Source organism: Alexandromys fortis, unplaced genomic scaffold (assembly GCF_014885135.2).
Source record: "Alexandromys fortis isolate MF-2015 unplaced genomic scaffold, M_Fortis_MF-2015_v1.1 scaffold_40, whole genome shotgun sequence".
Lineage (NCBI taxonomy): Eukaryota > Metazoa > Chordata > Mammalia > Rodentia > Cricetidae > Alexandromys > Alexandromys fortis.
In genome coordinates this window covers 7,137,528-7,209,616 of record NW_026067966.1, presented here as the reverse complement: position 1 = coordinate 7,209,616, position 72,089 = coordinate 7,137,528, and the positions used below count along the sequence as shown (strand labels likewise).

Here is a 72,089-nt window from a genome sequence, read left to right as displayed (position 1 = left end):
AGTGTGCTAAAATAAAAGGGAGACTTGAGTACGTTTGATGTGTGCTAGTGCGTGTTTTATGTTTGTTTTCCCCTTTTTGAGATGGGGTCTCCATACATAGCTCAGGCAAGCCTCAAACCTGCAGCGGTCCTCTGGACTCTGCCTCTCAAAAGCTGGGGTTACAGGCGTGTGCCACTCTGCTCAGCACGCGTGTGTTCTGATTTGTGCATTTTAGACACGGTCCTTCCGCTTCCAGCAGCATTTACGTAGGAATACACTTTGGTGTTTTCTGTGTGCTTCTACGTAGGGGATGATGGCGGCTTCCATTTGTCTGGGGTCCTTTGGAGTTTCCAAGTTCCTGTGACATCTTTATAACAATATGCAAAATGTACAGAATCTAGGATTTTTAAAATAACTATTTTTTTTTTTGCGTGTGTGGGGTGTTTTATCTGAACGTCTGTCTGTGCATCACTTGGGTTCTAGTGTGTCAGATCCTGGGACTGGAGCTAGAGATCGTTGTGAGGCTCCACGTGGGTGATGGGAATTGAACTCAGGTCCTCCAGTGGAGCAACAAGAGCTCTTAGGTACTGAGCCATCGCTCTGGCCCTGGTTCTTGGTTCTTGGAACTAGGGAGGGAAAGATGGTTCTGATTACAATGTAACACCTGTCCTATGATTTTTCTCCTCCCCCAATTTTTCTAAAGGAAGTGCGCCTTAACCTAATTTCTTCCCTTGTAGCATGGTTGTACAAACAGGAAAAAGGGTACATCATTTGGACAGATGCAGCCCCTGAAGTACATGTCTCAGTGACAGAACAAGATGGTGATGCCTTTGTGGAAAGCTAAAAGCTCCTTTTCCAGGAGATGGAGCCCCTCACCATTGGCTTATCCAGCCTGACTTTGGCTCACAGCAGGCACTCCACTGCTCCTTTGCTGATGCAGCATCCTTGGTGACCCTCTCTGGGCAAGGTCCAAAACCATACTTTAAAACAAGTTTCACTGAAACCGTAGAATGTTAGCCGTGAAGCAGGCCTGTGGAGGGACTCTAACAGAATATTCCAAGGCAAGACTGGCACTGACTGTATCACTTCTAGGCAGAGAATCGTGGCTCACACATTTAACCTCAGCACTCAGTAGGCTAAGTAAGTCAGGAGGAGGATGGCCTTAAGTTTGAGAACAGAGTGGATTTCAGAGTGAGATTCTGTCACAGCAAAATATAACAACACCAACAAAAAGAAGAACCCTTTGTTTTAACGAGTATGGTGGATAGAAGAGAATGGTGCTCAGTAGACATCACCAAGTGCAGCCATTGCTCATCTAAACCCCAGGTGTCCAAATGATGCTCTGGTACCTAGTGGATGCCAGTGGAGAATGGCAACGATGAGGCAAATTTGATAATAGCAACTTCACACCAAATTAAATCGCCTAACTGGCCTCTGAGAAATGCACCAGCTATGCTTAGTAGGAAGGATGTGAATGAGCCTTTGTGGGGCATCCCTAGCGATGCACAAATGTACTTGCTGCTGGCAGTATCCTATGTAGGAGCTGGGAGGTCTTGTCAAGGTGCACAATATTGGTGAAATATTTGGCTTTCTGCTGTGCTCAGCCCATCTGTTCCCACAATTTGCAAACCCTGAAATGGCTCAGGTAGCACAAATAAAATGTGAGTTAAATACTGCTTGATGAAACCTATTTTGAATATTTTGTTTGAAGTACAACTTTAAAAGGATTTTAGGGGAAAAACATGGCCCGTTGACATTCCTGTAGGAAAGTTATAATTACTTTATAGGAAAGAAAATTTGATAGCCTTTTCCTGCTTTTGTACAAGCCACACTTGAATTGTCTCACTATAAAATTTCAATATAAGAAAGAAGACACCCCCTAAATAGCATTAATGAAAAGCAAACTGGCTGAGCAGGTGCAAATTGACAAGGAGGCTGTGGGCGTGGGGGTCAGTGCCTGGGTGACGCGCAGATAATAGAGCTGAGAGTTTGACTGGTCAAATGCAATGAATAAGAAAATGACTTTGGGGGAGTTTCCCTTTGGAAAACTTCTCTAGATGTTTAATTTGGTAATTAAATCTGCAGCTAGATGATATGCTTCAGGACAAAGGCCGTGAGACAGCTGCACAGCCATGCCACCTTTTGTGAGAGAGAGGCGGCAAAGAAACCATGTTCTTCCGTTGTCTGTGTTTGTGTGATCTGGACATTATGGGGCAGGAGCAGAGAAACAGCTTTATTCAGGCTAGCAATCTTCTGTGGTGTGTTTCTTTTGAATATCTTTCATCCTGGATAAAGCCCTGCCTCACATATAATGAATCTTCTAGTCATTTTATCCAGCTTAAAAAACTTTCCTTTTACTCATTTCAGCCAAAAGAAAGATCTTGTTTTGGTAACTACAATGTGTCATTTGGGGACTGAAGAGGTGGCTCACCTGGTAATGTGCCAGCCACACAAGCAGATCTCTGGCACCATATAAGACCTGGGCATGGTTGTACATGTCTGTAATCTTAGCCAAGGGAGATGTATGGGGACTGGCAGATCCCCTGAGATCTCTGGCCCACCAATCTAGTCAATTGTTGAACTCTGTGTGCAAAGAGAGGCCCTGTCTCATGAAGATAAGATGGTCAGTAATAGTAGAAGACCCTAATGTCAAAGACCCTCTGGCCTCCACTTGCACAAGCATGTGCATGTGCGTATGTACACATCCACCCACCTACACACACACACACACACACACACACACACACACACACACACACACCCCACTATCCTGTTGATTGTAAGGATCCCAAGCACAATACTGTTTCCCTCCATCCGAAATTACTCCTGTACACCTCTAGCTAGAATTGGCCTCAGGCTCTCTGATCCCTGCAGCAACCTTCTCTGAAGCTTGATGATCAGGCCTTGAGGATGTGATAGAAAGAGGATTTCACGAAAAGGAATACAAGCTTTCATTGTCTGGAGTCTCATTTCCCTCTGTCAGTGTCGAATGTCTGTTCGATTCTGATAGACCAGCTCTGCTGACTCATTTCTGAACTCTCAGACATGGGCTTCCAAGTCCATACCGCAGAGCCCCTCCGGGGCCACCTGGAGTGAGATTCAAAGATGAATCCTCTGTCGATCCTCTTGCCTTGAGGCAACACTCTACGCTCTGGTCCTTAGAAGTGGAAGGCACAGTTCACTTCAATGCAGTTGTACTTTTCCTTGGGTGGCCTTAGCAGTACTTACAGGAAAAGCCTTTGAACTCTTTCAGGCTTTTTTTTTTTTTGAAAGTACAAGGAGAAAAGGCATTAGTTTCCTCAGACACACTTTCAAGTACTGTGTCACTTGGCAAGATGTACAGGGACCAATGGGCCGCCTGACAGCTTCTTCATCTTACAGCATACACGTGAGTATTCTGGAAAGCAGAGGACAGATGCAGGTGGCTGACTTCTCTTCACAGTGTTGTAAGCCCTGCACTGGTGTTCTAAAGTCACGTGCGGGGATGTGGAATTCTTCTCATGCTGTGGACAAAATGGTAAGACCAAATAGTTTACCAAACCACCCAAGAGAGGATTTGTTTTGGCTCACAGTTACAGAGGGTTCAGTCCATGGTTGCTGGGCCCCATGCACTGGGGAAGAACATCCTGGAAGCTGGAGTGGGTGTCAGAGAAGCTTCCCCACTTCTTGGTAGACAAAAATCAAATGAAGGGAATGCTGGTATTCATCTGGCTTTCTTTTTCTCCCCTTTAATTCTGCAGTTGGGAGTCCATGGATTGGTGATGTTGCATTCAGGGTGGATTGTCCCCATTAGTAAATCATTTCTGAAATCATCTTCCCAGGCCTCCACCTATACTTGCTTCTAAATGTAATCCAGGAGACCATAAAAACCAACCATGATAGTAAGTAGGGAGTGTCTGGAAGTCTGCCTCACTACAACAACAGGCAGCCATAATGAGGAACGATGAAGCTCATGCTGTTAAATTACCAAAAAACCCACTGTGTTTATTGAATCATATTCATCTGGTGACATGATTGGTTTCTATATTCCCCCAGATCAATGCATTGACCTCTTCTGCCTTGCTCAGTGATAAAGAGTCTCAGGTACACAGACTCTAATATCTCATTTTACTTGTTCTTTGGCATCTGCTTGGGTCTTGACAGCTGTAGGAAGCTGAAAGATGAGAAATGAAAGAAGATAGATTTGCCTGTTTGCTTTTGGGATGCAGGGTGTGAATGACTTCCTATGATTTCCAGCCTCTTACTAATTTTCTTACTCTACCCATATCCATTTGTATGACGGCTTCATTATTGTCTCTTAATTCATCCTCATGGATATCCCACTGCATGCTTCTATGCACTAGGCTTTGCACACATGAGCACTAATATGGAGGTCAGATACACACCTGTGGTGGCTAATTTTGCATGTTGGCTGATTGTAATATAATATTCCAGTTGTTGCTTCAAAAATTTTGTAGATGAGAATCACAATTGTAAGCAGTTGGTTTTATTAAAGCAAATTTCCATAAACAATATGTGTGGATATCATTTAGTCAGTTGAAGGGCTTCAGTGTAAAAACTAGTTTCCATAAGGAAAAGGAATTACAGGCAGTAGAATAGAGTTTCTACCTCTCTGAGCTCAATTCTGCCAGCTATGTAGTCTGAGTTCTTTTCAGAGGCCTCCTGTGAGACCCAGGTGAGGCTGGATCCTGACTGACACTACAAAAATTAATTTCAGCATCAATTGATATAGCCAAAGTTGGAGGTTACTTAGGGAAATTCTTTTTAGCATAAACTAAAGTGTGTGCATGTGGGTGTGGAAGCCAAACACTGAGACGTAAGCAATAACACACATCCAAGAGTGGGTGTAAGCTTTCCAAGAAAAACTCCTCATTAGAGGATGTGTCTTAATGCTCTCTCTTCATACGCACGCACAAGCACAGGACAAATGCACACAGAGTCTGCATTCTCAAAAGACCCAGACTTCACTCTAATACATCTGCTTGTGGCTTTGATCCCTGTGGTGTGGCTTTTGAAAGGATCCTGGGATCCTGAACAGGAGATTCTGTCCAGCATGACTTAGCAAGGCAAAAAGGTCATTTTACTCACCTCATAAATATTTCCCAAAAGTTCTTTCAAGTCCCAAACAGAACCTGACCATATGCTAATGCGTGAGTGTGGATGCATGCATGTATGCTTTTATAGCTTTTGAAGTTACATTGCTCAAGAGATAAATCTTGTAAAGCTTCAAAGATTAAGTAACACTATTTTGTACACTTTTATCTAAAGAGATGTTTTTAGTACATGAGATTATGAGGCACTTTTTAGTGTTTACAAGTAATTAAATAAAAACAGTTCAAAGAAGGTCAGAAAAGTCCTATTGTACATGTGTCACAGATGGTCAAGATATGTTTGTCTGTGAACAGGGCTTGCACTCTTGTTTGTAAAAGGAATTCTAGATCTTGGTAAGCTTTTGGAACTACTTACAGATACTTGTTTTGAAACAGGCTTCAAACTTAATAGTTAGTGGTGGATGACCTTGAATTTGTAATGCTCCTACATCAGCCTTAAAAGTGCTATGACAATAAGCAAGGGCCAACAAACTTAGCTTCATGGTGAATCTTAGACCAGGCTTTGGGTGCCTAGGAGTCCTTTATTTTCCATGTGCCCTTACTTTTTCCTGTTTTTTAAACCCTGATTTATCCTATTTTCTCATTTGTGTTTGAATATCACAAGTGTACTATGTGTTTCCTTCCTTGGCTCTGGAGGACTCTGATGACTGAGCTGCCTTTTCATCCTAGCTGGACTGTGGAATGTCACCTCATGGGGCTCTAGTCTGTGAAGTAGAAGAGGAGAGGGTAGCTCTATTTACTGTTTCATAAAGGCATACACAGCAGAAGGAAGGCAATTCCTCTAAGAGAATTAGAGTGTGGTTAAGAAGGCAGAGCACGTATTAAAGTGAAATGTCCCCTGTAGACATGGCCTCTACTTAAGACTAAAGCTCTCTTTCTCTTAGAGAGAGTGTTACTATCCAGTCCTAATACAGAATCTGTTGTCGTGCAACAGAGGTGGAAGGGGGAACTGAAAACAAAGACCAGGTTCTCATTCTGCCTTTAAGGAACTGAGGTGAGTCTCTTAATCCAGTCTTCCATTTTCCACCAACTTCTACTAGCAGGCAACGCCAGACCTGTGGACACACCTGTAGTCCTAGAATTAAGGAAGCTAAGGTAGGGAGGTCATGAGTTTGAGGCCAGCTGGGCTACATAGTGAGATCCTGCATTAAACAAATAAGTGGATGTGCTAGTGGTTTATAAAAAACAAAAGCCACAACTACCTTTCTGAGCTTCATGTAGGCAATCACTGCTGCTACATGGTCACAACTATGATAACCTATGTTGCACACAGAAGACCGTGCCCTACTACAGAAAAGCAAGGAGGGACACAAGGGTAGGAGGGAGCCAAGTTAGGAAGCAGGGCTCATCAGGAGTGGGAGGAGTGAGAGAGAGTATGGGAGTGCGTTTAATCACAGTACATTGCATACCAGTTTAATATCATCAAAACGAAGAGCCAGACCCAGTGAGGAGACAGCACAAGATGTTCATGGGGATGGGTTGGAACAGTTTAAGAACTGTGTGTCCTGCTCTTAGGATTCAAACAAGTCAGTTGCCAGCTTTCCTGACTTTAGAACTTAATGGACTTTCACTGTCCTCAAGGGACCTACTTGCAACAGCCATGGCAAATCATTCGGAAATTTCCAAAGACTACACATGGAAAACAAGACTGCACATAGCATGCCTTACAGCAAAGATGCTATTACCACCTGCAGATGGACTCTCTTTGCAGGATCCCACTGCCTTTCTTCTCTCTCCTTTCTCTTTTCCCTTTTCTTTGCCTCCTCTCTCCGATGTATTTCCATCATGTGGACTAAATTCCACACTTCTTATTATTCCACAAAATAAGCAAATAACCAAACAAAAATAAATATGCCCCTGAAGTGAATTATACCTATCACTCTAGAAACACTATTGATAACGTTGGAGTCGGAATCTGCACTATTTAATCATATTAAAGTGTTTCTTTATAGCATGTATAATGATCTCCCCCGTGACTCTACTAAATGTATTTGATATTCCTTTATCTCATCACATAAAAGCATGCCCAGTTTGGCTACAGAGATAAGAAGTCTGGAAGTTAGGATTAGAAGTCCTTCATTTGGTGGGTTTCCCTCATCTCCTGGGGCCCATGCAGCAGCAGCAGCAGCAGCAGCAGAATCTTCCTGTCAGAGAGGATCTCAGGGTCTAAATCATTTAATGGCCATGCTATTTTAAAACAACACTATTAAAAGGAAACCCAGATGCATTTGTTTTACATGATTGGAGCTTGTAAAGTAAGATGAGTGCTGGGAATTAAACAAAATTGGGATTCTTTCCTTGCAGGAAGAGAATTTTTGTTCTTTTTGAAGCATGTTGATCTTACTCCACTCAAACTGTCCTCTACTTCAAAGGCTCAAGTCCTTACCCACAGGGAGAAGAGAGGGCAGGCGGGAGGGAGGGAGTACAGGGCAGATGAATGCCATCTGTTTCTTCTGCAAGTTTAGCTCTTGTGTTGATGCCATGGGGGGTTGCTAGAGACCAACTAGGGTTGGCTATTTTCACTGCTTTCTAGACACCTACAGGTATAAGACGATGACTATTAAATGATTCTTTTCAAAATTACACATGTATACCTGCACACAGATATGCAGGCCGTGGCTGAAGTAAAACTTGAAACAAATAGAGTGGCAAATTATCACTGGTCACCCAGCTATCAGCTCTGTTCGCTGCAGATCTTCACAGCAGGTTTGTGCACCCTGTGCACAAAGTCATCGAATACCACCGATGTTGGAAGGGCTGTATTATCCCTGCTTTTATGGAAAAGGAAGGCAAATTAGGCAAAATTAATTGGCTTGCCCATAATCTAGCATTTAAATCTTTCTAGCTTGCTAGCTCCAATTCTTTTACCACCACACATTATGCAAGGAGAAAAACAAATTCAATTAACTTCCCTTAGTGCTTTGTACAACAAATGAACAACCATTAATGTATGGCCGTAGATTCCTTTTCGTTACAGAGTGGCTGGGAAGTATATCAAAGCAAATAGGGCATTCAACTTAGTGTAGCTCAAGAGAATGACAGGGTCCTGCAATCAAGGAAAGGATGCAAGGGATTTTAATTTCAATTCTGTTTACCCAGAGTGTGAAGAGACAGACATGAACTTAAGTAAGTAGACCTCCATAAAAGAGTTCATGTTTTCATTATTATCCTGCTGGGGACCTTCATGTTACCATTTTGTTATAATGATACTTCACAATTTTGACCTTTTTCAATGAGTACAAAAAAAAAATGAATCTTTTTGCGGTTTAGCCAACTTCTTTTTTCCTGTGCTTTTAGCAAACTTAGTAAATGATGTGTTAAGTTCTCCATCTAAGACGGGACGAATTTCAAGGGATATTAAACCTGTTTCTGAACTAGTTATACCTTACCCACTAAATATTATTTGGTAGAAAATGCTGGATGTCCAGAAACCTTATGATCCATTTTATCATCTTTTTTTTTATTTGATCCAGGAAGTTGATTTTCATGGGTGGTAAATAAAGTTTATATCTAGAAAGATGAAATCATGAAGCTTGTCAGTATGCTTATTGCAATTTATATCACCAAACAGGTTTGCTGCGACTTATAACAAAGCACATTCAGTAGGGCAGCTAATAATAGAGGAGGAAAGTTAGATGAAAGATGTAGAGCACTAAAATACATATAACTGTAGCCGGCTTTCTTTTGGGCCACCAACCAGCGCCCACATCATAACCCGGAGACTTAATTTTAGTTATGGGTGCTCAACCTTATCTTGTGTTTGTCCGATTAGCTCTTATAACTTAAACTGACCTGTTTCACTTCATCTCCATTTTACCTTGGGGCCTTTTACCTTTCTTTCATTCTGTATGTCCTACTCCATGTCTGTTTGTCTGGCAGCTGCCCAGCTGGCTAGCCTGAGGGGTCTCCTTTTCTTTCTCTCTTGTTCTCCTCTCTCTCTCTCTCTNTTCTCTCCTCTCTCTCTCTCTCTCTCTCTCTCTCTCTCTCTCTCTCTCTCTCTCTCTCTCTCTCTCTCTCCTCCCCCATGCCCGCCCTGCCTATCCCATTTCTGGCTAGCTATTGACCATTCAGCTTTTTGCGAGACCAATCAGCTGCCTTAGGCAGGCAAGGTGAAACAGCAACACAACTTTACATAATTAAAAAAATGCAGCATATTTTTACATAGTTAAAGTAATAGTCCACAGCATATAACGTGTGTGGGACAGTTTGCAAAAAAAAAAATGTTAATTTGTTCTAAGCTTCCTGACTGCCAAAGCAAAAAGAAAACCCAATGATTTTCCTTGAATCAAAAACTTCCATTTTGTTCACATTATGTTATAGCCTCCAAACAAAGGCAAAGAAATTCAGATCAGGGAAACCCGAATATAAGGAAATAAATGAATGAATACCCACAAATAAATGAAAACCCCATCCTCTTTGCAAATTCCTACTTGGCAGTTGTGAAGGTTTGCAAAGAGGCTGCTAGACTCCTGTTGTGAGCCAAGAAACAACACTGGATGACTTGGGTAAGTGTCTCATTAACAATCTGCCTAGTTTTGATCTGGATAAGCATTTTTCTAAAAGATACCTAAAATTCCTCGCAGTCTTTTTTTTTTTTTTTTGGCCTTCCTTTGACCTTTGTTCTATTGCCATCATTTGTTCTAAAAACCAAGACAGCAGAGTTGGTGGATGGTGATGACAGGAATCACAATGTTTTATATGAATGTAACTGGAGATTTCTCACCAGCCCACTTGCTCAGAGGCTTAATATTAATTATAAATGTTTGGCCTATGGCTCAGGCTTATTACTAGCTAGCTTTTACATTTAAATTAACCAATTTTTATTTATGTATTGCCATGTGGCTGTGGCATTACCTCATTTTCCACATGTCTTGCTTCCTCAGTGACTGGTTGGTGTCTCAAACTCCATCCTTCTTCACCTGTATCTCTGCTTTGATTTCCCACCTGGCCATAGGCCAAAGCAGCTTTATTTATCAACCAATGAGAATGACATATATTCACAGCATACAGAACATCCCAGAGCATATGAATGTATGAAGTTCTCAAAGAACAAACTTGATTAAAAGTTTAAAAAGAAAAAAATGCAAGTAACATGTATTTTACTTTTCATTACAAAGTACAAAAGTAATATGCTTTGCCTTAGAGAGACATCAAGAATGGACCCATAAAGTAAAGAAAACATGCAAACGAACAAAAGTTTGTAGTTTCACTTGCCTAGAGAAAACCACTAACATTCCTTGATTTATGGATACTTACCTGCGTTTTGTAGCATAAAGTTTTATTGTATTTTATTTGTTAAGCTAATGCAACTTTAAGTTGAATTATTGGTCTAAATAGAAACAATGTCTGAGATTCCCTAAGTTTATTAGGTTAAATATGGATAGATCTTATTCCTCTTTGATCACCTGGGAATTCAAGGCTAGCCTGGGTAGCATAGCAAGACACTATCTCAAGAGAAGTGCTAGGTATGATGGTGTACTACTCTGCTCTTGAGAAAGCTGAAGTGAGAGGGATGTAAATTCAAGGTTAGCCTGGGCTACACACTGAGACTCTCTTACACCTCCCAGTCTTTGCTTTCCTTTAAATATAGCACCAACCACATGTCAGGTCTTGTTTCAGCTTCCAGAGTTCTAGAAATGGGGTGAAATAAACAGATAAAAATACAATGATAGGTACAAGGTCCTATTGGACATGTTGTAGATGTAGGTGCTTAAGTAATAGGTGCAAGGTCTTGTTGGATGCTGTGGGTGTAGGGGCTTAAGTAAGAAAAGGCCAGGAGGTATGTAGTCATCAGTGAACCATTTCTGAAAAAGAAAATTCTATAATGTTTTCAAAGAACTATGATCACGATAACTATAATAAATTTCATTTATTTAATCTTTACAGTTTGTCTTAGGATTTTATTGCTGCAATGAAACACCATGACCAAAAAAGCAAGTTGGGCAGGGTGGGAAGCGGGGAGGGTTTGTTTGGCTTACACCTCCACACTGATGTTGATCATTGAAGGAAGTCAGGACAGGAAGTCAAACAGTGCAGGAACCTGGAGGCAGCAGCTGATGCAGAGCCCATGGAGGATGTTGCTTTCTTACTCTCTGTGACTTTCTCAGCAATGTTCTTATAGAATCCCGCAGTCCAGGGGTGACACTACCCACAATGGGCTGGGTGTCCTCCATCAGCCACTAAGAAGAAGTCTTACAGCTTGATCTTATGAAGGCATTTTCTCAACTGAGATTCCCCCCTTTCAGATAACTCTAGTTTGTGTGTCAAATTGACATAAGACTAGCCGGCACACAGTTCAAGTACTTTACTTGTATTGTCTTATTTAATCCCCATCGTAGGGCTTTGTGAATCTTTCACCTATGACACAGTCAAGGTTATCTGGAATATGATAGAGCACATGGAAACCCAAATGTGTGCTCCTACCCATCATACCTTTCAGCATGATTGGGGGAAGGGTAATTAAGAAGAAATAGCAGGAATCATCAGGTGCTGCCTTTTGCTACTGAGCTCTTGACTAGTGATAGATTCCGGGAAAGTATGGGGAGTCACCTTATTTATCCATGTATCTGCACTTAGTGGAAACCCACATTTATGCATCTGGCCCTGGTGTAATTCAGCAGATCTCAAAACAAGATGAATAGACATGAATTGAGGAAGGGGTGTACGGAAGAGAAGGCTAGAAGACAGGTGTTATGGACAGTTAGAATGGTCAGTGTGCATTGGGTACAGGTATGACGTCATCAGAGAACTAATTTAATTAATAAGGTGTTAGCACATAGAGCAAGGTTGTGGCAACAGGCATTTGTCTTGCCTTTGGACAAATAAAATATAGTTTTTATCCTATAAATAAAAAGAAAAGAGTGGGGCAATGGAGGCGCACGCCTTTAATCCCAGCACTTGGGAGGCAGAGGCAGGCGGTTCTCTGTGAGTTAGAGTTAGTTCCAGGACAGCCAGGTCTATACAGAGAAACCCTGTCTCAGGAAGAAGGAGAAGGAAGTGGAGGAGAAGGAAGGAGGAGGGAAAAAAGAAGAAAGAGCGAAAACAAGAAAAACATAGATTGTTTCAAAAAGGCTCTATTAACTTTAACTTCATCCTCTAAGCAATGAGAATTAGTAAACATTTAAACCCAAAGAGTGACAAGATTCATCTTGATGATTAGAACGGTAAAACTGGAAATATTGGGTGTGTGAGTTGTGACTTGGACATGAGTTAATTATTTCTGATATCTGAAGGTCAAATAATGGCAGGCTACATGAAAGGGAGAATGGGGAGAAGGGCTTGCCGGTGGAGTCATCCGGCTTTGATTGAACTGGCTTAGAGAGAGGGAGAGGCACACAGCGTATAGGAGTTCTAAGTTCACGGTCTGGGCCACAGGGCAGTCACAGGATTAGAAATGGAACGAATATAAAGAGCTTGTTTCCAGATATGATGATTGCTTTCATTTGGGATGGATGGAAAGTGGTCTTCACAGTGATGTGCAGGAGCCATGTTGGGTAAATCTAGGACCCCTGGGTTTGTCTTTTGGGAGAAACATCCGTTTGGTTTAAAGGCAGAGCTGGGTGTTGCCAGGGCTACGCTGAGTTTAAGATGTACAAGAATGAGAACCTGTATGTGGAGAAGCAGATGACGAAAATCTGTGGGCCATGAGAGGAGGAAGGAACAGGTACATCTAGCAAAAAAGGAACAACTAGAAAATAGAGTCAGAATGCCTCACTAGAGGCTAGGACAGTGATGAATGTTCCCTGTGGTTGAGAACTGAGACTTGAGCCCTGGATTTGGTCATTCATCTTTTTCAAGAAAGCAAAGTGGTTTGTTTGTTTGTGTTTTTAGTTTTGTTTTATGCTTTTTTGTTTTTTACAAGACAGGGTCTTTCTGTGTAACAGTCCTGACTGTCCTGGAACTCGGTTTGTAGACGAGGCTGGCCTTAAACCCATAGAGATCTGCCTGCCTCTGCCTCATGAATGCTGGGATTAAAGACGTGAGCCACATGACTGGCAAGAAAGAAGTTTCATAGTCTGAATCTAAAAAAAAAAATAAAGAATTCCCCCATTTTCTGCGTAATTGGAACATGAGAAATTGGATGTAGTTAGTGTGAAATATTCTCCTGAGAGTTGTAATAGTGGGAAATGAAGGAAGCCAGAGAAGAGTGAAAATATGGATCTTCCTCAGTCTAACCTGAATTGCATTCGATGTTATCTATCAATATTTCTGTCCAATAAGGGGATAGGTAATAAGTTCTGGAAGTTAAAATTTAGGACAATGCATGTTTTGCTGGGGGAGACCAGAAGACAGCAATGCAGTTCAGAGTCTCTGTGAAAGAACTTCAGAACACAGCTGTGGTGTGAAAACTGAGCTGGAATTGGCTGGAAAAAGAAGCCATGAAATGGAGATGCTTCTTTGAAGATAGGGAGCACCGTGCACACATTTCCAAAGGGACGCAACTGCAGGGCATAGTGGATCCACATGGAATTCCATGTGACTCACGCAGTGTAGGGGTGGAGGGGTAGTTATGGATGGCTCACAGTGTAGAGGTGAAGGGGGAGTGATGGATGGCTCACACAGTGTAGGGGTGGAGGGGGAGTTATGGATGGCTCACACGGTGTAGGGGTGGAGGGGGAGTTATGGATGGCTCACAGTGTAGAGGTGAAGGGGGAGTGATGGATGGCTCACACAGTGTAGGGGTGGAGGGGGAGTGATAAAAAAGGAGGCTCAGAGGGTACACAAAAGTGTCACTGAGAAGTTTTTGAGCCAGTGTGGAGTGTGTTGGTCTCTTGTAGGGGATAGGACCTTTGAGGTGCTTGAAACTAGAGAGTGACACCATTCTATTGACAGTTTAGAAAGTGGCTCTGGTTCACTGCTGTGGATATCTTGGGAAGGAGAGCGATACAATGAGTGAAAAAAAAAAGAACAAACCCTCAGTAGACTGTACCAAGCATCAAGAGCTTAGGACTGTGACAACAAAGATATTGACATTGGAAAAGTAAAAATTTGGACGCAGTAGACTATACCAAGAATCAAGAGTTTAGGGCTGTGTCAACAAAGACATTGACATTCGAAAAATAAAAAGTTGGATGTAGTAGACTGTACCAAGCATCAAGAGTTTAGGGCTGTGTCAACAAGGAATTGACATGGGAAAATTAAAAAGTTGAACTTATCTTTAAAAGAATTCTAGAGTGATATTTTGGCAATTGATGAATTGCAAGGGTTAGAGAGGAGGTTAGATTAAAATGATTATATAAAGCACTCCAGGTTAGTTTGGAGAAAGTATGTGCTCTGACTTTGATATCTGTTTTTGATGTTTTATTTTGAGATGACTCTGAGACAGAGCAGGAAAGAAGCTTCATAAGACATCTCGAAGCCCAGAGGAGGAGCATTGCAAAACCTAAGGATTTGGGGGGCAAGCATACATGGATGAATTCAGTAGAAGAGTGGAGGTCACCACGGAAGAGTGTAAACAACCAAAGAGGACAGAGACTCATGAGTGGTCCTAAGATCTAAGAGATGGGTAGAGAAAGCCATTTCACCAGAGAGATTAAGAAACATGAGGGAGGTTTAGAAGAAAAGGGAAAAGTGTGGTGTTGCAGATTTAGATGCTGAGAGACTGGGCATTTCAAAAGGAGAGGGTAGACAATACTACATGCTATAGAGGGAGAAAACAGGGACTATATAAACATTGTGAGTGCTTTGGCCAGGGTGTTGTAGGTTCCTATCTTTGTATCCTTTTCTAGTATGAAGAAGTAGATGTCTTTATAGTTCGACTTGAGACTTTGCAGAGGTTATACAAAATAAACTTAACCTAACGTCATGGCACTTTCGTACCAGCCCAGAGTGTAGTACTACAGAAAGCAAGAAGAGTACGTGCGAGCTCGACACACGCCTAGGAACTGACATTCTAAATTGATTTTATATCGCATAGCCATCCTTTTCAAGACTGTTTAATAGGAGATGAACTTGGAAAGGTCAAATAAGCCCCACAGAGTTGCAGAGCTTAGAAGAGCAGAGAGGGGATTTGGACCTAAGCCGGGCTTCTAAGCACCTGCTCGTTAGGGAATGCTTTGATTTCTCTGACGAAAGTCTAGTAGACAAAAAAATTCACAAAAGTAGTGTAGGTTTGCCATTTGACATTTTTTTTGGCTGAATTATAGTTTGACTTTAAAAATATTTTAGATTTACTTATTTTATGTGTATGTACGCTTTGGCTGTATTCATGTTTGAGCACCACATTTGGGCCTGGTGCTTGTGGATACTAGAAGGAAAAGCTGATTCCTTGGGACTAGAGTTACAGGTCATTGTGAACTGCCAGCTGGATTTTGAGAACTGAACCCTGGTCCTCTAGAAGAGCAATGAATGACAGAGTCAGCTCTCCAGGCCCTGCATGATAGTTTAAACTCAGCTTCACCAGTTTCCAGCAATAGATGAGGATAAAGTACACTTCATGCATAGGGGTTTAGATCTTGATGATTTTTTCAAAAGCAAAAAAAAAAAAAAATCTCAAACACATTTTTACTTCTGATGTTTTATACATAGGTATCTTACATACAAACTTAATATATCTTGTGTGTCATGTTTGTATAGTTGCATATGTCTGCATGCATATATGGAGGCCAGCAGTCAACCTCAGAAGCTTGTTAGGCAGTGTCAGGGTCTGTCCTTAGCCTGGGACTCACCAGCTAGGCTCATCTAGGATGACAGCCTCTCTGGTGCTAGAATTATATCTGTCTATTTCCAGTTTCTTTTATGTGGGTTCTGGGGATCATTTCACTGCAGAATTATCCCCCGGCCCCACATTTGTATTCTTTATTTCACTGCCAAACTTTATCAATTACCCACCTTGCTAATTGTAATAGACTTACTTCCGTCCTACATGAGTTGATTTTCTCTTTAGCAGGTTGGAGAGGAAAGGAAATGTATTGTTGTCCTTTCAAGGGTAGAAGGAAAAACAACTAAAATGCTGCTATGTGATTACTGAGCGTAGACTCTGCAATTATTTTCTTAATGTTTTAAATGAAGTAGGCCTCTATTTCTGAGCAATGTTAAGATTGGGCCCCGAAAAGTCTAAGTTTATATTCAGAAAGTCCACCTTCATGTCTTACAGGCAAGAGCACCAAGAGAACTTCAGTCAGTATAAATTTAAACATTTGCTTATGGATCAGACGAACAAGCCGTGGCATAGACCCTTTTGTTTTCTTCAGAAAAATACAGTTTCATAATAACTAAGAAAGCCAAGGTGGAATTTTTTGGCTTCTTGGTGACCTGCCTCATCATACAGAGCTTTCTTGTCTTCAGTTCTTGCCTTCAGCACTGTCCTGAACTCGCAGGAGCTGCCTGGGTAAGAAAGACACGAGTGAATGAGTATTGCTAAGGCACTAACTACCTCTTTGTCTCATGGCTACGCTTGCTACTGCAGCTCTTCCTGTTGGAGGCTGGACCTACGAAAACTCCCACTTTTGCTTTTGGAGGAGACCTAACACCATTTGGGCAGGGAGATATGGGCTTCTCATGTCTTGAGCCACCTAGGATAGAGTGGCATGGTGTATTCTTAAGTAAGCTCCTTGTCTCTGTGGGATGTTGGTGAGAAGTGAGGCTGGAATGGGGCGTTAAAATGTGTGTGGACCACATTTTCCCTGATCTAGAAGGGGTGCTGTTTCTGTTTTGCATGGCTGTGGTAGTTCTGGTCCACACTGTTAGGAGGTAAAGTCCAAGGGGAAAAAATAGGTAGGAATTTTTCTCACCAAATACTAATGCTGTTTAAGAACACTTGCCTTGAATTTATTCCCAAGAGTTTGCATCCATGGTCTCTTAGCTTCTGCAGTACCTCTATCCAGGACCTTCTGGCTTTCATGGTTTCCATAGAGAAGTCAGGTGTAAGTTTGATCGGTTTACCTTTATAAGTCCTTGGCCTTTTTCCTTTGTAGCTCTTAATGTTCTTTCTTTAACCTGTATATTTAGCACCCACACACTGAGACAATGGGGATGTTCTATCGGGAACTCACCAAGGCCAGCTGGCCTGGGTCTGAAAAAGCCTGGGATAAAACCGGACTCGCTGAACATAGTGGACAATGAGGACTACTGAGAACTCAAGAACAATGGCAATGGGTTTTTGATCCTACTGCACGTATTGGCTTTGTGGGAGCCTAGGCAGTTTGGATGCTCACCTTACTAGACCTGGATGGAGGTGGGTGGTCCTTGGACTTCCCACAGGTCAGGGAACCCTGATTGCTCTTTGGGCTGATGAGGGAGGGGGACTTGATTAGGGGAGGGGGAGGGGATGGGAGGCGGTGGCGGGGAAGAGTCAGAAATCTTTAATAAATATATAAAAATTAAAAAAAAAAGAACACTTGCCTTGTATGAAGCTTCTGGAAGGCTGGCCAGCAGGTTCTGTAACCCATCACTGTTCCCCATGCCATGACTTATTCTTAGCCTGGGCCTCACTCACTTATTGCTTACCAAACTGTAAAATTGAAATTACTTGTTCACCACCCCGTCCCACAGATTTAGTTGCCTTGGTGGTTGTAGGGTGTTAGTTTGGACTTTAGACTGATATTTACTGTTTAATCTCCTTTCTTTTGGGGATTATAGACATTGCTGACTAGTTCTGTAGACTCATGATTTTCTCGAAACTTAGGGCTGAAGGGAAGATTTTCTTCCTGCATTCTGCTGAGTTTCAAGCTACGTGTGTCATCGCTGAAAAGAGTTTGCATATTGAGAAAGGCTTCATAAGAGGACAGGCTAGGGGAAGATGATTGCAGGCTCTTTACTGTGTCACATTCCTTGATAAATATTACCTAGAAGTTTTAAAAATACAATTTAATTTTCCACTTAAACCATAATTATTTATTTCATTTCTAAAGAGGAATAAATTCTTAAGAGCTTAGGTTACAAATGTAACTTCAAGACAGAAAATCAATGTATAATGTGTTTTGTGAGCAAGGTAACCTGAAGATGGTTTAAAAACAAACTTGAAAATATTTGCTTATGCAGCTCAGGCTTTTTTAAAGTTATTTTTAAAGGCTGAGGAATTAGACACCTGTTGTTTCGCCAACTGGTGGGGATGTTTAAAAACGACTATCTCTCTTCAGCCTGCAGCTCCGTCTGCACCTGCTGCTCCTTGAGTTATGGGCGTCTCACACTTGGTAATTTAATAAGGTTAGGTCCCATGACAGTGTGCCGCAGTTGTCCCGCAGGGAGAGGAAAAGCACGTTCATAAAGTCTCGAGAGGAAAGCATCATACGTAAAGTCTGAAAGTAACAATTTGGGACCACTCAGGCGTCATGGTTTTCTGGCTGAAAAAAAAAAAAAATTAAAGAAATGTACGTGATGAGAAAGTAGCCACAAACTGTAAAAGAAAAAAAGAAAAAGAAAACACGAGCCCTTTGTGATGTAGCAGGCACTCTCTTTGACCTTCACGTATTGAAATCAGTTTTATGTTTTTTTTGCATACACGCGTGGGGCAGGGTGTTTCTGTGTAGCCCTGGCTGTCCTGGCACTTGCTCTATAGACCAGGCTGGCCTCAAACCCAGAGATCTCTTCCTGCCTCCCAAGTGCTGGGATTAAAGCCATGCACCACCACTCCCAGGTTGAAAGCATTTTTTAAATTAAAAAAATTGACAATTTCAGATGTATACCTTTTCATCTTTTTAAAAAAAAGTTTTATTATCTCATGTAATAATTAAAAATAAATGTGTATGAGACTTGAGCTACTTCATTTACCGGTTCCATTTTCTCGGATCCCATCACTTTTAAATTGGTGACAGAAAAGTATCATCTCTTATCCAGGACAAGAAGTTAATCTACACAATCTTGTACATGTGTGTGAAACAAGCATTTTAGAATAAACCAAAAATAAAAATAAAAATAAACAAATATATATTGAGAGCCTCATTGTTCAATAGGGCAGTCATGAGCCACATGTAGCCACTAAATTAAAATCTTTAAAAAGTTAATATGAAATATACTTAAAAATTCAATTATCCCATCTCACTAGGCACATTTCACCTTCTCAGTGGCACTGGTGTGGTCCCTTAAAGAAAAAACGCAGATACAGCTCTCCATTTTCCGAGATATGCCCTCTGTGGTGCTTCCAATTCATGAAGTCATGGTTCCCTTTCCTTAAACACGTGATTACGGCATCCCAACTTAGCCACAAAAGCACAGGTTAGTGACTATAATACAAGTGCCTTTTCCTAGATAGGAGTTTGTTGACCTGAACTTGCCAACATCCCCTCCCAAGAGGCATGCCCAGGCAGGTACTTCTGAAACTAGAGCCCTCTTTGTTATGGTTGTCTTTTCAGGGAGTGGAGGCAACTACATCCTACTAATACTTCCTACTTCTGGGGTCTGCTGTGGAAAGATGTAAGTCATATATCGAGGCGATAAAGCTTATTCTGTAAACTTTTCCATTTAATTTTTGTGCTTCTTTGATGTATAGTAATGGGCTAAACTGAGATGTGGACACTTGTGCGTGGGAAGCAAAACACGTCATAGTGGGAGAGGCATAGAAATAAACAGAACCCTGAGCGCTTGAGCAACAACCCCTTCATCCTGGGGAGGTCTGTTCGCTCTTTCTTTCTTTCTTTCTTTCTTTCTTTCTTTCTTTCTTTCTTTCTTTCTTTCTTTATTTTTTAAGTAACAGCTAAAAGACCACATTGGATTTTGTTTTTGAAGTCATCAGACAGAAAAGTCAAAATCTTTTACAGTTCTCCAATAGGCTAATTGTTACTACAAAGGAAATAGATCAAGCCATAAATAATGATTAACATAAATTTGGAGGACCCAATTTTACCTTAAATTGCCTATAGAGTCTATTAAAATGCCCCAGCACCTATCTGAATTTCCTGGTTCTTTATTTAACTTTTAAAATAATATGTAACTCCTAATCACTCATCTGTTATTGCTTTGTAGATTGTGATGACCTTAATGTTTTCTTTTTGCATTATTATTTATTCACCTTATTGTTTGTATTTGTGTGTATATGCAGGGAGTAGGACATGGCCCACATGTGTTGAGCAGAGGGCAAATGTGTGATTCCATTGTCTTTCGCCATGTGCATCCCAGGGATAAAATGAAGGTCTTCAAGCTTGCTGACACACTCCTTTACCCACAAAGCCATCTCATCAGGCCCTTCGGTGATAAGTTTTTAAAATAAATTTGTAATTCATCAGTATTTTTTATAATTTTCCTAAGAATTGAATTCTTAAAATCTATTTTCATTAAATAAAAAAGTAAGACACATACAACTTGAATATTCCAGTCTGACCAAGTTTATTGATACAGGGTTTTAAGAGTGTTGTGGACCCAAGTAGATGATAAAGATGGTGCTTGGACTTGAGATTATCAATATTTTATTCATATCCCCTAGAACAGAAGATGCCTGATTTGTGTGTTATGAAAAAAACTCAAGGCTTATAAAAATTTATGGGACCCTTCAGTATAGAATGGTCTAGGTTGTTTTGATCTTCATGGTAGTGGTAAGCAGATGTGGACTGTTAGCCTTGGGTGTTCTTGAACTGACATCTGGCCAGTCTTCCCAAACACTGTGTTCTGCAGGGAAACAGAAGCAAGTTAGATGTTTATAGCAGCTCTTTAAAAAGAACGTTCTGGAGGAAATGGTGAGCCAACACTCCCAAGGCAAGTCACACCCTTACTTTAACAACCTGCTTGTCAGCCCTTGAGCCTTAACTATTGCAACATAGTTTTTTAGGGCAGTATTTGTTAAAAGTTAATGTTATTCAAGAAATTTAGGACAGTAGTGTTACATGCCAACTAAAATTAAATAGTCTCTGGTTAGTTGAATTTCTACTGTTCAATTGTAGTAGAGTTTAAAAGACAGGGTTTGTAGACAGAAGCATAAGGATTTTCTTATACACGCATATAAATATGTTGTATCTATTGCCTGAAGAGGACAGCATATTCTGGCTAATATAAATAACCTACGATTAGGAGGCAATTCTTATTTTATCTAAAGCGTATGCAGTGAAGCTGTTATTTCTTTTAGCAAATTACCAGGCAAGCCTTGCGTATTAAAGAGGGAGTAGGTGTGTACCTTCCAGACTCGATTCAGACAGACATGATGTGCTTCACAAAAGCTGTTGGATAATACAGTGAAGAGTTAGAAAAGCCAAAGTGAACTGAAAAGAAGGTGAAATCTGACTTTATTTTCCAGATGACTATCAATTTCTCTCAATGGTATTATTAGAGGCTATTCTAAATAATATATTTATAACAAGCAAAGAGGAAATATTTTTTAGTAAAAATGAGTTTATAGCAAAGATTGATTGGTGTGGCTATATGCCTTTATTTCCTTCTCTTCTCGTTCCTTCTCCCCCTTTCCTGTTTTATTTTTTATTTTTTTCTTATGCTTTTTCTAAATTTGGGACACCATAGATTTATTGAAATGTGGCTGGTATTTGGAAAGATAAAGTTTATTGGGAATACTGTAAATTTCAAATAATATTACACAGCTTTATTTTAAATATTTATTTTGAGTAGATATTGCTTTCATACCCTTTGTGTGAAACTGCTGTAAACTGGCAACTGGCAATAAACTATGAGGTGGTATTTCTCTCTCTCTCTCTCTCTCTCTCTCTCTCTCTTTCTCTCTCTCCATCTCCCTTTATCCCTTCTTTCTGTGTGTATCTCTGTCCCTCCCCCCACACCCCTATGTCTGTGGCTCATCAGTCCTTTCCTCTCTCTTTCCCTTCTTCCAGCAGGGTCTCACTCTATAGCCAGGTCTGGCTCCTCTTTCTTCAGCTTCCTAGAATTATAAATGTATGCTACTATACCAAGCTATTAAATGATTTTCATGTAAACAGGGCCACCAGACAAAGAGTGCTTAATTTCAGTACCAGCCTTGCTGTAATGATTTGATCACCAATAAGTAACTACGTTTCTTTGACCTCCAGTTTCTTGATTCTCATGATTTTTGTCCTAGTAAAAGATTTCAAAATCTGTTCAACTCTGGTGTTGTATTGCACTTAATTCTAATTTAAGCCATGTCTATCCCTCAGGGATATTGTGGAAAAGCTAAGAGAAAACATAAGGAAACACAGGTTAAACTGTATGGGATTTCCAAAAGGCACTGGAATTAATTCTGCATATATGTTTGCGTTCTCATACAACTATCTCAGGATTAGGCCATTTACTTATAATAAATAAAATACATCAATATAGAAAGGAAAATAAGGTAAAGTTGGAAAGGAATCTATTGTTGGGTGGTGGGGGCATACACCTTTAATCCCAGCACTTGGGAGGCAAAAGTAGGAGAATCTCTGTGAGTTTAAGACCAGACTGGTCTACAGAGCAAGTTCCAGGACAGCCAAGGCTACACAGAGAAACCCTGTTGTGGAAAAAGACTACTAAACAAAGAAAGGAAAACTGGAAGGAAGGAAGGAAGGAAGGAAGGAAGGAAGGAAGGAAGGAAGGAAGGAAGGAAGGAAGGAAGGAAGAAGGAAAGAAAGAAAAGAAAAAAGAAGAAAAGGAATCTATCTTCAATCAAGCAAGAGCTGAAGGCGCACGCTGGCTGTACCTTCATAGTTGATGCAGCCATTGGAGTCTTCCTGGCCTGCCAGCAACGCCTCCACCTCTTCCTCCTTCATCTTCTCACCTAGTGAAACAAAACACTCTTAGAAATAAGACCTCAGAATATTTTCAAACTCTCAACACTAGTGATCAGCCATGGGCTTTTGAAATCATGATTAAACCCTTGCCTTCGAGGGGTCAAACTTGTCCCTCTTTGTTTGTCTGGCATTTGGGAGGCTTCCAGTAAGCTGATTCTGGATGGGTGGATGAAAATAACCAGTATCTCTCATGCCCCAACTATAACTTGTGAGGAGCACAAATGTTTGTTAACTCATGGCCAATGTTTTTTGTTATTACTTCACCCCCGAACAGTCTCACTTGTCACAGAGGCCAACGGAAAGAGTCAAAGACTTTTGACGCCTATTGTTTTCATGTTTCCTTTGTAGTCTTTGCCCTGTCTACTTTGATTATGACACGACTTTCCTGCCATGATCTTCCCGGTATACAATCTCTCCAGTTTAGCCCAGTGAAATGTATTCCCTTACCCAGAGTGGCAAGGACGTGGCGGAGCTCAGCACCCATGACAGTGCCATTGCCCTCCTTGTCAAAGACACGCAGCCCCTCAACAAAGTCTTCATAGCCTCCCTGGTCCTTGTTGTTGGAGATAGCTTGCATCATGGGCAGAAACTGCTCGAACTCGATTTTCTTAGCATTCATCTCTGGAAGAAGATTGCTGTTTGCACATTAATAGTCACCATAAGATACCACCTCTGGGTCACAAACCAAATACAAATGTTCAAGAAAATCTTCCCCAAATGCAAACGCTCATAGAATCTTCACACAACTTAAATTCCAGTGGATAAACTACTAACCTGACAAAAATACAGTAACAGGCAATAGTATGAGTTCTGTAGTCGCAGTGCTAAGCTTTCTTTCCAGATCAACACAACTCTGAAGCAGTAAGCAACTTTGCTAACCACTTTTTATTTTCATTCATTGTTCGTTTTTTAAAGATAGGCTCTTACTCATCTCTGTGTGGCCTCCAACTTGCCATCGGACTTCTGAGCTTCCGATTCCACTTTAAAAGTGTTGAGATTTATAGGTGTGTACCCCCAAATGTGGCTTACTTTTCTCTCTGGAAATTATTTTGCATGTATGTGGATGGACCTGAATGTATGTACGTGTGCGGCACATTTGCTCGTGCCTGCAGAAGGTGAGTAGGGTGTTAGAGCTCGCAGAACTAGAGTTACTGGTTGTGCTTCCTGATGTGGGTGCTGGGGACCTAACCCAGGTGCTCTGAGAGGGCAGTAAATGCCTTTAACTGCAGAGTCCTTTTTCAGCCTTGGCTCAACTCTTTTAACCTCTTTGTGCACCGTATTCTCAGCTTTAAAATAGAAGTACTGTACAATGTTGCTGTGAGATCGAATGAACCCACAGAATGAAAAGCTTGTTAAAATGCTTGGGACAATTTGATTACTTAATATATTTTATAAGTACTATGCTTGCTATAGTCCACAAGTATCAGGGAAGCAATATAAAATTTTCCATAATAACATAAACATAGTAAAACATTACTGAACTATATATAGAGCCTATGCTTGAGCTTTTGTGGAGTCTTCAATTTCTTTGAATTTGAAGTGATTTTTAAAAAGAGGTTCACAAGAAAATAGTGTGTGTCAAATATTGTGTGACATCCTAACTCCTTTCTTAATTCCTGGCCAGAAAGTCTAGAACTTTCTTCAGGATATCATACAAGCAACAGTAAACAGACCCAAAAGGTTGGATGTATGTGTTTATATATTTACACACATACATAAAAATAGCAGTAAAAGGGAAAGAGTCCATGAATGTGAGAGGGAATGAGGAGAAAGCACGGAAAGGGTTGGAAGGAAGAGACGTGGGAGGAAATGGAGAAAATATTATTATATTGGCTCCACAAGGAAACGAGGGAGATGATGCAATTATATTTTAATTAAAGCTAAACTAACTCTTAAAATGTACTTTTGCCTTTGAGGGTATGAACTCTGTAAAAGGAAATGTGCTCATTTATGCCTTATCTTACTGTCTACCAAGGAATAGTTGTTCTCTAGAGGGATGTCCTTATGATTATTTATGGCTTTCTACAAAGGGTGTATGCCTTGGACTTAGCCCTGGATTTAGATACCATGCTGTGCATACTGGTCTCATCCTTCCACGCCATTTCTCTCTGGTGTGATGTCTTATCACACCTGCAGGTCCTCAATGGAAGTTAACTCATATTATTATTATTATTAAAAAATGTTAAAGCTTCCCAGTCATGAGAGGCACCATCTGGAGCAAACTGAGTTTATTGTGTGGAAGACCGTTCATGATTTTCACTGATCTTCCAGGAACTTACCTTCATTGCTAGGGTTCCCGAGAACCTTCTTGACCTCTGCATTGGTGGGATTTGTGCCCAGAGCCCGAAGGACGTCACCCACTTGACTTAAGGTGATCTTGCATTCTCCTGTTCTGTCAAACAGGAGAAATGCCTCCTTGAATTCTGCAAGAAGCACGAGACATTCAGGCCCTGGTGGGAACTGGCTTTCAATTTCCTGGAACCTTCTAATTAACCCCAGGTCCTTCAAACTCTTCTCTGCTCCACCATTTCTTCCAACCACTCAAGTTACCTCCGGCTCTCAAACCGTCACGGAAAACCCTCTGGTGTTTCTGTGGGGAACTGTTCTGAAGCAGTCTTGCTAGTTTTAAGCCACATTATTAGTAATGTGGAATTAATTTTTAATTGTGGAAATTGGAGCTCCCAGTGATAGCAATTCCTATTTCTTTCATCTGTGTGGGAAGCAAAAGTCACTTAAAATATTCTCGTGCCTTGAGAAATCTCGAGAGTCTCCAAATAGTCCTTCAATTAATTGGCAATATTAGTAAAATTTCAAGAAAGCAAATTTCCAGCTGGGGCTATTGTATGTGAGTTTAACCCAAACTTTTTTTAAGTTTGTAGAAAAATCTTTGGGGCACCAATTTTATAGGCTGTCTTTTCAACTAGCTTCCTCCAGAAATAGATTATTATTATTATTATTATTATTATTATTATTATGTTCGAAGTGTGAGGCAGGCTTATAAGTTTTACAATGCCATTTAACCACTTCAGTGTCTGACTCAAAGAGGCTCCTACTATGGTTAATAAAGAAGGGAAATATTTTTGGAACAATTATTATGATATATTCATGTAATTCTGATTTAGCCCCCAAATAATCCATATGACCAAAAAAATCTTCATAATATAAGAACATTTTTTAAAATTAATATTTAATGGCATTAACTATAGATTCCCATGCAGCTATAAGAAAATAATGCAGAAAAAAATTATTTTCTCCTTTGTCTAGTTTTCTCCAATGTAGCACTGTGCAAATGTTTTGCGTTGTTTCATGTCCCATGTTATTGAAACTGAGATATTTGCATGGATGGACTGAGCTGCTTTTGTTCACATGCACATCTGTGTGTGAATTAAGGGTGTGTCTCAAGGCACTGCCTGTTCTCCCCACAGCAGCTCGGCCAGGTACTTTATGGCCTGTAATTCTGCTTTGATCGACCTGCTTCGCCTTCACAATTATAACCATAATAATTTAGAAATATATAATGAAACGCCTGGAAAGAGGGATACAATGGATTTAGGAGCCAGTAAAGGCATTTTAAAGGAAATATCTAAACTTAACTAAGTGGAAATTTCTGGAAAACCTGGAAATACTGATGGTGACTTACAAACGTTAACCCCAACAACCCTGGAACATTTGAATGAATTCACATTGGTGAATAAACTCTCAGAACTGAAAACAATCTTTTTTAGGTTACCTCAGTCTCCAGCAAAATATGCAGTCTGGAAAGGTCCCTCTGTTACTACCCTGATGCCCTGTCTCGCGAGATCTAAGATTGCACAGAGTCCTATATACACAACTAGCTATAGGCCATGCTACCATTCTTGTTTAAATCCTATGCTCTCACCATAATCTGCCCCAATCTGGATAAATGGTGCCTGAGCCTTGTGGTTTCATGAGTCACATACTATTTTTTATCTTTCTAAAGGTCACGTGGAACTGGACTCCTCTCGCTGCTGGCTCCAGATGCCAGACACAGTGCTCTGAGGGCTCTCGGTCACCCGGCTCAGACGCTGGTGTAGAAAAGGGACTTTAATGGCGGTAATGGAATCGCCCTGACATTATCTTTTAGTAACTTAAAGGCAGAGGCCAGAGAACTAATTCTTTTAATCGTGAACTTTTAGCTCAAGGTTTAGTTCTTGTCTTCAAGGTTCTAGAACAGACTGGAGACCTCCTTCCTCATAGACTGGCTATATTAACATTTATCATAACCTCACCATGTTCCTTTGTATATGCATTGCCTGTAGTCTTTGCTTAACCTCAAGAACAGACAACAGTGCAAGGAAACTTAACAGTCTTTCCTATTTGACCTGTAAGAATATATCAGCTGATCTTCTGCCCAGAACCACACCATTTCCAAAACCTCTGATGATGGAATTATTTTCCATCTGTCGTATAATGGTGGTGTTGAACACTGAATTGTGACTGGCGACCTTTAAGATACAGACTTTAACATTTATGATTTAAAAATTAATTAATGCTTAAGTAAGCATATGTAGCTGGTGGTCATGCTAACAGACAGCATGAGTCCTAAGACTCCCAAATGCTGTAATCTTCTTTGTTTTTCTCTCCTCTCCTTCAAGCCAAATAGAATTTATGAACAACATTCTTCACTCATTAAGCAAGAACACACATTCAAGTGGTCTTGGTTTATTCTGAAAGCACAGAATTCTCACTTAGTTTAAATAGTTTACATTTGTGTTTCTGACATAAAGAAAAACAAACCCAGGCCAATGTATCAATGTTTATTCAATTCTGTGGCTAAAACCTGTTTTCAATATTGGGTGATAGGTCTCACACTCAACACTAAGTGCATTCGTCTCAGCACGGGTTTTTGAATCTTTCATTGTTTGATCCAGTGATAGTTTGGCACCATAGTAATAGTCTAGGTAAGGAATTGTAGAGGGCTGGGAGGCAGGGTTAATGATGTAGCTGCATCACCAGTTAAAGGTATACTTAAACAAATTGGAACCATCATATCCTTTAAGACAAATCCTTCATAGTATAACTTTAAACATTCTTGAGTTAAAAGTCATCTAGCCATCTAAACTGTCTACCTGAGGCCAATAACCACGATATCGATATCAGTGAGTTTGTACTACAGCAAATAACCTTTTGTTTCAAATCGATACCCAGACAGCATCAAAGCAAACATGATCCTGAAAGAGACTGAACAGTGTGAAAGCCTTAGGCAGAGAACTCTTACTAATCATCCGTAGTTATTTGTACTTTATATATTATACTATGCTATATATTATTATGGCCAATCTCCTAACATATAATATCACATAACTAAACTGATTGTGTCTCTCCTTTCTGCAAATGCATTCTACTTAGTTTATCCACATATTATGATGATTTCACCCCATAAAAAATTCTCCCTATACTTCCTAATGCAAAAATCAAGTTTGTTTGGGATATTGGACCCTGTTGAATGCAAACACAAAGGGAAAAAGTTAAAGTTTTAAGGAAGCTACCCAGGGTCTCTTCAATCCTAAAAAGTTTGAGACGCATCGATAGCATCTGTTCCTAAGAAAAACTGCCTAGCCCATTTGAACTCATACAGAATTATGACCCTATTGCTAATTCTTTGGTCATTGAGGAGGAAAGACCTATCATTTCTCCAGTTGTCTGTTTCATATTCCTTAACAAGGTGTTGGATTAGGATCCTTCTCTGTGAATCTTTTCTAGTTCACAATTCTGTTTCCATAGAAACTAGACAGGTTTGGCTGTCAGGGCAACTTTCATAATCAGTTTTGTTTTTCAGATTGAACACTCCAGGCCTATCAAATCTCTCTCTAGGCTTTGACTAGTAATTTAGTTTTCTAGAACCTATATCTTTGGTGAATATATTATCTATGATCTTTCCTAGTGCTTCAAGTTCATCTTATTTAGGACTCAGTAGCTACACGGACTTATAGTCTATTTTTTCTTTCCTTACATCTTTGGTCACTGACTATAAGCAAGGGCTTCAGTTATACAGGTTTATATTTAGAGTGTTTGAAAGCAATTTCTATTTAGAGGAACAACCCCAGTGTGGATAACTAGGCAGCACTTAGCCCATCCCAAGGGAGTTGGTTTTCTCACTTGCCATCTCTGGAAGTCTGCACATATGAACCGCTACGGCTTTTAAACTTACCCTCCTGCTGCTCCTTAGAGAACTCGATCTGTTAGAAAAAAATTAATCATAAAATATATTTTAACCGGAGAAGAGCACCCTGATATACAAGTGCATCCAGCTCATTCCCCGGGTGCTCTTCAAAGTGAGCTCCAGCAGACAGCCCAGTTTTCGGAGCCCCGGCATGGAATGGACGCGAACAGTCTAAGCCACAAAGGAGCATGCTGTGGAGTTAAGTGACATTTTAGAGACAGGCAGAGAGCTCTGCCTTCCGTAGAGAAGCTCAGATCACTTACCCGCAATCTGGTCAGCGCTGAAGGACTGCAGTGGCAAGAGGGAGGGAGAGAGAGAGAAAGAGCTTTCAAATGCATTGACAGAACGAGTGCTCTCTGCTCTGAGCGCTTAGGAAACCATGTGGGTGCTCTCAGCACAGGACGGGTGTGTGAGGGCAATTTTGAACCTATGAGCATAAAAATCTATTGCAAGAAATAATTTAAAAAATCTTTTCTCAGTATCTTAATGATGTAAAAATATTAAAAATGCTAAATCGAGCCATCCTAGAATGCCATTAGTGGTGTATATTTAGCATATGTCTGGTAAGATACATTTAAAACTGCAAATAGAACGGTGTATAAAAACCACCGTAGGTCTTTCTGCTTCATTGGCATATTTGTACTAGTGTACGAAACTGAAGAATCAGACACGGTTTGCTTCCTGTTAGCTGGGAGTTATCACTGGCGTCTACGTAGGCACACCGTTTCACTAGCTGCACTTTTCCCCTCCACATCTAGATGAATCTTACGTGAAATGGCAAAGGCAGCTGAAGCACACAGACCGCTCTGGGGAGGGAGACGCATTTCTCCCCATCCGCTGCAATAGTTGGAAGTCATTTCTTCTATCTTCATCATAGATCCCCAAAACCAGCGCTAGGTTCCCGAATCCTTGAACTAAATAGGTTCTCCCCTCCGTGCTGTTCCTTGCCCGCCTGTCCCCTCAGTAAGCTCCTGCTGCCCACTGTCTCCTTCTGTAAAGGACATACTGTTTTCTTGAAGGACCCACCATGATGGAGTTCTGGGCTGCAACACAGCGGTGGGGCTGGCGAGCAAGCTGAAGGCAGCGCCGATCCCTGAGTGGAGTCTTTCTTCTCGGTGGCTTCCTTTTATTTCTGGTCAAACTGACCTCATGTCTAGCATCGGATTTCACAGGGCAGTTGCCACTCCTCCCGGAGGAGCTCTTCAGCTTTCTTAGGGCAGAGAGAAAGAGGGACGTGCACCCTAGGGCTATTTTTAGGAACCCAGGGCCTAGAAGTGAACAGCCCTCGTGAGACCGAAGCCTGTCAGTACTTTTATGGTCTTTACCTCTGAGATGTTCTCTGCAACCTCTTCCTTCAAGACCTTTCTTTGCTCATGGAAAACTCGGGATTCTTCTAGGGCTCAGGCTTCTGCTGGGTAATTATGGACCTTGCAAATGTCTAGTCAGCAAGTCTGGAACTTCTTGGATGAAACTGGCTTGAGTTTTCAAATAGTAACTGGTATAGAAAGAACACTCTCCCAAACTCCATCCCTTATGGTAATGTTCTGAGGACTTGTGAAGACCTTGTGTGCTCTGTATATTTCCTAAGATTTCCTAGGACACACCCACATGACAACTGGTCAGCGTCCCAAATCTCCATTAGGATTATACTTTTGTAAGCAATATTCTCAAAAGAATAATCTAAGCAAGAATGGATTGGGGTTCCACTTCCTACCTCGTCTCTTTGTCTCCTGACATTAGGTTTGGGTATGTCCATTCTTCCTTGTTTTCCTTATTATATAGACTATGTTATTTTTTTATTTTCTGAAATTCTTAGCAGTCAAGAAAACTGACACATTAATTGTTTTATTTTTTTGTTTCTAAGTTCTTACTAAAACCAGTCTGTCCTGTCCAATCTGCAGACCAAGAATCAAAAAGCCCAAAGTAAGGCTCACGGAGTGCAGAATAGAACTTTAACATTTTCAAGGTGTTGGAGGGAGTAGGCCAGCAATGGGCTTCTACAGCAGCTTATCTGAGAACAGGGAAAACTGGAACGGCTGTGGGGATGATCAGCTTAGGGTGTCCAGAAACAACTACACAACTCTCTACACAACTCAAGTATCTCAAGTGGAAAAAGACGAATTGTGATTTCTGCAACCGCCCTTAAGGACGGTATCCATAGAGATCATCATGTGTGCCGCTCGCCCTCCTACTATTCCAGAATATACAGCTAAATGGATAACTCTTCTTCAAAATACATAATCTTCTGCACATATGACAATATCACAGTGATACACTTTGTTCTGTATAATTATTAGATGCTAATAGAATATTTATTAGATTCTAATTAAAATAATGATTAGATGCCTATCAAAATATTAAAAAATATATGTATCACCTTTGACCTAAAGTTCACAAGTTGTGAAAACAGTCTTACAGGATCTTGAGTCTCTTGATGAAGAATGATAATTTTGAAGTTAGTAGTACCTGGGTCAACATGTCTTCATAAACAAATTGATATTTTAAGAGGTTACTGGGGAATGATAGTTAATAGAAAAATTAAACATACTTTGAATCATTAGAAATAAAATGGGGGAGGGTATTAAAACTGAAAATTTTAATCTTTAATAATTCTGTAACTTAGAATGTCATGATTTTGGGTGTCTAAGTTAAAGTTCTATAGAACATACCTTTTAATCTTCTTTCTCAATTTTGTAATTATATTTTTGTATTTGTCCTTTAATGTTGTACTTTAATGTTGATGTAATTGTATTTATGTGTTTGTACCATTAAATTCGAGTTTGCTAGCCATTACTGAGAACCAGTATTTGACGCCAGTAACTGAATATTACATAGAAGTTGCCTTATTGCCAACAATGATAATTTTCACATTTCACCTTTTTTCAGGTGGAAAAGTGTAGCCTTGAATTATGTGGAACATGATCAAATTTTATAAAAACTTGTGGGTAAACTGGAAAATCAGCACAGAACTTGAATTTATGTTGTGAACAAGCTATCCGTAACCACTTAGACACCATCTAAAGGTTTGCTGTTACTATGAAAACAGAAGCTACAGAGTGGTAAGGAACTACTCAACTACTTCATCCCAGTTTTTTGCTATATCTTTATCATATTCCTGTAAGACTGTTTTTACAACTTGTGAACTTTAGGCCAAAGGTGATACATATATTTTTCATATTCCGATAAGCAAGCATCTAATCATTATTTTGATTAGAATCTAATAAATATTCTATTATTTTTTAACATACTGAAAATCAAAATATAAACGTAAACATATCAATTGACACAATAAAGCTTAAACTATAGCTATGAGAAAAGCAGTCCTTCTCCTGTCCACTGATAGGATGACACACTGCCTCTGGCCTCTCCTCCTTATGGTAGGAATACTATCAGCTGTTTGAGCGAATGCTTTATCTGCTCCCACAGCAATTTGGTTTGGGCCTCAGTCTGGGAGCTCATCACCCAGTGTGTTTCAAAGTTGGTTTAAATCTTTCTTGTCTGGCGAGCAGCCCACTGTTCCCTCCTCTTTTCATATTAAACATTCTTCCAGCCTTCACAAGAACTCCTCTTCGTCCAAGTACGTGTCCCTCTTTACGGCACACCTGGCTCCTTTTTTCTACTGCAAGCTCGTCAGCTTTCTTGCTTCATCTGCTGGGAAGCCCAGGCCAATGCTAAAAGGCCGTGGCTTGTTTCTGATGTGGACCTGGATGTGTTTTAACACAGCATCTCTCTCTAGAACACTGACTTTGCCTTGTACTTATGGTCTCTTCTATTCCAGTTCTATCAGGTTCCTCTCCCCTATTAAATGCTTAATAAATTTTCATTCAATTGAAGCCATTAGACCGTTAACACACTAAACTCCCTGGTGCACTCACTGTGGTCTGGCTGTGTCCCAAGTTTCTCTTTTGAGCATAAGCTTTCCCTCTAGAGTATTATATCCCCAGAAATTTTATCTCTTATTTTACAAAGCTTACATTCCGGAGAAACTACGTATATTCTCTGCATCTTCATTCCCCAGAGCACAGTAGGTACACTCATCTAAAATTCTTTACCATTTATATCTCTAGCATTTTCCTTTAAATTCCTTTATATGAATGCTTTTGGTCCAGAGTTCTAATTTGTCAACCTTCTATTTCTTTTTAAAGGCATCTATGACCTGATCCTATGTCTTCATCTCACACGTTAGTAAAAGGACACATCCCACAGGGCTGTAGCTCCCCCATTCCCGTTTGGTGTTGAGTTTAGGTAAAAAGCAGTCTGTAAGGCATCTGCTACCATGAAGAGTTTTTACTGCAGTGGTAATGGGCTGTTTTGATTTGAGAATTGTCTTTCAGGTAGTAGTCATGAAGTTTGGTTCACTGACTAAAGATAAGTCTTCTGGCATCTAGAAGGAATTGCTTTATAGGAAAAAATATTACAATGCAGTTAAAATATAGAACTGATATATTTTAAATTTTAGTGTCTCAGAAGAACAACAACTGTATTAAAGAAATGTATGGTATTGAATACTAAGGGAAATGCCCTGGAAGGAACATGGACGATGATGGTCAAAGCTCTCCGTATTTCAGGGGGATGAACAGATGCCAATGACTGGAGCTAAGAAAAGAAGATGCTGAAACCAGAGACAGTTAAGAGAACATTGTTGGATACTCTCTGCCTTCCTGCCTGGCTGAGAGATCAGAGTTAGACGTATATATGCCTTTAAGAAAAAAAATTAAACTAATTTTTCTTACAGTTTCAAAAATCACCAAAATGCCATTAGGAAGAATATTTAAAACTCTTAGAACGTTGTGCTTCACAGTAAGTCACTGAAGGCCGATAGAAAGAAATTTCTCTCCTTATTATTCTGAGCCCAACAAAACGGATTTAGGGTGCTTATTAAAGTATTATATAAACGGGAGAAACTAGAGCATTGAGGACATGGTGCCGGCCCAGGCTCTCTGAAAGAGCTATTAGAAGGTTAGATTGGATTCGTTGGTTTGAATGACACTAACCTGGGAGGGCTATGTTCAGCAGGCTCGGGCTGGCCCTCTGAATTCTGTCGCCTAAGCACAAAACCCATGCAATTAAAAACAGCTCAGTTTAGATCTGCAGGAACCACTAGCAACCTAAGTGAATTTTGATACAACTTTCAGAATGTGATCCAAGTCGGCTCCTTTCCAGCTTTCTCTCCTCCTTTTTCATAGTTAATACATATGAGAAAGAAATGTAAAATTTCTTGTGAGCTATACTTTTTTGCACATTATCTATTTTTATGTAATTTCTTAAAAAATAAAAAAGTGATTTTGTTCCTTCATTTTTTAAGTTTTATAATGTAAGCATTCAAAAAATGTTGCACACGCTAAGAAATTATAATTATGTTTTTCCCATTTGTCTGGAATAGAAGTTTCTTTTTAGAACTTATATGGAGATAAATAAATACTAAATATTCTTCTAGAGATTTTGATGGGATACATGGAAAGCTAAAATGGGGTCTTATTCTGGGTGTCATGACAAAGCCTGTGTGGCTTGATTTAAATAATATCTCCAAATTAATTTTCTGAATATATGATTTCTTGGATTGCTTATGGGTCTAATATGTTCTGAATTTTCCATCTTTAGTTAGTAGGGGCTCCTGCAGCTTACTTTATGGAAAAAGACAATTATGCTGTAATCATTTCAAAAAAGAAAAATGTATCAAAATGTAATTTCACAGCAGCATATTCAAGTCAACTAGATTTTTATGCACAGGAGATAATATATTCTTGGGTGGCTTGTAGTCAGGAAACAGCCCACTCCCAAGGACAGAAGGAAAATGCCTAACTTAGGGAAAGCTCCCCCACCCCTCCAACTTCAAGTCACTAGTATTAATTTCTGATTAGAGCAATTTATCAGCCATATAATTTAAAATTCAACCAGAATATTCTGAAGTCATGGATACTTTTATATTACAGGTTTTGCTTTCACGATTCTGGTTTTGGGCGAAAAACGGAAACATTGACTAAGAAATTAAACTATATACTTTCGTATGTTCACACAGAAGTGTTTCAGTCCGAAGAGAAGAAAGTACAGTCTCAGCAGACTAAATATAATCCTTCCACAATTTCCATGAGTCAGACGGGTGTGTAATTAGGGAACGACTTCTAAAGGCAACGTGCCAGGGCTTCATTTGCAGTACTGAAATGTCAAGGGCTAAACGGGGCACCATCACTTGGTGGGCTCCTCGTCTCGCACAGGTTTAACCATCCTTAAAAGAATGTCAGTTTCGCCTTCAGTTGACGAATGCGTCTCTTTGAGCTGAGTTTTACTTTTCGTAACTACACCTCGAAATGTTGCCGTGGAGAGAGTTCCACGATGCCCTTCAAGGTTTTCCCTCCCTTCACCCGCTCTGTTCCCTCACACGTAAAAGATGAAAGACATTATTGACTCTTACTCATATGCTTAAATAATTCTTCCCCGTTTCCCCCGAGGATATATTGCTTTCGCTCATTTTTTTTTAAATTAGAAATTGACTCTATGTATTTGTCTCATGCTTTTCCCTAGTGATATTATCGTTAATTTTTAACCATATCTATGACATTGCCGGTTCTGCTTATCAACTCCAAAAAATGCTAATTAAATTAGTGTGTTTATTTATGAGCAAGTAGAGGTCTCATCTCAGGAGATTAGCCCTATGATGGCAGATTTTATTTGGTATGTCTGAGGTTTATTTAGTGCAAGACCACAAATGTCTTAAAATTCAACATTTTGTTGTAGATGGAAGTAATTTTATATCCATTTTTGTTTATAAATTTCTACAGGGAGTTGGGACAAAGTGAATAAGATGCCTTCGAAAACGCCTAAAATTTCACTGTCTGTCTATAAAACAGAATGTGTACTCCCCAACAACAGGTGTAAGGGAGGGTAAGGGAAGCTGTGAGAAACAGAACACTCAGAACTGCCAAGGTCAAAGTCTTGCGAAGCCGCTCTGCAGCGGACCTCTCCCGCCCTCTCCTGGCGGCACAGGACTGTGCGCTGTACTATAGAACAGCTCTGCGCCCCGCCCCGCCATCTGCCCACTCTGGGTTCTAACTAAAAAGACAGCAGTTTGTTTTTAGAAACCGGAAGTAACTGAACGCGTAACACGGTTTACTATGGATTTGCCCTGCTGGTGAAGTCTCTTACCTTCCGCTTAGCTAGTTATTTGATGATGGGCCTCGAGTAAGTTCAGTTTCCTCCATGGGAATAGATAAAACAGTCTTTATAACGTTGGAAAAGCTAAATGTGAAAACAATCCAGGATAAAATCACAATGGATGTTGAGTGCTATTATGACAGTGGGGCTTATGATATTCAGTCTTTTATGGAACCTGTTTTCAAACATGTCCAGAAATTCCTTGAATGGAATTGGGTTTATTTTAGCCTTGCTAGAAATGAAAGAAAATAAATACAGGTGATCCCAAAAAGTTCCCATGTCTGAGCCAAAATAAATCTACACCCTGGACCTCATGCACGATATACAATGTGCCCTCACTGAACATTCAGGAAATACACATGTTTGGGAACAGCATACATCCAAGTTCCTCGCTAAATCTAACATTTCAGTCTTTCTGCGACTGTGTTCGGTTACTGTTTGGAGATGTGTTGTTTGGCAGAGTTTCTGTCAATGCATTCTTTACCACTACTGGTTTTGTAACACCGCTGCAGTATCCAGTCAGGATTGAATGACCAGACTGGGGCATGGATACAATGCGAATTAAAATGTGAGCAACGCGTGAGTCTCAACTCACAGCAATCTTGGCTTACCAGCCAAAGCATGCACCATGCAAAACAAAACAAAAAAAAATAATAAATAAAATAAAACCACTTTCATATTTAAAATCTCTTAAGATCCAGGCACGCGGTTATCCCCTCGGGCATTTATTTCCACCATTTTGCTTGGTTGCAACCAATATTCACTCCTTCATTTGCACCCAGAATCATAGTGGCGGGTTTCGAGCCCTACAGATGTGATCCTGGGAGGCAGCGTCATTCTAGGACGGGGCTCTGTCACTGGAGGCAGCAGCTCTCTGAAGGCAGAGAGCGCTGAGAACTACCAAGAACGGTAGTACTGGTGTTCACACGCCAGTGGAACTTTGTGAAAACGCTGCTCACAGGAATGTGTATGGGCACAGAGACTCCCGAAGGCTTTATGTCAGAGCAACTGAACAAACATTCTAAATAAAGAGCTAACAGGCTGGGAAATCAAATCAGAAAAGCACGTTTAAGCAAACTAATCAGAAATATCCAAGATTGTTCAGAGTTTATGGTGAGTCAAATATGGGTATTTTAAAATGGACCATGGTCTTAGCTGGGCAAAGTATTGAGGAATGAATTTAATGATTGTTGTGTCCTATATATAAGTACACTTCAGCATTACCCGCAGTTTAAAAGATAGATTTCTAATCTTATAAGGTTTATGAAATAAATCCTATAATCCAATTAAGTTTAGGCCTTTATACAGTTTTCAGAAAGTTAATGAATATGTATATAGATATATTCATTTTCTCTGCTTGAAAAAAATTTATAACTTACATGAGAAAATATATCTAAAAACATCAAATGATTAAAAGCATCATAATAGGAAACTCTGTAACATACTTTCTAATTAACCTGTTATCTGCTGGGATAAAATGAAATTTTATAAAGCTCCCAAGTTGCATCATAGTCTCTGGCATTGCTAAAACCCTTCCAAATATGTACTGATTTCATTCTGATGAGGGGAAATCATCAAAGGAATTGACACTCCTTTCCACAAATGAGATGGCTTCGGTTTCTTCCTTACTGTCCCCGTCCATTAGGGAGGGTTCTTCTGAAGGAAACAAAAGGTTAATTTCTCTCCATTTCTTCAAGATTTGTTTGAAGCCGAGCAGTGGTGGCCCACGCCTTTAATCCCAGCACTCGGGAGGCAGAGGTGACAGGTGGGTCTCTGTGAGTTCAAGGCCAGCCTGGTCTACAGAGCTAGTTCCAGGACAGGCTCCAAAGCTACAGAGAAACCTGTCTATAAATAAATAAATACATAAATAAATAAATAAATAAATAAATAAATAAATAAATGTTCATTTGACTTCTGTTCTATTTGTTTTCCTTCTCACAGTCTACCCTGTGTCTTGCTTGGCAATGGTGGAGCACACTGAATTTGTACAACTCTTAAACTTCTTCAGTTTTTCTTGCTCATACCAGCATTAATTTAAAACAAGGATGGGAGGCTAAGGCGGTGTCACAATTCAGGGAAGCGCTCCTCCTCTGCGGCTGGAACAAGAGATTTGCTTAATTTCTGGATTAAAAAACTGATGTTAACAGAGCGTATTCACTTACTTTTTGACACACAGTTCCTCTGGGACAAAATCAAAGCGTGCTTTCATTAGTGGGACACTTCTGGTATTTTTTTTTAAAGAGGCACATTCTCTTTTCTTCCGGAAGTCTATCTCAGGAACAGGGATGATATTGTCTCATAAATCACAACAAATATAAAAAGAACGGCCTCAACACTGACTTAAAGTTCTAAAGTCGTTAAAGAGTGCACATTGGAGAACCAGGAAGGACAGTGGCGGCTGTAATCGTCAGCCTGCATCTGTAAAGACATCAGCTAAGATCACCAAAGATGAAAGATTTGGTTTCTTTTTAATTAACTATAAGCATCTCGTCCTAAAAAAAAAAAATTCCAGAAGATCCAACATGCAGTTTTTTTTAACTGGAATTCATCAGTAAAGTTCTATCCTACGACCAAGTTTTCTCAAATGTAACTTCAGGTGCAAATAAAGATTAGACATTTGCCATAGCATGTTTGCCTCTTTGGAACATGTCTCATTTCATATTTAGCTGAAAGTTACAAAAATTATGACTATATTTGGTTTCATCACATAAGTGCATGTGAGTTCTGATTCAATATTATTTTAGGGACTTTTTTTAAAGGCTCCATGATTATATTAACATACTCAATGTAATGTTTGTGGGTAAGTCAGCGTTGTAACTTTCTCATACAGTGTCAAGATTGAGACATCAGATGTACTACACACAGCACCCTTGGCTTGGATGGAAGGATCACCTCATAAGCACTTTGACTCCGTCCTTTTCCATATAAGGCTGGGTTCCTTAGATGAAGATTTTCAATCTGCCCTGAGGACTAATCTAAGCCCAGTTAATGAGGAGAGGTGGATATCTGATGTGTCGCTGAGAGGTAGCAAGGACATTCATTCGTCATTTTCCAAAATAATCTTTTTTGAAGCTGAAAACTTGGTTCATAGAAAAGTGTTCACACACACATACACACACACACACACACCACATTCTGGCCTTAGTTCAAGATCAGTATGTAAAAGGCTCAACACACACTAACAGCTATAGAAATGACAGAATATATAAATACATATATTATGTACGTAATATATATTCACAAATCTGAATTAAGTGCTGTATACATATAAACATGATGATAGTTATAGTCACTGAAGCACTCGAGTGTGTGGTTTTCTGCACTGAGATTGCACCAAGTGGTGTATGAAATTTTATTAAGCAAGTTGAAGAGGAAATTAACTTGAATTGCAAATTTATTTTTCAGATGAAATGAAACAGCTGTCAAATAGATGTGTCCAAGACAGCTGGGTTATCAGCTGTCTTCAACTTTCTGGAAACAAGCAGAGGCTAAAACCTTTTTTTTTTTTTTTAATGATGTAGTTTTAGAATCAGGGATCCAATTTCCACGGAGATTTTATTTTAAAAATGCACTTCTTAAATATTTGTAAATGTGAAATCTTTAGATGGGCATATCTCCCCCTAAATTGCACTTTGACAAATTAGGGGGAAGTGGAAAACAGAATCAGCAAATACTGATCAACGAGAAAAGAGCAAACAAAAACCTCACTTGTAGTCCCCAGTCTTAAAAACGTCACTGGAATTGTATGCTGAAACCCATGTTTTTAAGCAGGGTTCCTGGCATCTAAAACACCAGTTCAATGCCATTCCTTTCAATGAAAAATACACCTCTTCACAAACTCCTTGAGTTCCTTAGTGCTGAGAGATGTTTCAGTGACCAAACCGATTCACCTGTTTAGTTACCTTAATAGCAGACAGGTCGATTTTTTCTTCTTTAGGTTTGGCTGGGGCTGGGGCCGGGGCCGGGGCTGGGGCAGGGGCAGCAGCAGCAGCAGGCTTCTTCACGTCTTTCTTTGGTGCCATTTTGATTAAAAGGATGGGTTAACAAAAGAAAGATCTCCTCCAAGAGAACCTGTCAAAGAGACACTTGGAAGAGCTGTGGCGGCTCTCTTGACCTGCAGCCCAGCGTCTGGAGGTTGGACCCAGAGTGTTGAATGGTATAAGGGCATGCATATATATTTCACTTAGTGCCTAACAGAACCTTGACACACGCGGCTGGATTGGACAGTTCAGTTGTCCCGGGGGGTGGCATTCCGGCTCAGACTATAAATGGAATCTAAAGGGTCAGGGCTTCCTCAAGTTTTTTGAACGCCTCTTGCTTTTTTTTTTTTTTTTTTCTCCACCTCCATATATAAAGGAGAAAGATGCCTGGCGAAGCCAGCCGTGGCTGGTTTGGAGACAGCAGGTGGACATACCTTTTTCTTAGTAGAATTACAGTTCTATTGAAGCTGTAAATCTTTGCTTTCTTTCCATCTTAAGAAACTTCGCCGTATTCAATTTCAACTCGGAATTTTGGCAGAGGCCATCAACAACTTTCACCCAGCTTCTTCTCTGCTCCTGCCCCTCCCTCCTTGGCTATGGTTTGCACGAATATGTTGGTCAGCAAAGAGGTCACTGGTAGTGTTTAAAAATAAAAAGCAGACGTAGAAGGAAAGTCTGTCAAGTCTTAAAGCAGTTTCCTTTCTAAGGAGTACAGGCTCTGTCCCTCTCTATGTCCGTCTACTATGTCTCTGCCCTAAAAAATATTTTTAAAATTATTTCCTATAGCTTCATTTTTTGGTATAATTTGATGAAGAATGATAGTAAAATAATTTCCAGACAAAGCATGCATTTAGCCTCTTTTCTTTCTAAATGACATAAAATAGAATTATTTGTCACCAAATCTTATATCCATGTCAGAGGGACAAATAGACTTTAGGGAAATAAACCAATAAAATGTCTTTAACTATCAAAACAGTACATGTTTTGCTGGAAACTAGATATTTACTATTTCTTATTTTTGTTCCTGGCTTCCAGTTTGCAAGGCTAGACTCCTATTAAGTAATATATAAAAACCAAAACTGCGTGTATTGGTATATATCCTCATTCCCAGTATGGGGAGACAGAGACAGGCAGATCTCTGTAAGTTCAAGGCCAGTCTGGTCTACATAGTGAGTTCCAGGACAGCTTGAGCTACACAGGGTGACCCTGTCTCAAAAGCAAGTAAACAAACAAACACAAAGAAATACATGAAAGCAATGGATATAACTCTCTAAGTGACGCTCTACCAGAGAGGGTGTCATCATCATATTATCGTCCGGTGCCATCCTTACTTTTGTTGTTTAACTTGCTTGACATTTAATTAAGGAGTGTTTTAAAATTTATTCTTATTATCATTGTTGTTATTTATGTGTTATGTGCATACAGTGCACATCTGTGGGCATAGCTTGCACGTGGATGTCAGAGGTCAACTTTGTGGACGTGGCTGTCTTCTTCCACATTAACATGGATCCTGGGGGTGGACCTCAGGTCTTCAGGATTGCGCAATAACACTAACCAATGAGCCATCTCACTGGCCCCGTAAATAGTTCACAATAAAACAAAAATAGTTGTAGGATGGGATTTTAAGTGAACTTGTTTATATACCACATAAGAGTCCGTTGTGTATACATACATATATGTGTGTATGTATTCTAGTTATTACATACAGTTGTGGTTAAAGACAGCAATTTGTTCTAATAAAATTCTTCTCCACACGCTACAGCAACAGAGATTAAGACTCTCATAATATCGGTAACTCACCTGCTAATAACTAATCTGCCACTAATAGGTCTCCGTAGCTCATGTATTGGCTTGGTCTACTGAATTATCGTGCTCAGGAAAAGCATTTTTTTTATTTATTTATAAATTTTTCGGTGCTGGCAATACTTGTGCACACCAGGCAAGCCCTCTACTGCTGAACTACATTGTCAGCTCAGGACAGACACCTATGAGATCATTCTAAATTAAAATATTTTTAAGCTAACAAACAAAAACTGTGTTTATGAATGAGGTACTGGATATTGTTTCCATGTATATCTACAGTGTGTAAATGGGTCAAACATATTTATTGCTTTAACTTTCATCACTTCCTTATGGTGAAAATATTCCAAGTCCTCTTTTTGGTTTTGAGAGTTCTGAATACACAGTACCTATCTGTGGTTGTTATACTCTGTTACCATACACTAGAGTTTCTGATACCACTGTAATTCCAATGTAGTCCGTTTCTCAACCTTCACCTATCCTTACCTCCCTGCTACTCTTCCCAGCCCCTGGTAGCCTCCCACACTCATCTTTAATCACATCCTTTGTGTCTGTCTGTCTGTCTGTCTGTCTGTCTCTCTCTCTCTCTCCGTGTGTGTGTGTGTGTGTGTGTGTGTGTGTGTTAGGCTGGCATTGATACAGTGATCCACTGGCTCAGATTCCCAAGAATTGGAATTATAATCATATACAACCATTCCCAGCTCAGATCAATATATTTTGTATTCATATGTGAGACTACTCAGTGCTTTTCTTTTTGGCTTAAGGAGAATTTTTTTTTCAGGCCTGGCCTTAATTATATTTTCAAGTATGACTTTTATAGATAAACAATGCTTTACTTTTCAAATTTTCATTTTTGCTAACATTATTGTTACCTGATGCCTACTTTACTCAAACAAACAAAACAAAACGCTTTGGGGGCTGGAGAAATGGCTCAGCAATTAAGATCATTGGCCACTTTCCAGGGGACCTGAGTTCAATTTCCAGCACCCACATGGCAGCTTACAATTGTCTGTAAACTGCAACTCCAGGAGTTCAGCCACCTTCACACAGACACATAGGCAGGCAAAACCACCAGTATACATTAAATTAAATTAAATTTAAAAACTCTCTCTTTTTGGTAATCAAGGTTTAAAGTAATAATTATTCAGAGATGATTTGTTACAAAATTTTTGTTTCAGGCTTTAATTTACCCATTTCCTTTAGTTTAATGTGTGATTTAAGAGATATTAGCTATACTTATTTTTGTTGCTGCTGTTGCTGTTTTTGGTTTTTCAAGACAGGGTTTCTCTGTGTAGCCCTGGAACTCACTCTGTAGACCAGGCTGGCCTCGAGCTCACAGAGATCTGCTTGCTTCTGCCTCCCGAGTGCTGGTATTAAAGGTATGCACCACCATCAACTGGTGTGTGTGGATTGCGCGTAAAGGCACTCTGTGTATACACTGATGTGCAGTTTTAAACCTAGAATTCACTTGGTCATTGTGAGATTTACTTCCCTACTCATCAGCTAGTGGAAGGTGGGCCTCATTCCCTAAAACATCCACTCCCTGGATAGACTCCGACGAAAGTTCTCTAACATGGGCACTGTGTTTCCTAAAGCTCTCTCCCAGATGTGCACCACCTAGATTAAGATGCTGACACTCTTTTCTTATTTACAAGGCAGTCATGAAACTCTGAATATTTTTATATCTAAGTATAAGTTTTATAAATAACCAGAATATAATTAAAATAATGTTGTTTATATTAGGGTAACCATTTTTATAAATAACAGAATTGTCTACTGATTTGTTTTTCTTTGGGATTTTCTGCAGTGAATATGTTCTTTTTATTATGTTATTTATTCATGGCCCAAATTAATGCTTTACTTTGCTTGCAGCACCCTTAAAATCTTGAAAGGGATGATGGGCAAGGGAGCTTTACCTTTTCCAAAAAAAATTGAATATTTTTATATCTAGTTGAAAAACAGAAACAATGAATATAATCTTGATGTCTGCTAACTCATTCACATTGTTGACATTAGTAATGACAGCAAATAATGACAATTTCTACACTAAAGTCTCAAATACTCAAAAGTGGAAATAGGGAGATCTTATTTCCATAGTAAGAAAATGTCTCATGTTTTCTATATCTCTTTGTTACCATGTATCTATCTATCTATCTATCTATCTATCTATCTGTCTGTCTGTCTGTCTGTCTGTCTGTCTGTCCTGTCTATCTACGATCGATCGATCTATCTATCTATCTATCTATCTATCTATCTATCTATCATCTATCTCACAGATATATATATATATATATATATATATATATCACAGATTCATAGTGAATAATGCATTGGCATGAGTTTTTCTTCTTGAAATTACAGGTTTCAGAGTTCCTCTTATGAAGGTATTTGCTGCCCTCTCTTCACCATTGATGATAGTGATGATAGGTTTGGCCGTGTAGTCAAGGTATTACGTGACTACCCCAAGCCCATAATGCAGTTTATTTCAGAGGAAAACATAAATGAGGCCGAAATTAAGGGGTCCTACAAATAACCAGTAAGAACATCTTTAAGACAAGATGAGTGGCTGGAGGGCCCCGCTCTCTAGACCATAGTCCCTGAAGCCTATCTCATGCCCCACTCCCATCTACCAGAACCCCAGTGACCTGAGAGCACCCTCCTCACACCTCAACCACCCCCACAACATCTGCAACCACCTGAGCCTTGGCCCCACCTAAACCCAGTACCGGAGTTCACCAGAGGCATAGACCTGCCTGCCCCTGGAATAAGAGGGACCCCCTGAAGCATAGACTCCCACCGTCACCCGCTGAAGGAAGAGATGGGCAGACAGCAGTGTAAAAACACATTTAACAACATAAAGAGCAATATGGCACCATCAGAAACTGGTGGTTCTACGTAAGTAAGACCTGAACATCCCAGTTCAGATGAAGCAGAAGAAAATGACTTTAAAAATAACTTTATGAAACTGATAAAGTGCCTTAAAGATGAAATGAAAAATTCCCTTAAAGAAATGGAGGGGGGAAAAAAACAAGCAAAAAATTGGAAGAAATCAGTAAATCTCTTAAAGAAACTCAAGAAAACCAAGAAAAAAACAACCAAAGAGATTAAGCAAACAGTTCAAACAGTTTAAGACTTGAAAATTGAAATAGATGCAATAAAGAAAACACAAACCAAGGGAATTCTGAAAATGGAAAACCTGGGTCAACAATCAGGAACTACAGATGTAAGCATAACCAACAGAATACAACAGACAGAAAGAGAATCTTAGGTGTTGAAGATACAATAGAGGAAAATAGACTCACTGGTCAAGGAAAATGTTAAATCCAACAAACTTTTAATACAAAATATCCAGGAAATCTGTGACACCATGAAAAGACCAAACCTAAGAATGATAGAGATAGAGGAATGAGAAGTCCAGCTTAAAGGTTGAAATGAATACATATTCAACAAAATCATAGAAGAAAACTTTCCCAAACTAAAGAAGAATATGCCTATGAAGATAAATGAAGCTTACAGAACACCAAATAGAGTGAAAACCCCCACCCCAAAAAATACCTTCACCACATAATAATCAAAACAATAACATACAAACTAAAGAAAGAATACTAAAAGCTGCAAAGGAAAAGGGCCAAGTAACGTATAAAGGCAGATCTATAGGGATTATACTTAACTTTTCAATGGAAACTATGAAAGCTGGAAGGTCTTGGAAGGTGTTCTGCAGACACTAAGAGATTATGGATGCCAGCCCAGACTGCAATATCCAGCAAAGCTGTATATAGCACCATAGATGGAGAAAACAAGAGATTCCATGTCAAAAACCATATTTAAACAACACTTGTCCACAAATCCAGCACTACAGAAAGTACTATAAGGAAAACTCCAACCCGAAGAACCTAGCTACACTCACAAAAACACAGGCAATAAATAGCCCCACAAAAGCAAATCCCAAAGAACGGAAAAACACACACTACTACCACCACCACCAAAACCAAAATTAACAGGTACCATTGGTCATTAATTTCTCTTAATATCAACGGTCTCAATTCACTTATAAAAAGACACAGGCTAACAGAATGGATATGGAAAGAGGATCCAGCCTTCTGTTGTTTAAGGAAACACACTTCAACTTCAAAGACAGACATTACCTCAGAATAAAGGGTTTAGAAAAGATTTTCCAAACAAATGGACCTAAGAAACAAGGTAGTGTAGCTATCCTAATATCTGACAAAATAGTCTTCAAACTAAAATTAATCAAAAGAGATGAAGGACATTTCATATTCATCACAGAAAAAATACATCAAGATGAAGTCTCAATTCTGAACATCTATGCCCCAAATACAAAGTTATCCACATTTGTAAAAGAAACACTCTAAAGCTCAAATCACACACCAAACCCACACATTAATAGTGGGAGACTTCAACACCCCACTCTCACCACTAGACAGGTCTATCAAACAGAAAATTAACAGAGAAATAAGGGAACTAACAGATGTTATGACTTGAATGGATTTAACAGACATCTATAGAATATTCCACCCAAACACAAAAGAATATACCTTCTTTTCAGCACCTCGTGGAACCTTCTCAATAATTGACCACATACTTGGTAACAAAGCAAACTACAACAGATACAAAAATTTGAATAACTCCTGTATCTTATAGGATCACCATGACTTAAAGTTAGAATTCAACAACAAAACGAATTGCAGAAAGCCCACAATCACATGGAAACTGAACAATGCTCAACTGAATCACCCCTGGGTCAAGTAAGAAATTAAGAAATTAAAGACTTCCTAGAATTCAATGAAAATGAATACACAACATACCCAGACATATGGGACACTATGAAGGCAGTGCTAAGAGGAAAGTTCATAGCTCTAAGTGCCTACCTAAAGAAAGTGGAGAAATCTCACACTAGTGACTTAGCAGAACACTTGAAAGCTCTAGAACAGAAAGAAGCAGACTCACCCAGGAGGAGTAGATGCCAGGAAAAAAATCAAACTGAGGGCTGAAATCAATAAAATAGAAACAAAGAAAGCAATACAAAGAATCAATGAGACAAAGACTTGGTTGGTTGAGAAAATCAACAGGATAGACAAACCCTTCCACAAACTAACCAAAAGGCACAGAAAAACTTCTTTAAGCCTTTAAAGAAAGAAACTGAAGAAGATATCAGAAATGGAAAGATCTCCCAAGCTCTTGGATAGGTAGGATCAACATAGTAAAAATGACAATTTTACCAAAAGTAGTCTACAGATTCAATGCAATCCCTATCAAAATTCCAGCATAATTCTTCACAGGAAAACAAAAAACCCAGGATAGCCACAACCATCCTGTACAAGAAAGTACTTCTGGAGCATCACCATCCCTGACACCAAGCTCCACTATAGAGCTATAGTAATGAAAAAACAAAGCAAAACAAAACACCAATGATATCTTGAAATTTTCAGGAAAATGGATGGAACTAGAAAAAAAATATCCTGAGTGAGGTAACCCAGACCCAGAAAAACAAACACAATATGTATTCAATCATAAGTGGATATTAGACATAAAGCAAAGGATAACCTGCTTACGGTCCACAACCCTAGAGAACATAGGAAAGAAGGAGAAACCCAAGAGAGACATTCATGGATTCCCACTCCACCTCCACAACCCCAGGAAGGGGAAGTAGACAAGATCTCCTTAGAAAGTTGGGCATGGGGGAGGGGGAGGGGTTGTAGGGGAGTGGGGATTAGAGAAGGAGAGCGCAGAGGAGAACACGAGGGATTGAGAAGATCGAGTTGGGTAAAGAACAGACAGGGAGAGCAAGGAAAGAGATACCTTGAAAGAGGGAGCCATTGTGGGGTTAGCAAGAAACCAGGCACTAGGGAAACTGCCAGGAAACCACAAAGGTGATTCCAGCTAAGAATATAAGCCATCGTGGAGAGGGTACCTAACCTGTCCTTCCATCAGATTGATGACTACGCTACTTGTCATCAGAGAACCTTCACCAAGATGGAAGCAGACACAGAGGTCCACAGCTAAGCACTGGGCCAGGCTCCTGGAATCCAGTCACAGATAAGAATGGGTGACATGAGTAGAAAAGGAGTCAAGACCATGATGGGGATACCCACAGAAACAGCTGACTCCATCTACTGGGGGCTCACTGACCCCTGACTGATAGCTGAAGAACCAGCATAAGACCAAACTGGTCCTCTGAGTGAAGCGACAGCTGTGTGGCATGGGCAGTGGTGGGACCACTAACAGTGGAACCAGTATTTATCCTCGGCGCATGAACTGGTTCTTTGGAGCCCATTCCCTAAGAAAGGACACCTTCCTCGGCTTAGATACAGCAGGGAGGGCCTTGGTCCTGCCTCAAGGGATGTGACAGACTTGGTTGGCTCCCCATGGGAGGACTCACCCTCTCTGAGGTGACCTAGAAAAAAAAACATATTGAGTGAGGTAATCCAGAAAGACAAATATAATATGTATTCACTCATAAGTGGCTTTTATACATAAATAAAAAAACCACCTACAATCCACAACCCCAAAGAATCTAGACAACAAAGAGGACCTTAAGAGAGACATATGTGGATCTAAATAGGAAGGAGAAAAAGAGAACATCTCCTGAGTAAATTGGGAGTGTAGGAGTCACAGGAGAGGGAAGAAGGGGAGAAGGAGAGAAGGGAGGAAGGGAGGGAAGCAGAGAAAAACGCATAGAGCAATAAAAACAATAAAAAAGAATAAAAGTTTAAAAATAGATGAAAAATATTGCTTTGAATAATAAAAAAGAACATCTTTAAATTGTCAGTGTTACCAAAAGGCAGGAAAAGGCTGAGAAACTGTCGGCCTAGAGGGACATAAAGAAATGGGGTGAATTCATCTGATCTTATTCAGGAGACATCAGCTAAAAATGATGTACCAGTACTGACTTGCTGATAGTAACACATGTAATACATGTGTTCTGCTAATAACTTCCTGCAGGGCTTGTGGGATTGTTCAATGGCTCGCATTTGCTGTGCAAGCTCAATGACCCTTTCCATGCCCAGAATCTGAGTAACCGTGGGCGAGAACCAACTCCACTAAGCTGTCCTCTGACATCTACATCCTAGCTGTGCCCACAAGTGTGCACTGTACACACCCACAAAGAGGATACATTATAGTGACACAAGGCATGGCTGGGCTGTGACGAAGCCAAGTAGAAGTCTGTGCTGAAAACTCTCAAGGGAACCTACGAATGTAAGGTGTTCTCCCTGAAGGAAAGAATAAGACTCATGGGAACCCCCTGAATTTTATTCTTAACTTTTGTTAATTTATCCCAAAATAAAATGTTTCATTGTTTCTCAAGAAAGCAAAACAAATATGGAATAACGCAACCTAAAACTTAACAAAAAGAAAGGAAAGAGGAAGGACGGGAGAAAGAAAGAAGAGCTTACTTTCCTTTCTACTTGGTAAAATCTTTTTTGTATATTTGATTTGATATAGCATACATCTTAAAACAGTATTATTGAATGAATGTGTATGCTTGTCTTTTAGGTATCATTAGTCACACACACAGAAATCATTTGTGGAAAAACAATTTATGCCTAAATACGCCTTTAGAAATATAACGCTGACTTAATTTAATATAGTAATCAGAATTAAAATGAAATTTCTCTATGGCCCACATATGGGGCTATCTGACACCGACTTGTGAGGGAGGAAGAGTAACAGCTGAGGATTCATCTTCTTAGAGGCAGCTGACGACTCTCCAAATCTTCCAAGTGGTCCTTATGTGTAACTGTGCCATTTGCTGTGGCAGTTTTTATAGCTGCTTGCCAAAGCTCATGGGAATGACAGACGACAGCAAATCACTATGGCCTACCACATGGCTAAGCTCTGCCACATGCTAATGCATTTCTTATGTGATTCACATAGAATACTTGTCTTCTGTTTAAAACTCTTGGGCCTAAGAACAGAGACAACCAGCATTCCCTTCTTTTCCTCAATTTATACAACAGCCTTGCATACACAGCCACTGGCAAGGCAATGGCTGGAACTTTGATCTCACACAAACTGCCCAGTTGTTTTAAGCCTGATGTAAATTAGAGTCTGCACCAGAAATGTGGCATTATTATCAGGTCATAGTGGGTGAATAAATTGGAGTTCATTCCTGTCCTCTTGGGAAACTGATGAGAGCATTGGAGGAGGTAAGAGAAAGAAAGGGAGGGGGCTCCGATAACATAGAGTTAGAAAGACTGAATTCTTGTCATTTATAAAGGTGACTCTGGGGGCTGAAGAGATGGCTCAGAGGTTAAGGGCATTGCCTGCTCTTCCAAAGGTTTTGAGTTCAATTCCCAGCAACCACATGGTGGCTCACAACCATCTGTAATGAGGTCTGTGCCCTCCTCTGGCCTGCAGGCATACACACAGACAGAATATTGTATACATAATAAATAAATAAACATTTTTTTTAAAAGGTGACTGTGAATCCACAAAGGTTGGTTCAGACAGCAGAAAGTTCTGGCTGGTTGCCAGATGGCAGATCGTGCTGGACTGGAGAAGCTTGTGTGACCTCAAGGAGAGCAAGCAGCAGAGAGCCATCACCAAGCAGCTAGAGAAGGAGGTGGCTGAGTGCACAGGTGGGCAATGATGATGTCAGAAGTTTGGGCTCAAGACCCCCAAGTGTACAAGAGACTAGAGCCTATGGAAGGTAGCAGTTAAGGATGGGGCTTGATGCCACTGTCCACTGAAGTGAGTGATAGACCTGTGTGTGAACTCAAGGGAACACTGATTGGAAAGTACAGAGGTGATGCCATCCTTATGTGTGACATGAAGGGTCAGCTGCTGTGCCTTTTTTTACGACCTCACTATCCCGTTTGACATGAACAAACTGACCAACATTAATCACCACATAGCTAAGGTATACTGCTGGGTTAACCCAGCTATGACCCAATGCCATTACCGTGAATTCTTTTTTTTTTTTTTCCTGATTTTTCAAGGCAGAATTTGTCTGTGTAACAGTCATGGGTATCCTGGAACTTGCTTTGTAGACCAGGCTGGCCTTGAACTCACTGAGATCCACCTGCCTCTGCCTTCCAAGTGCTGGATTAAAGGTGTGTGTCATTCTACCAGTGTAATTTTGGCAATTCTACCAGTGTAATTTTGGCAATGCTAGTCCATTTGACTGTAGGGCCCGGGTCTACCCTTGTTCCTGGGGTGCATCTTGAGGACAGTTTCTGGTCAGCCAGCTAAAGCATTCTGTTTGTTCCTGTGCTCTCCTTGCCCAGCCTGGTGATTAGCTCTAGGGCATTGTTGACTCCATCTTTTTTTGTTGTTGTTGTTGTTGTTTTTTGTTTTTTGTTTTTCGAGACAGCGTTTCTCTGTGGCTTTGGAGCCTGTCCTGGAACTAGCTCTGTAGACCAGGCTGGTCTTGAACTCACAGAGATCCGCCTGCCTCTGCAACCGGAGTGCTGGGATTAAAGGCACGCGCCACCGCCACCACCGCCTGGCTTGTTGACTCCTCCTTTGGCATGGTAATTTCCCACCTGCCTGGGCAGAAATCCTTGCGCAGCAGCTAGGTACACAAGGATTTCTTCAAGGTTGAATAAACGGCATTTGGCTGATCTCCTTATGAATGACCCAGGTCTCTTTGTGTGTTCTTTCAGTCTCCAGGCCCTTGCCCGACTCGTGTGTGGTACAGTGGCATGTGAACGGTACTGAGGGTGTAACAAAAAATCAGGTGTTACATTTGACTTTCTGATTCCTGATTCAGACGCTCAGAGATCCTGATTTCACTTCATAGAGGCAACTTTCTGGTCAAGGGAAATGATCTGCGCATCCTGGGTGGGATGTTCGCCATCTGTGGTGTTCCTGGGAGGAAGTTCTGTACCACCTCTTCCTCATTTGACAATGAGGAATCCTGGAAGAAAAGGAAGCATAGGATGATGGGAGAGAAGGGTCTTGCAGCCGAAGCAGCTGATGTCATTGGAGACTGTGTCTCCAGCATACTGGGGTGTTCTGTTCTAGATCCTCCACTATCCCCAAACAAGTAGAGAGTCAAGGGTTTGGGGACATAAAGCTGTTGTCTGAGTACCTCACCCTGTTTGACATTGATAGCAAAAACTCTTTTAACGTGAGCCCTGCTTAGAAGCTTGGCTGCATACATACTATAGTAGGTTCATCTATGAAGCAGTCCTGCCACAGACCCCCGCCCTCGCATGGGAAGAACCTTTAGGTGTGGATAGTACGACAGTATGGCTGCTGGAGTATGTAAAAATGGGCTAGCAGGCGTGCTTGACCCCACAGGCTGCAGGATGCCATGCAGGGATCAGCTTTGGACCAGGGGTCATTTGCTCCATCGTTGAGAAAAGATTAGAGGCTTTGGAGGAAACAGTATGGACCACAGAGACCCACAAAGAAGAAGCTTCAGAAGGTGAGATTGAAGCTTTTCTCACAGCTACGGGATGCTGGGATCAAGGCCGAGCTTCTCTCCAAGAAGAACCCAAAGTTACTGAAACAGCAGTGGTACTTTGAGGAAGCAGTTGCCTACCAGCATTACAAGCAGGAAGTCAAGGATAATGTCAGTGTCATGGAGGCCAGTTCAATGACAAATTTTTATTTATTGAAGAATTGTATAGTGTTTGTTTGCTTTTAAAAAGAATTTTATTATTACCAGTCACTCACTGGAAGTTAATGTATGCCGCCTTTTCTAATCCTATAGCATCTCCCAGCAGGCATCATTCCCACCTTCCAGACTGAAAGACGCAAGAGACACAAAGCAGTACATTAGCCACACACAGGAAAAGAGTCAAAATCAGAAAAGGAATTTCAATGCAATCCAACCCTTAAGCTCTTAATTAAAGCTTCCTATTGACTAAAGGAAGGACAATTACATGTGAAAAAATGGATATGATGTATTATTTATTCACTTAATAGAATAGAATAACATGTTAGCAGGGTGGCAAGGTGGCTCAGTGGGTAAAAGCATCCCCTGCCAAGCTTATCTGTGAACTTGACTGACCCCAAGCAAGGGAAAGAGAACCAATGAACAGGTTGTTCTCTGACCTCTATGTGAGGGTGCACCCACAGATGTCGTACAGATAAGTTTTTAAAAGAGAATAATATGTCAGCTTCTACAAATGATAAATAGATTATCCTTCAGAGGAAATGACGCTCAGGGGGAAAAAAAAGAACTTCCAAGGTACTATGAGTATTAAGGGTGGAGATGTTGGGTGTGATGGGAACCAGGATCTGGAGGAGCACACGATGACCAGACTCTCATCACTCAGAGAAAAACTCGTACATGTGACCAGTCATAAGGTGCAGTCATGTGGAACTTAGACAGCTCCAAGTGATGGCCAGCAAGGCTGGACTTCCTCTGTCCTCGACCTCCCTCTAAGTTCCCGTAGCCCTCTCAGCCCATTGTCATGCTGTATCCGCCCATACCTTCCCTCTCGGGCCTGTTATGACTCTACCCTTTGCCTGAGATACGTTCCTGTGCACCCTTGGTGGCTGCTACCTCAGATCTTAATCCACATGTGACATCTTTAGAGCGATGCTGATTTGAGTATCTCCCCCCCACACACACACACTCACACATACAATGTGTCACTGTTTAGCACAGGAATTGCACTCTTTCTTGTGGTCATTATATTTTTAGTATTTTATCTGCATGTTTCCTGCTACGGTTAGGAAACGGGCTCTGTGGTACCCGGGGCTCATCTCTCAGGGTCTCAGAGGGAGCTCCAGCTGCCGACACATGATGACCTCAAAGCAAACGGATGAAAGGATGTCACAGGTGTCAGCATTTATGAAAAGTCAATTAAGACGTCACTTTCCAAATTTTAGCATTCAGAAGAATCGGAATAGCTGGACCAGAAGACTGCTGATGAACATACAATCTACTATCAGAACCCACTCTAAAAACGAGGGGCTTCTGCATCATTCACAGAGGGAAACTGACTTACCTCCCAGGAAGAGAAAACGTAATTACACAGTCTCATTATAAAGAGACTAGTCTTAGCTCAGACTTTACAGAGACTAGTAATGACGGGTGCAGGATGTTCACCTAAAAATAAAACACACTAACTGGGAGGGAAGATCTTCCAGAAGTGTTCTGAAATGTTGTCAGCTACTTCTGCTTAAGTGGGTGTGTGCTGAGCTGCTGACCCGATGAGGACCCAGGAAGGGGTAATGCAGGTTTTTCTTCAGTGACATGCCTTTCACCACTAAGTTTTTAAGCAATGTTGTTTCTTCAACACTCAATCAATTCAATCCCTGGGTAACTAGGAGAAGGGCGCTATTTCTCTCCTTCTGCTTTCAGTTGCCTTGTTATGGGTCATGCCACACCCAGGGCCAAGCTGGGGCCGGTGCTCAGGAATGATGTCTTGTGGAGGAGGTCGTAAGCCCTGGTCCTTGGCATGGTTAGTTGCTGCTTTTCTCGGAGGCAGGGTGTAGTGTTTCTTAAGGAAGGGCATTTATAGTGATTAAAATTGCTCGGAGCTTGCTTCATTGTGTAATTCTGGTACTGTAGTATGTAATGCTGGCAAGGAGGGAGGAAGAAAGGGACAGAAAATCCCGGACGGCAGCATGGAAGGGCACACGGTGCAGATGCCACATCGAGAGAGAGGGGCTGTGGCCCTAGAATAGGGTTGCCAACGGTCAGACTCTTGGTCAGCAGTCCTTGGTGACTTCGACCTCCTAAGGAGGGTGGAGAGCACAGATTCCAAGGGTGGTGATGACTGCCAATCGCTTTGCTGTCCTTCTCCGATTCTTAGGCAAGTTCCCAGAAACAGCTGACAAACGGAGCTTTTGAAATGAGATTGTTCTCCTGGAAAAGAAACTGAAAACTATCTTCCAGAAAAAGAAAAAAAAAAAGATGGAGACATGCTAAACATCCACTTTAAAGGCCAGCGGCTCCACTTTTAGAGACATGCCCTAAAGATATGCACACAGAGGTGCATATTTATATCTATACACACCCGGGGCAACATTCCTCAGTGCAGTGTAAAGCTGAGGCCCGTCAATATGTCCACTTACAGGATGGCCCACTCATGCACTGGAATACCGTGTGCCGATGACAGTGGACACGACAGGCAGCTGAGATAGTATAGGCCACTCTCGCACAGTCTTGAGTTAAAAATCCATAAAATACCCAAATAACCCGAAGGATTCCATTTGCATAAAAGTCAAAACCAACTAAAAGTAGCTCATGACCTTTAAAGACAGGAAGGTGGAGCTCTCTGGAGAGGAGGGTCAGGATTGGGGTTGGAATACGAAGGTGCCTTAGGGGCTGGTGATAATCCACTTGGTGTAAACCTATCAGGCTGTACGCCTAACAACCGTGCGCATTTCCCAAATGTATGGTGTAGTTGAGGAAAACGTTAAGTTTCAGAAGCAATACTGCCTTCTGAAATAGCCGGGGACCCTGAATGGAGTCAGTAGGGAACAGCGGGGCCCTGGGCTCCAGCTTATGTTGGGGGCTTCAGAGAGCATGAGTGTGACTGTCTCCATTCTGAGAACAAGTGTAGGGACGAGAATCACCTGCGACTGATGGAGCATCGCTTTTCCTTGTTGTCGTCGGGGTTTTCTACATCAGGCCCAGGAAAGTAACCATGTCTCTCGCCACGTCTTCAGGAACCCATGCTACGGTGCATTAAGCATTTTCCGGGAATTGGTGGCCACAGTCCTTGTGTTGGATGACAGAATGACACAGAGGGTACCAATATGGCTGTAAACCCGGCGCCTGGATTTAAGGCACATGAAACAGCTATTCCCTTGAATGAGGAACTTTGACCTGAGGTCTAGCTCTGCAGCTGACCTTATACATATTTTTTATTTTTCAATTAAGTAACCCTGGGCTTCTCTGACAGGAAGGAGACGGTGAAGGCCAGGAAGAAGGCAAAATGGAGTGGCAATATATTTATCATATATTAACGAGACAGGTGGAGCCAAGAGCAAGTATACACATTGATTCTTGTCAAGTGAGAATGGTTACAGCGTGAACATGCGGGCTGCCCTGGAGGTGAGTCCCCTGGGAATGCTTCCCACTCAGATGAATAAACAAAGGCTCTTCGGAGGTGTGTCTCTTGTGTTGAGGTCCTCCCTAGTGCCCAGGTCCTCTCTGGTGCCCTTTGACAGTTAGGACTCTTAGTTTCGGTGCCTGGCAGTCCATGTCTCAGCTCACAGGGTGCACTTTGCCCTGCCTTGGAGAAGTGTACAGAATTGGATTGCTGTTTGTTGAAATGGACGGTGTTTCTCACAAGTCCCATTTCAATAATCTTCCAGAAAAGCAATGCCGAGTGTGGGATTGGGAAGGGCAAGACAACACGTCTAAGTAAATAGCAGGCAGTCCCTCAGCACCTGCTGGCTCACAGCTACAGTGTTTCTGGGCCTTGTATTTCCTCTCTTTTCTTAAGCAAACAGAGTCCGTGAGCCCTTAAACAGCTACAGAATTTTAAATCTGAATGCTGAGGAAATGGGGTCTCTGGAATTCTAAAGCTGTGATGCAGTCCCTTGAGAAGTGGAAACTTCCAACAAAACCCTTTCCTCTGCTCCATCTTTGTTCAGCTCTGTGTGCTGATTGTTTCCCTACAAATTTCATCTCCTGTGATGCAAATCTGTTCTTGGACTTTTCTCTTGTATCCAGGCCGAGCTCTACCATAATCCATGTGTGGAAACTATCTCCAGGGCTATTGGTCTCAAAAGCCAAGATGTACTGACTCTGAACAAAGCGGACAATGAGGACTACTGAGAACTCAAGAACAATGGCAATGGGTTTTTGATCCTACTGCACGAACTGGCTTTGTGGGAGCCTGGGCAGTTTGGATGCTCACCTTACTAGAACTGGATGGAGGTGGGTGGTCCTTGGACTTCCCACAGGGCAGGGAACCCTGATTGCTCTTTGGGCTGACGAGGGAGGGGGAGTTGGCTGGGGGAGGGGGAGGGAAATGGGAGGCAGTGGCGGGGAAGAGACAGAAATCTTTAATAAATAAATTAATTAAAAAATAAAAATAAAAAAAGAAGACTTTCCAGACCTGGGGGATAAGGAGACAAGGGCTCAGAGTGATAAGTTCCACGTTTGATTTGATTCCATTTCCTCCTCACACTGGAAACACTATTCTTTTAAATATTTATTTTTATTTTATATACATTGGTGGCCTGCAAGTATGTCTGTATGCAGGAATTCCCTGGAGCAGGAGTTACAGACAGTTGTGTGTTCTGGGAGGAATTGAACCCAGGTTCTCTGGAAGAGCAGCCAGTGCTCTTAACTGCTGAGCCATCTCTCCAGCCTGGAAATGCAATTTTTACATGAAGAACACAGAGACAATGTGGAACAAATATTTTTTATAAGAATGTACTTACTTTCATCATGCTTTTTCTCACGAGTTTCTCTATTAGTACAATTTTTCGAGAGAAAGAATTAGGAAATAAAGAAAAAGATTGCTTGTGCTCTGTCATTAAAGTAAGAGCTGACTTTGTGCTATGAGTTACGTAAACAATCTCCAGCCTTCAAGAAATGTACATTAACTTTAATAGGGAAGAATTAACCATGCTATTAACGCCTACCTTTCATAGCGTGCAGCTCGTCAGCCTTGATCATTCTTCTACTTTCACCCATCAGTAGTTTTATCCCATCCTTCTTCGTCTTAAAAAAAGAAAAGATGCATTTGGTTAGATTTATTCTAATCATTAACTTTAATGTCTAATACACAGAATGGCTTTTTCAGTTTGGTGTCTACATTCTTAGAGAAGATTCATTACAAAATCCCTGTTGTAAAGCCATTCTGGTTGATTCATTACTACCACTACGTTAGCACTTTGTGTATTTGTACAATGATTCTGGGATTTAAAGGACGGTTATAACCAAACGATCCCTACCCGAATACTCTCCCTTAAAAGCCTCAGCCATCCCAAGCTCTTGGACTTCAGCCTTATCCGGGAAGCACAGAGCAGAACTTGGTAGCATAAGAATGCTACTCATGACATGGCAGCTAGGCTTGGCCTGAGAGAATTCCCATATCACTTTAAGAAAATCAATGAGAAACTCTCACCCCCTGATCGGGGAAAGATACTCCTTAAGGGATAAATGTTTTGTAGATCAATTTGGCAATACCCAGTGGAGGTGAAATGGTATATATCTTGCAGTCTATTAAACTGAGGCTCAAGTATATGAACTGGTGATGCTCAGCTGTGGTAGCATGGAAATATCCGTCGCAGAAGAATTTAGTGTACACAAGATGAATACACAGTGGATGAAAACATAAACCACTGAAAATGTGAGCCATTGGTAAAACTAACTCAATGTAATAATCTTGAGCAAAAGTAAATAAAATAGCAGAGCAGAGACTCACATTTTCCATTGAAAGAGTGAAATCAAGTAACAGAAGTGCATTTGTCTATAGATTTGAATATGTAACACATTATTATATTGTTTAATATTAATGTTTTATTCACAGGCATGTCCAACCAGTGGCCCGAGGGATGTGCATATACCACAAAACTGCCATGAATATGGCCAAACTCAAAAGCCACCAACTTTTTTACATATTATGAGTTTGAGTTTTGTTTGTTTTTAGGTGACACTGTTGTATCCCAATACCAAGATGTGTATAGTAGCATATTATTCTAGCAATATATATTATATATAATTATTACTTTAATAATAGTATATACTATAGAATACATATAGTATATATGATTATTAGCTATAATTATAGTATAGATAATATATTAATTATATGTAGCATATATTACATACATACTATAATATACATATTATACACCCAGGCTTAGTGTGTGTGTGTAATAAGAAATTGCTTGTTCGTTCCTGGCCACCCAGACCTGAAATAATTACACAGAAATTATATTAATTACAACATTGTTTGGCCTATTAACTCAGGCTTCTTATTAACTAACTCTTACATCTTAAATTAACCCATTTCTATTAATCTGTGTATCAGCTGTGACTTACTGGTAAGGATGTGGTGCCTATCCTCTTCGGTAGCTACATAGTGTCTCTCTGACTCTGCCTTCTTTTCTCCTCTATCTCTGCTTGGAATTCCCGCCTTGCTCTATTCTGCATTGCCATAGGCCCAAAGCAACTTCTTTATTAACCAGTGGCAATAAAACATATTCACAGCATAGAGAGAGGAATCCCATATCATGTCCCCTTTTCTGTCTAAATAAAAAGGAAGGTTTTAACTTTAACATAGGAAAAAGTACATATAACAAAACAGGTATCAAGCAAGAATTACAGTTACAATATTTATATCCATTTTATCTTTTATCATAACTAAGGAAAACTATAACTATCTACTCATCAACTCCATCAAAGATTCCAGAAGGATATACTATTACCTAAATTAACAGGAAGTGCATTGGAAACAACTTCCAAAACTCTAGAATTGACAGAGACATATACACATATATACATATATATGTGTGTGTGCATGTGTGTGTGTGTGTGTGGTGGGTATGCCTTGGTGCATAATAGTATTAATAAAAAAATATAAGCCTTAAATTCAAGATAGATAGTTTCTTTGTAGGAGAAATAGAGAGGAAGAGGGAAAGGGGGCGAGGGAAAAAGAGAGAGAGGGAGAGGGAAAGAGAGAGAGAGGCAGAGAGAGACATTAAATGAAGTCTAAAGTGGTAATTAGAAAAATTTTTTGTTTTTTTGTTGTTGTTGTTGGGTGTTTCTGTGTTTGGATTTTTTCTATTTTTTTTTTTTTTTTTTTTTTTTTTTTTTGGAGACAGGATCTCACTGTGTAGTCTTGGCTGCCCTGGAACTTGCTATGTCAACTAGGCTGACTTCAAACACACAAAGATCCATCTGCCAATTCCTCCCAAATGCTAGGATTAAAAGCTAGAAGAGTTTCAAAATACTTAACATTTTGTTGCTTGCATTCGACACTTATATGTGTATTTGTAGACTTTGTAACAAGGTTGCACAGCTTCCATAGGTACCTCACTGCACAAACACTGTCCCTTCCTTTTTTGACACATTGTCTTGTGAAAAGTCTCATGTAACCTTCCCTTACTTTCTTCATTAGGTCCATTAGGAAATTTGGGGCCTACTACATTGCTTGGCTATAATGTTTAACTTAGTTATAAAAACGTACTCTTTTGGTAATTGGCCTTTTAGGGTTGCTAATGGAAGGAAGAACTGTGAGGACAAGGAAGGCAAGCTTTTCTTCAGGAAAAAGAAAAATTACAGCACAGCCACCATACTTCTTGCCCCCAACAATGCTTGTAAGACTAAATTTCTTCAGGAGATTTAGAATTTCCCTCATGTTACCCTTAGTTGGAGACATACTAGCATGGATGCTTGGAATCTGCTGTCAGAGAATGGTTGTCTTCTTCTAAATTCTAACATGAACAGCTAATAATTTTCTATGTTCTTTCGGAAATATCAATGATCACAGAGTGACCATTTCAGCATCCAGTTGTCAGAAACAGCACAGGGACCACATGAGAGCAGCCTGGACATCCATGCAGTGTTGGCTCTGCATGGGGTTGTTCACTGAAATCACCTGGGGAGTTGTTAGAACAAAATATCTAACATAAAATGGAGCCAGGACTCCAATCCTGAAGATTCTGATGCTGGGACCTCATGAGCCCTCATGTTGACAGGGAGTTAGAGATGAAGAAATAGCGCTGAATTGCGGCAGGAGTCTCCTTGTGACTGAAATGGCTCAAAGTGATTATATATCCTCAAAGCTTCAGTTGATTATTTTCTGCTGTATGAGAAACGCAGGTTGGTGCTTTGCCAGGGATCCTCCCTAGCTGACACATGCATGCATGCACGCTTGCACACACACATGCATGCATTCACGCATGCATACACACACGTGCTTTCCCAGGGAACTTTACCAGTTGGCACAGGCAGGCAGGCGGCAAGTGGGTGGGTTGGCTGGGCTGTGTAGGCAGGCAGGTAGGCAATATACATTAAAACAAAACAAAACAAAACAAAAAACTAGTCAGCATATTGAGAGAATATACTGAGCTGAAATTCATATGTAGGATCAGTTCATATGGATCACAGAGAAGCATAAGAGTCTGCTATTCAGAGGCACACCCAGATTGAACAAAAATGGGGTGGAGGGCTCCTTCAGCAACACCCCCGGATGTTAAGCATCCATGACCTCGTTTCACGGCAAGTAGCTGGCAGTGCTTTGGACATAGCAAATATTTAATGCGAAGTTACTGAGTAAACAGATGTACAAACTAATACTAGGAAAGAAAGACCGAAGAGGGAAGCCCAGAGGAAGAATCAGGGTGTGAGAAATAAAATTACCTAAAGATTCTCTAAATTTGGGATCTAGACCTTGAGAGTCCCAAGTCTGAATTCTTGTTACTCTCCTCTGGCGTTTGTAGGAAGGGCCGTGTGTCTTTGTAATGTTGATCCTCTCTGATCCTAAACAGGAATGAAGTGTATCCTTACTTTCAGCTCTGGTTTGATTTTTCTGATCATTAATTCCCTCCTAGGAAACCGGGTAAGAGTGGATCTACCCACACAGCTGGTCCAACTTTGGCAGGTTCCTTAAGTACACCACTAGTCAAGGACATTTCAAGATGAGTCGTGCTTCCATTTTTACTTTCTCAGAGATTCCTTAAGTATCGAGGATAGCATCTGATGAATGACAGTTCTGAGACTATTTTTAATTTTCTTAACTGGCTTAGAAAGCATGTTCCATTCCCACTCCCTGGTGTTTGCGCCTCTGCCCTCTGCCCTGAACAGGTGTGAGCTTGTTCACTGAATCTGTGCTTTCATTCTAAGCCGAGTTGGTGTTAGCTTCCTGACATAAATTCTGGACAATTGTGCACATGTGCAGGGGGTTAATCTCAGGATGTGGATGTCACCACAGGTTGAATTTGGTTCTTCTGAGCCCTCCCCTGGGAGGAGTGATGGCTTCCGTCTCTGTCTGCTCAATCAATCCTGCACGGACTGATTTCTGCTCAACTTGTTATGGGCAGCATCAGAGGAAAGATTCCAGCTAGCGTGGAAGGAGATCAGACTGAAAACCAAGTGCCCAAGTGTGCCAGAAAAGTGGGAACAAAAAGAAAGACTTAAGATAAGGGTTGATCTTTTTTTAGAATTTTGTATTAGACCAAATGTCAAGTGTGGTGCTTTGACTAAGAATGACTCCAATAAGCTCATATATTTGAATGTTTACCCATCAGGGACCTGTTGTAGTAGGTGTGGCCTTGTTAAAGGAAGTGTGTCACTTGGGATGGACTTTGGGATTTCAGGAGCCCAAGCCATGCCCAGTCTCAGTCTCTCCCTTCTTCCCTCCCTCCCCTCCTCCCTCCCTCCTGCTCCCTCATTCCCTCTCCCTTTGTCCCTCCCTCTCTCCCTGCTGCCTGAAGATCCAGATGGAGAACTCTCAGCTCCCTCTCCAGCACCGCGTCTGCCTGCATGCTGCCATGCTTCCCACCATGAAGACAGTGAACAAAACTTCTGAACTCTAAGCCAGTCCCACTTAAATGGTTCCCATTATAAGAGTTGCTGTGATCATAGTGCCTCTTCACAGCAATAGAACACTCACTAAGGCAATTAGGAGACAAGGCTTCATCCCTTTTGGATTGCAAATAGAAAAGAAAGGAAAGATTTATAAAATATGTGGTGTCTTTTATTTTCTAGTTTTAAAATTATTATTTGTTTACTGTGATAGCTAGTGGTAATGTCAGTTTGAGAAAGTCTATAGTCAGCTGGGAGAAGGGACTTTGGGTGTGCCAGTGGTGATTGCAGTGATTATACTAATCGTGTGGAAAGGCCATTACTCTGGGTGGCACCATTCCCTAGGCAAGGGATCCTAGAGGTATAGAGTAGAGGAAGAAGTTGAACACTAGAACGCATGCATTTATTGCTCCCTTCTGACTCCAGATGCAATATGACCAGCTTTCTCAAGCTCCTTCTACTGCAACTTCACTTAATACCAAAAAAAATTATGTGTGAGGTTTCTGTTTATCTAAAAAAAAAAAACATTTTCTTAACACAATGATGTATCAGTAGTCATAGAAACAATAGCTCAGTTCCATCTGGAACAGCAACGTAAACATTGACTGCACATGCACAGGATGCCGTGGTGAGACTGGGAGGAGGCAGGAGAGTGATGAGGTTGTTGCTTCCTAGAACAGTGTGGTATAGGTGGTTGACTGAGGAGTATCTGAAAGTACTGGAGACAATGGAGTCTTCTTCGGTAATCCAGGTGAATTTAGTTGAAAGGAGAGAAGAACAAGAGATTAATTATGACTGAGAATAACCAGGTTTTGGAACTCTCAGAGAATATCAAGCGTTTTTTTTTTTTTTTTTTTTTTTTTTTTTTTTTTTTTTTTTTTTTTTTTTTTTTTTTTTTTTTAACTCAAAGTGACTCATAGGCCTGAAGGTAAATTACAAAGCCATAAAACTGGGTGACATGAGAGGAAACTGAGGTGATCCGGAGTACAGTAGTGACCTTCCAGCTATAACACCAGAGACATATCCATGAAGAGATTGTTTATAAGTTGGAGTTCGTTAAAATAAAGGATGTTTTCTCTGAGAAAAAAAAAAAACCCATACTGTAAAGAGAATGAGAAAACAAGGCGTGGAGGGGGAGAAATACCTGCAAAGGCAGCTGACGAAGGACTGCTACCCAGCGCTCAAGAGCTCTTCCAGGAGTAGGCACTGGGTACCTATGAGAAATCTCTACACCTTCCTTTGAATTTTGCCATGAATTAAAACTGCCCTCAGAAATACAATCTCCTATGTGTACTGAAAAGAAAGAAGACAGAGAGAAAAAGACAAATAGATAGATGTGTTGATAGATACAGACACAAACATGTAGAAAGACCAAAATATGATCAACTATGTTAATTTTCCTGCATCTTTTACCTTGGATTTGTTTGAAGGATTTATCTACATATGTACATATCAAGACAATCCAATTTTGAGACTGTGATATTTCATCATATAAATGTAATGTAATCTACTTTTCCAGCTCCTTCTGATGACATAATGACCATAATGTTATCTAAGTTTTTTTGTACTTGCAAGAGTGTAAAATTGGCTTACTTGTTTTTGCATATGGGTGTCATCAACTTTGTAAAGTATTACTGTATTGGCTTTCAAAGATGGACCCTAAATACCCTTTTTTTTTCAGTGTATTAGATCCCAAAACTACAAATTCTTACTAAAACTTACTTTAAAAATTTCATTATCTTGATCTATTGGAATAATATATATTAATATTATATTATATTTTAATTTGTGTGTCAATTAGGATTGATGTTGACTGTTTGTAGTGTATACTAACAGGCCATTCATATTTACCTTTTGTGAAATCTCTACATAAAGAGTTTTCCCATTTTATATTGGGGCTTTAACATGCCTTTCTCATGTCCTTGTAGGAGATAATTATATTGTAAGTATAAATATTTGTAAATATGTTCTTTATGAAACATATTTATCCATGTGTTTTATACAGATTTATTTTTAAGACAAGCTGAGCTATCATTATATAGTCTATTATTATGTATCCTAGACTGTTCTTGAAGCTGTGATCGTCCCCTCTCAGCCCCCGAGTGTTGGAATTACAGATAAGTACCACAGTTTTCAACCTATATTCTTTTAATTTAAATTTGTTCAGTCCTTTCCTTTATGAGTTATTTATGAGAAGTCACTGTTGGGGCTGGAGAGATGGCACAGCAGTTAAGAATACTTGTAGCTCTGGCAGAGACCCATGATTTGGTTCCCAGGAATCACGTTGAGTGACTCACAACCACCTCTAATTCCAGTTCCAACACCCTCTTCTGGCCTCTGCACGCGTGTATGCATATACATATACTTGGGTACATGCACTCACATTTTATATAGAACAAAATAAATCTTTTAAAAAGCAATCCTTGTTAAGAAATCTTTTCCTAAGCCAAAATTTAAAAGTGTTTCCCTTTATTCTTATATTGATCTCTGAACTTTTTATTTTTTATATAAAACTTGAATAAATTTTTCCCAGGTAGAAAATAAAATGCTTCATTGCTAGGTATTAAATATGTCATTTTCTTACTTATGTCTAATAACACAGATATATAGGAAGCTTCTATTTATTTGAAAATCTATTTCTAGAGTTTCTGTTGTCCTTGTTTGATTTCTGTTTCCATCGTTGTAAAATCTCCAGAAATTGTCTCTTCATTTATATACTGACCATGCTGTATAGAAAAGTGATTATTCTCAGCGAGAGAAATATATTCAAGTGTGAAGATTGTGGTTGATTTACATAAATTTAGCATCAGGTGAACAACCCACAGAAGAGCCTCTGGTCTCCTCACCCCTTCATTTCCCTGACTCTCAGGTCATGATGAAGAAATCAGACCCTGGGGGCTGGATCTCTTCTTTCTAATTTGAGCTTCACAAATGGTACTTAGCAAGCTTGAAGGTCACCGCTGATGAACAACTTGGAATGCGGCTATTAATATTCACAGGACATGCCTATGCTAAGTGACAGGATTGTAAAATACTCCCAAAGCCATGCTATAGCAATTCCTGACAGCGTTAACTGTTTCCAATAAAATCCCATTAAAGCAGACGATTACCACCATAACGACAACTCTGGATAATTTATTTCCCTGGGATTTTATGAAGGAGTGAATCTAAAGTGCATAAACCTTTGTCATCTGAGAGATGGTTATTATATTTTCTTTATTCGATTCCCCTTCCTGCTACTTTTTTCTTGGTTACTTAACAGTTTCCCACTGTTCGACAGCTAACTTTGAAAATGCTTTCCAACTCATTTCACTACAAGCTCAGCAGTTAGGCCGTTTCTATGGACTCACCTCCCCCAGACATTCAAGTGTATATTTTCGTTCCTTTCATTTCCTTGGAGTTGTTGATGTAATCTGGGATTGTAGATCAGGATCACCATCTTCATACATCATCAGAAAACCATTTCTACATATGAGCCAAGGTTCTAACATATGTGTACATATGTTTATTTTCTTCTTCCTTCTGTTTGGACGGACTGGACGTATTATGCCTTTGAATGGAAATTTGAAAACGAGGCAGCTGGTAATGTTACATTACCATACAGTCTCTGCCTGTATGTTGCAAGAAGCCCGGGGATTCTACTCAGTGTAGCCATCCAAAGTAGGTAAGGAAAGGGTTCATTCTGTACCTCCCGCTCCACCCCTGTGTCTCTCCTCCAGCTCCTTCTCTGATGGATAATTTTAGTGTGAACACAGGAGACAGGAAAACATTCATTCTTCCCTTTGCCTATGATAATAGCAACGGGTTGCTGTGTTGTTTTCTTTCTTAAAGAATTTACTGAAAATGTCATGTTTTTTTTGTGTATCTTTACTTTCACTCAAATTAGACATTTCTTTTATTACCTGAGGTAATAATTTTCAGTGGGGAATTGGAGGCAAGAGAGGTTAAGAACACGGATGGGATGAGAAACTTCCTCTAGAACTTCTCACTTTAGAAGTGTGGCCACAAGTGCGTTAACACAATCGCCCATGTGTGAGTCGTCCTGGAGTCAGGCCCGCATACTCTGCAAAGGACCTCAAGTGTTTCTGGGACATAAGCAAAGACATTGTCAAACAAGGTCATACGTGTCAGAACTGGGCTAAAAACAGTAATAGTGAGTTTAATTCTTGAATAAATAGTAGTGTGACCAGTTAAAGAGGGGGCAAGAGGCTAAACCATCTTGGGGTTTCCTTCACTGAGGAAATGCCAGCTCAGAAGAAATCCTCAGTCCATCTTTGTTATTTCCCTTGGTGACAGTTTTCTGATTAGAATTCTTAGTGTTCTCTTAATTTTATAGTGATCCTTTATCCAACAGCTGCAGAGTGTTTTCTTTAATTAGTTTGTATTTGTTCTGTAAAATGTTGCTAAATAGAGGTGATTTATAATAAGAATTAATATCTGCTCCCAATTGTTTAAATATCTGCTCCCAGAATGTATCTTAATATCTACATTTATTTCGTTCTACATAAAGTTCTGAAGGTCTCTAGGAAGCATTCATATGTAAAATGTAGCAGGAAGGTCTCAGGCCATGCACGTGCTTTTTCAAATTGGAGCTTTTGAGGCTGCATGAAGCTCGGTTCCAAATACAGTACCTAATTGGGATTGCATCTAATTGAAAGCTGTTGGAGAATAGAATGGTGCTGAGGCTGGAATCTGTGTAATTACTTCTAAAAGTGCATCTTCCCATTTGTGGAGGGGATGGAAAGGGAACAGGACAAAGCTCCAACTACTATGGAAATGATGGCCAGCTGAATTTCGTTTCCTGAGATTATGTGAACAATATTCTGTTCTGCTAAGTAGCTCAGAATAAAATAAATGAAGGGAACAGTGCAAGGCAATGGCAGGGGATGCTCGTAGCAATGAGACAGCTGGAATGGAGAACACTGTCCTACTAACAATCTAGATGGCTCAATAATAGTGTGTGTTCTTTTTTAGGTTCACGCCAATTTGGAGACTTGTAGCTGCGGGAAGTTGCTACTACTCATTCAAGTATCATCTTAACAAATGTAAGGATGCCCATTGCAGAATGCACACCATTTTCTGCTGCCAGGCGAACCTGTGGGGAGTTTTATTAGCATATCTAACAGGTGCACGTGCTCTCTCTCTCTCTCTCTCTCTCTCTCTCTCTCTCTCTCTCTCTCTCTCTCTCCCTCTCTCTCTCTCTCACACACACACACACACACGCATGCACGCACGCATGCCCACACACACACACACACACACACACACACACACACACAGCTCCTGCTAACAGAGATTTTAAGGAAGCCTATATGTGGCACTGTACTTTGCTGCAGGTACAAACTTAGATTTGATGGCCACTGCAGATCCATCCTAGCCAGAACCCAGAGGAATGTTCCAGGCACATGTTTGTAGCTCCTTTCTGGAAGTCTCGCCCCAAATTTGAATCCTGGTCTCTTGCCTTTCTTGGATATATCAAAGTGAGTCTTGATTATTCTTTTTACTTTCTTATCCCAAGGTCCAAATTTGATGCAGGGAAAAAGGATCATCTTCTGTTTTTCCTTTTGCCAAGGACTGCATGAAATTTTGGAGCTTGTCTTTTAAGATGTATTTATTTATTTTATGTATATGAGTGCTCTATCTGCACGTACACATGCAGACCAGAAGAGGGCGTCAGGTCCCACTATGGATGGTTGTGAGCCACCATGTGTTGGAAACTGAACTCAGGACCCCTGGAAGAGCAGCTGGTGCTCTCGGTCACTGAGCCATCTTTCCAGCCCTGGAGCTTGTCTTTTAATTGCTGGGGAAAGAGGTGAGAAAAATATGGGAGGGGAAGGAGAGAAGAAAAGCAGAAGGAAGTCCTTTGTTCCAGATTTAGGACTCTCCCGAAGCCTGACTCTCTCTCCATTCCTGTTTCTTTCCAGGTCCCATCTAACATAGCAAAAGTAGATGGCAGGCATGCTCAGGACCCAGTGACCATATTAGCTAACTGTACAGGAGAAAGAAGAAAAGTGATAGAAAAACACTATATAAGGGGAAAGTTCATGAAAAACTGAATTCTGCCAGGAAGTGTTTGCTCTGGAATCTTGCAGCTAAATCTGTGTGACCTGGTACCACCTGCTGTGGTGACTCTCTTGTAAGTCCCTGATGGCAACTCCCCTTCCTCCCACTCTTCTTGTTTATTACCCCCACACCACCACCAAAATGGTTGTCTAAACGCTTAAAAACAGCTGAGTAGACTCCCTTACTAGACCTGGATGGAGGTGGGTGGTCCTTGGACTTCCCACAGGGCAGAGAACCATGATTGCTTTTTGGGCTGACGAGGGAGGGGGATTTGATTGGGGGTGGGGGAGGGAAAGGGGAGGCAGCGGTGGGGAAGAGACAGAAATCTTTAATAAATAAATAAATAAATAAATAAATAAATAAATAAATAAATAGTGTGAGCCACTACCACCTGGATCTGTTTCTGCATTGAACTTGTGCAGCCCAGGGTGGCCTTGAACTCAGAGATCCATCTGCCTCTGTCTCCCAAATCCTGGGATTATAAGTGTGTACCACCACTGCCTGGCCTCTAGTCTAGTTTTACTTTCTGGTCTTCAGGCAAGCTTTATTTATAAAACATAAATAAAATATCACTATAGTTAATACTGACAATTGACAGGGCCAAGGAAGCAAGCCCCTGGACACACTGTGGGAGGTTATCTTTAAAAAAAAAATTAAAGATAAATTTTTATGTGCATGAGTGTTATGCCTGCATTTATAGATACGCACTGCAGGTGTGCCTGGTGTCTATGGAGGTTAGAGTAGGGCATCAGAGTCCCTGACATGGGAGTTACAGATGGTTACGAACCACGTGTGGGTGCTGGGATCTGAACCTGAGTCCTCTCCAAGAGCAGTAAGCCGAGTCATCTCTCCAGACCGGGGAGGGATATAGGAGGGATTAGGTCGCAGGATTTCCTGGACCAGGCCCTGGACCTCTTAAGGAGGATGCTACCTGAATGCCAACATGGCTGGCATCTTCCTGACCACGGGCACAATGGGAGCAGCTGTTTTAAGTCCTTGTTGTGATGGGCTGTATCCCAGAAACCCCCCCCTTCCTTTGAGGCGCTTTTGTTAGCGCAGACTACCACAGCAATGGGAAAGTAACCGGGGGCAGCAGGCATTGGGCATGTTCTGTTCCCCGAGTGGCCCCTGCCCCCTCTGCCTCCCCTAGGAGGCAAAAAAGCTCTAGCGGTCACAGGACTGCTGATGAGTCAGAACTGTGTGGAGAGTTAAATTTAAACAAGCTCAATGAGAGTGGGAAATAGAGACTCCTCGGGCCCTCCTCCTCCACTCACCTGCAAATCTGAGGAAACTTCTAGCTCTCCCTTCTGTGCCATAGGAGCTGCTGAAAAGCCCCAAACAGAATTAAAACTTATATAATGCAACCTAAGAAGAAAGCATTGTAGGCAGCAGAGAAGTAAGTGCAAGCCAAGACTGACTAAATGTCAGTGTGTGTGTGTGTGTGTGTGTGTGTGTGTGTGTAGGTTGATGTCAAGGGTCTTACTTGATCACTCTATACCTTATTTTATGATGCAGAGTCACTCACTGAATATGGAACTATTGCTTTCGCCAGGCCTGCGGGATGACAATCTGGAGGGATCTGCCCGTCTTCGTTCTCCTCCCCACACCGGGCAGGGGTGACAGGCACCACTATACCTAGACATGGATGCTGTTTGTAACCCACCCTGCAATCAGTTATTCCAGGGTCACGGAGGGGCGCTACCTGGAAGGGAATGAGCTAGGACAGAAAAATGAGGCCAAGCAAATTTGTCAAAGCCCCCGTTTATTAGGATCATGGTTGCTGCTTATATAGGCCCTGCATGAGGACTTGGTGGGCAGGGCACGGGATCTCACCGCGTGGTCCCGGTCACGTAGGCCAGGTTCGTCACGTAGGCCAAGAGGTTACATNATAAAGCAAAATCTATACTAATACAAATTATTCATATCTATATCATATCCCCCTTTAAATGTAAAAGAACATTTATAAACCATATTTGGGAACGGATAGACTTGAAATCTACAAGAGAGTAAATGAAGACATAATCTACCTCCTTCGCTCTTTTCCTCCCTGTCTCCTTCTGTCCCTCTGGCAGGGTCACACTGTGTTGGTCCCGATGACACGGACTGAACTGACCCTCCTACTTTAGCTGACTCAATAGCTGGGGCTACATTCATGTGACTGTGTGCCAGCTACAGAAGTAGTCTTTAACGCGGGCAGATATAATCCAACTAAACCAGCTTGTAGGAAGATCAATGACCAGTGATCAGTCTGCAATTAATTCAGGAGAGTTGGTGTCCTAGGGAAGCAACAAATCTGATTTATAAAGTTAAATCATATGTTTGTGTAGGCTTTTAAAGATTCCAGCCCAATGGGATGAAAACTCTCTCCCCAGGCCTCTGTTGCCCAGGAATAACTCTTTCTCTTTGTCATTTCTCGCTCAGTTTAGATGACATTTACTCAGCATTTCCTTCATTGGTCCCTACATCTAGCAGGAAGGAAGTGTGTCCTCTGAGGACTGCACTTCTATGGAACTGTCATCACAATGTGGGACTTTGTTCCTTGCCATGCTTTTCTTCTTACACCGAAGTGTCCTGTCCAAAATAACAGGGGAGTAATTCCTTTTCTTGAGACAGAGTCTCACCATGTACACCAGGCTGGTCTTAAGTTCACAGAGATCTGCCTGCCTCTGCCTTTTGAGGGCTGAGATTAAAGGCCCTGCCTCTAGCATTTCTTATGAAAATATTTCACCTGTACAAACGCATGGCTAGCCACATAATAAATGTCCATAATTCTGGGTGGTGAGAAAATTACTCATACAAGCAACAGTCTTATCCCCCAATCTCTTAAATCCCCCAGATGGTCACTTTGTTCTTCTTTGCAGCCATCCACTGTCCTTAAGTTCCCCTGGCAGAGCTTTATCTGCGCAGTCACATCTCCATCCCTCTACTTCAGACTCTGCTACTACAACTTAATCAGGGGCCTGACTCCTGTTTGGGTGGTTTCCTGCCAGACCTACGATTATACTCTTTTCCCTTGCCTGTCAGGTTCCAGGCCACCTGGCAAGAACTTAGAGATTTACCTCACCTTCTAACTATTTATTTTTCAGCCTTTTCCTGTTTCTGCTATAACCCAGGCTTTTGATGGAAACCTTTTTCACTTTGAAACTCTCCCTGTATAGCCTCAAACTCAGGATCCTCTTGCCTCCACCTCTGAGTGCTGGAGTTAAAGGCATATGACCCCACACCTAAATAAAGATTCCTGAGGATTTTGTCTCTGTGTGTATTGTTTTAACCCCCGCTGGCCTAGAATTCACCATATTCACCAGTCTGGCCTAAACTTGCAGAGATCTCCCTGTCTCTGCTGGAATTAAAGGCATCCATGACCAAGGCTGGCTCTGTGTGCATTCCTTTCTTCTGTGAATAAACGTTTACCTGTAACTTAAAAATTATTTTCTTGGAGTAGTAATTTTGAAGCTACAATGACCTCAGGTAGAAGTAAGTCCATACATTATTTTATAGATGGGACGTTTCCATTGGAACACCATATGTATTTGTTAAAGTTTTCATGACAGAGTTACCATAGTGGATCAAATGGGGCCATGGAATGCTGGAAAAATCGTACCATACAACAGATATCATACAAGATATTTATTGGAGGGCACGAGGGGGGGGAGAGAGGGCCATGATCATGATAGCAAGGACCTTAAAGGGACATAAGGACATAACATATGAGCATTAGAGAGAACACCTAATTCATGCCTCAGTGGAAAGGTGTTGAATTTAACGGTTGGTAATGACACGGCCACT

The 72,089-nt window shown here is 40.7% G+C and overlaps 1 protein-coding gene and 1 pseudogene across 2 annotated transcripts; one reads left to right on the top strand and one right to left on the bottom strand.

Moving 5' to 3' along the window:
* Positions 1 to 20,386: 20,386 nt before the first annotated feature.
* On the bottom strand, positions 20,387 to 40,165 carry Myl1 (myosin light chain 1). 2 transcript variants are annotated; one of them, XM_050154241.1, is made up of 7 exons: positions 39,944 to 40,165; positions 28,878 to 28,905; positions 24,985 to 25,128; positions 23,153 to 23,326; positions 22,615 to 22,692; positions 21,133 to 21,175; positions 20,387 to 20,630 (listed from the first exon to the last, which is right to left on the bottom strand). In XM_050154241.1, exons 1-6 carry the CDS (start codon positions 40,061 to 40,063, stop codon positions 21,147 to 21,149), a joined length of 573 nt encoding a protein of 190 aa, XP_050010198.1. In that variant the 5' UTR covers positions 40,064 to 40,165; the 3' UTR covers positions 20,387 to 20,630; positions 21,133 to 21,146. The 2 variants fall into 2 exon arrangements, with proteins under 2 accessions (XP_050010198.1, XP_050010199.1); XM_050154242.1 differs by lacking the exon at positions 39,944 to 40,165 and adding an exon at positions 29,916 to 29,963.
* A 4,522-nt stretch (positions 40,166 to 44,687) lies between these two features.
* On the top strand, positions 44,688 to 55,517 carry LOC126508783 (histidine--tRNA ligase, cytoplasmic-like; annotated as a pseudogene).
* The last annotated feature ends 16,572 nt before the right edge of the window (positions 55,518 to 72,089 follow it).

What these genes read in the sequence shown, in the direction of transcription:
- Myl1 (XM_050154241.1), bottom strand. Translation starts at nt 40,063, where the DNA reads ATGGCACCAAAGAAAGACGTGAAGAAGCCTGCTGCTGCTGCTGCCCCT. An exon ending in CTCTAAGGAGCAGCAGGAGG is followed by an intron (nt 25,129 to 28,877) that starts GTAAGTTTAAAA and finishes TGCTTCTTGCAG; the next exon opens with AATTCAAGGAGGCATTTCTC. An exon ending in CCACGTCCTTGCCACTCTGG is followed by an intron (nt 22,693 to 23,152) that starts GTAAGGGAATAC and finishes TTGTTTCACTAG; the next exon opens with GTGAGAAGATGAAGGAGGAA.